The sequence below is a fragment of the Brassica napus genome, chromosome A9, assembly GCF_020379485.1.
Source record: "Brassica napus cultivar Da-Ae chromosome A9, Da-Ae, whole genome shotgun sequence".
In the NCBI taxonomy this organism is placed as follows: Eukaryota; Viridiplantae; Streptophyta; class Magnoliopsida; order Brassicales; family Brassicaceae; genus Brassica; species Brassica napus.
Genome location: NC_063442.1, coordinates 27,942,539 through 28,009,551, shown reverse-complemented (window position 1 = coordinate 28,009,551; position 67,013 = coordinate 27,942,539). Strand labels below are relative to the sequence as shown.

The 67,013-nt window shown below is 31.6% G+C and overlaps 12 protein-coding genes, 2 long non-coding RNA genes, 4 other non-coding genes and 1 pseudogene across 23 annotated transcripts in view; 12 read left to right on the top strand and 7 right to left on the bottom strand.

Annotated features, from left to right (window-relative positions):
- The window catches only part of BNAA09G26810D, a 1,210-nt gene extending 352 nt beyond the window's left edge, over positions 1-858 (top strand). Inside the window, exon 2 of the mRNA XM_013807159.3 lies at positions 4-858. Within this exon, the coding sequence (XP_013662613.1) occupies positions 4-588 (585 nt within the window). The 3' untranslated portion in view covers positions 589-858. The remainder of the gene's footprint in view (positions 1-3) is intronic.
- A 199-nt stretch (positions 859-1,057) lies between these two features.
- On the top strand, positions 1,058-2,102 carry LOC106363251 (auxin-responsive protein SAUR64). The gene has a single exon (XM_013803025.3). The coding sequence runs from the start codon at positions 1,529-1,531 to the stop codon at positions 2,006-2,008; it is 480 nt and encodes a 159-aa protein (XP_013658479.3). The 5' UTR covers positions 1,058-1,528; the 3' UTR covers positions 2,009-2,102.
- A 501-nt stretch (positions 2,103-2,603) lies between these two features.
- On the bottom strand, positions 2,604-4,332 carry LOC106364691. Of its 2 annotated transcripts, none has more exons than XR_001273273.3 (2): positions 4,101-4,332; positions 2,604-3,864 (listed from the first exon to the last, which is right to left on the bottom strand). It is a non-coding gene; the product is annotated as an uncharacterized LOC106364691 (long non-coding RNA). The 2 variants fall into 2 exon arrangements; XR_001273274.3 differs by having other exon boundaries at positions 4,148-4,332.
- Positions 3,362-3,450, bottom strand: LOC125578789. The gene has a single exon (XR_007316872.1). It is a non-coding gene; the product is annotated as a small nucleolar RNA Z196/R39/R59 family (small nucleolar RNA).
- Positions 3,773-3,862, bottom strand: LOC125578842. Its single transcript, XR_007316923.1, has one exon. It is a non-coding gene; the product is annotated as a small nucleolar RNA U31b (small nucleolar RNA).
- LOC125578845 lies at positions 3,976-4,062 on the bottom strand. The gene has a single exon (XR_007316926.1). It is a non-coding gene; the product is annotated as a small nucleolar RNA snoR4a (small nucleolar RNA).
- On the bottom strand, positions 4,111-4,200 carry LOC125578841. Its single transcript, XR_007316922.1, has one exon. It is a non-coding gene; the product is annotated as a small nucleolar RNA U31b (small nucleolar RNA).
- Positions 4,333-4,514: 182 nt separating the features above from the next.
- Positions 4,515-5,113, top strand: LOC106363250 (annotated as a pseudogene).
- Positions 5,114-5,426: 313 nt separating this feature from the next.
- Positions 5,427-6,719, top strand: LOC106367393 (membrane protein PM19L-like). The gene is made up of 4 exons (XM_013807158.3): positions 5,427-5,782; positions 5,943-6,162; positions 6,258-6,303; positions 6,396-6,719. The coding sequence occupies exons 1-4, from the start codon at positions 5,656-5,658 to the stop codon at positions 6,480-6,482; spliced, it is 480 nt and encodes a 159-aa protein (XP_013662612.2). The 5' UTR covers positions 5,427-5,655; the 3' UTR covers positions 6,483-6,719.
- Positions 6,720-6,760: 41 nt separating this feature from the next.
- On the bottom strand, positions 6,761-8,816 carry BNAA09G26770D. The gene is made up of 4 exons (XM_013807157.3): positions 8,539-8,816; positions 7,905-8,347; positions 7,713-7,813; positions 6,761-7,000 (listed from the first exon to the last, which is right to left on the bottom strand). The coding sequence occupies exons 1-3, from the start codon at positions 8,642-8,644 to the stop codon at positions 7,718-7,720; spliced, it is 645 nt and encodes a 214-aa protein (XP_013662611.1). The 5' UTR covers positions 8,645-8,816; the 3' UTR covers positions 6,761-7,000; positions 7,713-7,717.
- Positions 8,817-10,888: 2,072 nt separating this feature from the next.
- Positions 10,889-12,543, top strand: LOC106364690 (eukaryotic translation initiation factor 4E-2). Its single transcript, XM_013804214.3, has 5 exons — positions 10,889-11,293; positions 11,502-11,667; positions 11,773-11,898; positions 12,086-12,151; positions 12,241-12,543. Exons 1-5 carry the CDS (start codon positions 10,956-10,958, stop codon positions 12,289-12,291), a joined length of 747 nt encoding a protein of 248 aa, XP_013659668.1. The 5' UTR covers positions 10,889-10,955; the 3' UTR covers positions 12,292-12,543.
- A 339-nt stretch (positions 12,544-12,882) lies between these two features.
- On the top strand, positions 12,883-14,745 carry LOC106363249 (putative zinc finger CCCH domain-containing protein 9). The gene is made up of 7 exons (XM_022691965.2): positions 12,883-12,954; positions 13,320-13,484; positions 13,576-13,722; positions 13,797-13,943; positions 14,047-14,256; positions 14,358-14,510; positions 14,632-14,745. Exons 1-7 carry the CDS (start codon positions 12,883-12,885, stop codon positions 14,743-14,745), a joined length of 1,008 nt encoding a protein of 335 aa, XP_022547686.2.
- Positions 14,746-14,922: 177 nt separating this feature from the next.
- Positions 14,923-17,250, top strand: LOC106365493 (putative zinc finger CCCH domain-containing protein 9). 2 transcript variants are annotated; one of them, XM_013804909.3, is made up of 6 exons: positions 14,923-15,398; positions 15,502-15,591; positions 15,681-15,935; positions 16,069-16,515; positions 16,691-16,762; positions 16,839-17,250. In XM_013804909.3, exons 1-6 carry the CDS (start codon positions 15,384-15,386, stop codon positions 17,007-17,009), a joined length of 1,050 nt encoding a protein of 349 aa, XP_013660363.1. In that variant the 5' UTR covers positions 14,923-15,383; the 3' UTR covers positions 17,010-17,250. The 2 variants fall into 2 exon arrangements, with proteins under 2 accessions (XP_013660363.1, XP_048596036.1); XM_048740079.1 differs by having other exon boundaries at positions 14,923-15,591.
- A 6,452-nt stretch (positions 17,251-23,702) lies between these two features.
- Positions 23,703-25,704, top strand: LOC125577926 (putative zinc finger CCCH domain-containing protein 10). The gene is made up of 8 exons (XM_048740078.1): positions 23,703-23,804; positions 24,339-24,453; positions 24,535-24,573; positions 24,736-24,822; positions 24,895-24,954; positions 25,027-25,098; positions 25,211-25,309; positions 25,394-25,704. Exons 2-8 carry the CDS (start codon positions 24,340-24,342, stop codon positions 25,484-25,486), a joined length of 564 nt encoding a protein of 187 aa, XP_048596035.1. The 5' UTR covers positions 23,703-23,804; position 24,339; the 3' UTR covers positions 25,487-25,704.
- Positions 25,705-29,516: 3,812 nt separating this feature from the next.
- Positions 29,517-31,518, top strand: LOC106364689 (putative zinc finger CCCH domain-containing protein 10). Its single transcript, XM_048740077.1, has 8 exons — positions 29,517-29,618; positions 30,153-30,267; positions 30,349-30,387; positions 30,550-30,636; positions 30,709-30,768; positions 30,841-30,912; positions 31,025-31,123; positions 31,208-31,518. The coding sequence occupies exons 2-8, from the start codon at positions 30,154-30,156 to the stop codon at positions 31,298-31,300; spliced, it is 564 nt and encodes a 187-aa protein (XP_048596034.1). The 5' UTR covers positions 29,517-29,618; position 30,153; the 3' UTR covers positions 31,301-31,518.
- A 2,275-nt stretch (positions 31,519-33,793) lies between these two features.
- LOC106363248 (zinc finger BED domain-containing protein RICESLEEPER 2-like) lies at positions 33,794-38,819 on the top strand. The gene is made up of 7 exons (XM_048740074.1): positions 33,794-34,184; positions 34,274-34,455; positions 34,547-34,642; positions 34,732-34,833; positions 34,969-37,989; positions 38,125-38,452; positions 38,533-38,819. The coding sequence occupies exons 5-7, from the start codon at positions 35,917-35,919 to the stop codon at positions 38,613-38,615; spliced, it is 2,484 nt and encodes an 827-aa protein (XP_048596031.1). The 5' UTR covers positions 33,794-34,184; positions 34,274-34,455; positions 34,547-34,642; positions 34,732-34,833; positions 34,969-35,916; the 3' UTR covers positions 38,616-38,819.
- A 241-nt stretch (positions 38,820-39,060) lies between these two features.
- Positions 39,061-42,639, top strand: LOC106367391 (putative zinc finger CCCH domain-containing protein 10). The gene is made up of 8 exons (XM_048740075.1): positions 39,061-40,358; positions 41,329-41,443; positions 41,525-41,563; positions 41,726-41,812; positions 41,885-41,944; positions 42,017-42,088; positions 42,201-42,299; positions 42,384-42,639. Exons 1-8 carry the CDS (start codon positions 40,162-40,164, stop codon positions 42,474-42,476), a joined length of 762 nt encoding a protein of 253 aa, XP_048596032.1. The 5' UTR covers positions 39,061-40,161; the 3' UTR covers positions 42,477-42,639.
- A 6,036-nt stretch (positions 42,640-48,675) lies between these two features.
- Positions 48,676-49,598, bottom strand: LOC111200536. Its single transcript, XM_022691749.2, has one exon. The coding sequence runs from the start codon at positions 49,347-49,349 to the stop codon at positions 48,933-48,935; it is 417 nt and encodes a 138-aa protein (XP_022547470.1). The 5' UTR covers positions 49,350-49,598; the 3' UTR covers positions 48,676-48,932.
- An 8,002-nt stretch (positions 49,599-57,600) lies between these two features.
- LOC106367390 lies at positions 57,601-59,932 on the top strand. 4 transcript variants are annotated; one of them, XR_001273844.3, is made up of 7 exons: positions 57,604-57,990; positions 58,111-58,181; positions 58,266-58,403; positions 58,487-58,976; positions 59,055-59,285; positions 59,381-59,429; positions 59,508-59,932. It is a non-coding gene; the product is annotated as an uncharacterized LOC106367390 (long non-coding RNA). The 4 variants fall into 4 exon arrangements; XR_001273843.3 differs by having other exon boundaries at positions 57,608-58,181; positions 58,487-58,671; positions 58,805-58,976; XR_001273845.3 differs by having other exon boundaries at positions 57,601-58,181; positions 59,065-59,285.
- Positions 59,933-67,013: the final 7,081 nt, after the last annotated feature.

Below are 67,013 nucleotides of genomic sequence, written 5' to 3'. Positions count from 1 at the left end.
TAGATTCTTGAGCGGGCAATCGAGGAATGTGGAGATGATATTGATTCCGCTATTAGATCTTTGAATCAGCTTCGTTTAGACAAGAGTTCAGAATCATCTCTAATCCAGGAAGAAGCAAAAGTTGAAGGAGGAGGATCGTCAGGGAAGGAGGAAGTCTTGAACATGGATGGTAACGAGTGGGTTGAGTTATTTGTAAGGGAGATGATGAATGCTTCTGACATGAAAGACGCCAAAGACCGTGCGTCAAGAGCATTACAAGCTTTGGAGAAGTCCATCAACACGCGTGCTGGTTCCGACGCAGCGATGCAGATCAGTCTACAACAGGAGAACTTGATGTTAAGGCAGCAGTTAGAAGCTATCGTCCAGGAGAACAGTTTGCTGAAACGAGCCGTGGTGACGCAACAGAAGCGGCAGAAGGAAACCGAAGATCAAAGCCAGGAGTTGCAGCGTTTGAGGCAGATGGTTACTCAATACCAGGAACAGCTGAGGACTCTCGAGGTGAATAATTATGCTCTAACGCTTCATTTGAAACAAGCGCAGCAGAACAATAGTTCCATCCCTGGTCGGTACAATCCAGACGTGTTCTAATGTGCTTTGTTAGTCTGAGGAAAGCAGCTCAGACGTATATCTATCTAATTTGGTTTCAAGTGTTTATTGTATGTTTTCTGCTTCTCTGTTGGTTTGTGACTATTTATTGTTATATGAATGTCTGGAATGAATGGTGAAATGGCTCTAGTTGGGGAACAACGATGTCTCCGAAACAGTTTACTTGTATTTTTTTAGACAAGGCTGATTCTGTAAGGTTACAAGTGTATTCCATACAGCAATTAAATAAAACTACATCTTGTAACTGGTGCACCTTTCAGTTTCTGTCTTACATCTATTATATAAAGATGCATATGCATAGTTATCTGAATCAAACGTAAGAACTTGAGTGTTTTCACCTTCTAAATGGTGAAGTAGTAGAGCTTCTTGGTATCTGTACGACTAAGATTATTTGTGCCATGTAGTGTAACAAATTGTTGTCATATAAATGTTTTTAGAGCTTTCATACCGACAGTCTCATATGATCATCAGATCATGTCTTCTCAGTTCTCACCATAAGTTGTTTTGCAGATGGAATTTATTATACCAACTTGGGACAATCATTGATCAGATAGAGTAGAAACAAAAACATATGTTATGTCTGGTTAGGCTGCTCAAAATCAGAGAATGAATGTTTAGGGTTTTAAGTTCTCTGAGAACATCATAGGACCTACAGGTTCTACATCTCTTGTTCACATCCACACGTCTCTGTGTCTAAATTTTGTTATGAGAATATTGTGTAAGAATACCCACATGGTCATGTCTTCTCAACTGATGTTTTGATCCACAAATGTTGAGCAACCAGGATTGGTTACTAACTTTATGATCCACATAGAACAAAAGACGGAAGCATGTGTATCTGTCTGGTTTACTTGCTCTAACTGATAATAGTTTCTCCCCTTATATAATTGAATAAGCTATTGGATCTTTCATCGCCCAGAACATGCATTCAGAGAGTTATACAACACAACTTACAAATCTCTTTCCCTTTCCGATCATAAGGATTTTCGCTATAATGATGAACACAAAGAAGCTACTCAAGATGGCCAAGAAATGGCAACAAAGAGCAGCCCTCCACAGGAAAAGAATCTCATTCCAAAGATCAAGTACATCTACTAGCAGCTCAACGGCTGTAGAAAAGGGTTGTTTTGTGGTCTACACGGCGGATAAAACCCGCTTTGCTTTTCCGCTAAGTTACCTGAGCAACTCTATTTTCCGAGAAATCTTAAAGATCTCTGAAGAAGAGTTTGGCCTCCCAAGCGATGGACCAATCACCTTGCCATTTGACTCGGTTTTCTTGGAATATCTGATCAAAATGATCGAACTACGAATGGATGGAGATACAGAAAGCGCTCTGTTAATGTCAATCTCTAGTGCTAGATGTTCTTTGCCATGCTCTCTACAACAACTGCTTGTATTTTAGAGAACTAGTGTGCAGCATTTTTTTTTGCGTTTGTAAGGATTCAGTTATTTTAGATTAGACAGGTTATTACAGATATACAAACCATTATTCTTTTTTTTTCTCTCTAATATATTGTCTCATCAAAATCAAACTTCCAGTGTAAAGAATGAAAAATGAACTTGTTTAGTTTACTCAACTGTTTTGCCCTGAAACTTTCTGCCATAAAAAATGGTAACGTTGTTAAAATTTTCAATCAGTCGTCCTAATGAATCTCTTTGATAATATAAGAGAATGGGCAAGAACCTACAGACCCGAGATGTTTCTATTATCTTAAGCTTAACCTGCGATAGTAGGCATAGTTGAGTCGCTAGCGAGAAAATACAGTATGTGGATTGTGGACTACATGCTCTTCTGCTTCGATTCACTAGCTAGCACACGTCTTTCTTTGTATCTATCTATTTCTCTCATCATTAATGGTAACCACAGTTTTGTTGTCCTTCATTTCACCAGAAGATTTGCTGTACCCTACCTAACTTGGCCTATTATTTTGTGACACATTTAATTTTGCTGATGGATCTACTAACCAGCCTCAAACCATTATACTAGCAAACAAATCTGTAGAGAAGCATGAATTTAGTATTTTTGACTTCTCATACAAGTTCTCAATAAAAGTCTTTAGTACCAAAATCTTGTTGTATTTGGTTATATAGCTTTTCATGTCCACAGGATCATGTCTTCTCACCATATAAGTTGTATAGTACACAGGTTGATTTGCAAATGTACTTCATTACCATTCCGGTCAGTTTCGCTGGATCTCAAATGCGTTGATAAGTGAACCAAATTGGCACACTCTGTAAGATGCAAAGAAGGCTGTGATGATGTTAGTGAATTGATCTATGGACAATGACTATCACAAAACACTCTTAAGACAGGAGTGTATTAAGTAATATGTCAAAATGTATAGCAAAACCTCAGTAAAACAGAGCGAGGTTTAAAACGTGACTACAACCGCTTCTCTGAACAAAAAAAAAACTGTAAACGAATCCAAATGCAAAGCCACTTGCAGTCCAAGAGACCATGTCAGACAATTAGCAAAGAACAATCTCATTACACTGCACAAAAAACAATATAAAAGACACAAGTGATACGGAAAATACAACAACCAATTAGGTTAACACTAAAAGGAGGTAAAACAGTAATAGTTAACTTATTGAAAAAAAAAGCTAGCAGTGTCGCAAAGGGCTGTTCATTGAATTTCTGCCTCTGAAAAAACGAAATGTCCAACTACATATGTAAAGTTCAGACATCAGACAGATACCATTGGCAATAACTAATAACACAAAACAAACTCAAAAAGATTAATAAAGGGTAAACTGCAATCTCAGCCGAAAGATGGTGATCTAGAGATTAATAATCATGGGATTATCATTAAATATGGACGATTTTATTCATCATTGATCGCAGCAAAGAGGGTTTGAAAGCACAAAAAAAAAAAAAAAAAACTTAGAGAAGAGGTCAGATGGTAGTGCATGTCTATGAATCAACAATGTAAATTCAGATTTGCAGACGTATGGTTATAATAATCATCCTCATTCCTCATTCTTCCAAACATAAAAAACATAGAGAACAGATCTTTGCGATATAAAAACACAACTGAACTACTCTGCAGAAGCAGATCAGACTGGGTGTCACAAAACAATTATGCCTTTTCTTCACTTCCAATTAACACCATTGGAGAAAACAAAACACAAGAATTATGAAAATCTTTTTTTGTTGAAAATTAGGGAATCAGACGAGAATAGTCAATCACCATGTTGCCAACCATCGCAATGGATGCAAATAAGACTGGGGCGACAATTCCTTATCATCACTTTCTCCTAAAGTAATGAACACAGAAACATAAATAATCGATTAGGCAGAGCTAGAGAAGAAATATCGACATAAACAGCCCTACAAAGTTGAGATTTTTAGGATAGAAACGTATCATTAGATCAGAGAACATGGCAAATCACTCATTCTGCCAAAAGCAGATCAGACTGGGTGTCACAAAACAATTATGCCTTTTCATCATATCCACAGTACTAAATCCTACGATCAAGAACAAGAAACGTACACGATGAAAAGAATCAGACGAAAATAGTCAATCACCATGTTGCATACCATCGCAATGAATGCAAGTAAGACTGGGGCGACAATTCCTTATCATCACTTTCGTTGAAAGCCATATACAGACAAAGATTATTAAGACAAACTAAAAGAGTTTAGTAATACGGTACGGGGGTTTTGTTTTGAGGCTGTCCGAGTCTCTAGGCTTATGGCTTTGCCATTATATAGAGAGCTCTAGGGTTTTTAAGAGGTTAAAAGCTTATGGGGTTAGCGGCTGACACGTACCGGTTCAATTCGGTTCACTTTAATTTAACTGGTATTCTGAAATTCTCAATTCGGGTCTGAATCTTCCTTTCGTTTTCGCATGTCTAAGTTTTTTTTTTTGAAAAAAATGTAAAATTTTATTCAAGCAAAAGCCATTTTACATCAAGTGCTACTGTTTTCTTTTGTATTTACACAAAAATAAAAAAAATTATCCAGCTCCTCCATTGCTTTCTTGCAACCCAAACCAAGTGATCAGAGCTTCATCAAGGTACTGCTGCCCCTTCCCTTTCACTGAAAGCAACCTGAGTCTCATGGTCTTGTCCACAAACCTGACTAGCAGCCAATAATGATGAACACAAAGAAGCTCATGAAGATGGCCAGGAAATGGCAACAAAGAGCAGCCCTCCACAGGAAAAGGATCTCATTTCAAAAATCAAGTACTGCTACTAGCTCAACCGCTGCAGAGAATGGCTGTTTTGTTGTTTACACGATAGATAAAACCCGCTTTGCTTTTCCTTTAAGTTACCTGAGCAACTCTATTTTTCAAGAGCTCTTGAAGATATCTGAAGAAGAGTTCGGCCTCCCTACGGAAGGACCAATCACCTTGCCATTCGACTCGGTTTTCTTGGAGTATCTAATTAAATTGGTCCAACGACGAATGGATGAAGACACATAAAAGGCTCTGCTAATGTCAATCTCTAGTGCTAAGTGTTCTTCACAATGCTATGTGGCTTAAATTTGCTTCAATACACCCTTCTCTACTAAAATCTACTTAAATTTCATTTTGTTCATAAATGGTTTTTAGTTGCTCCATCTATAAGTTTTGGGGTTTCCCTTGTAAACAAAATAAAACAAGGAATAGATACTAAAATGCTATGCGGATATTAGAAGATCATTGGGAATTGTTTAAGAATAAGTACCATGTCTCAGTTGGATAAAAAGCAAATAGTGAGGAGACATTGAACTGCAAAAGAATCTACCTTTTGTCTTCTGTAAGAACATCTGAAAATCTCTTAAAAAAATTGGGCATACACTTTCTACACGTACAAAGAGCAAAGCCAAGGATCTTTGGGTTATTATAAGAATAGCCTTGAACTTCAAGCTATCAACTTTCCAACTCTCTAGTAAACCTTTCTTCTATTACCAGCACCCTAAACAAGAAAAGAACAAAGCAAGTTAGTATATAAAGTAGCTTCATTATGTTTTGTCCCAACCACAAGCACAAATCTACTTTTCCTCGTTCTTGTTTCTTCTCTTCTTCTTTTCTTCCACTTTTGTAGTTTTTTTCTAAAGGGAAGATGGCGGGTGAGCAAATGAAGCCTGTTGCCTCTCTACTTCTTGTACTCAATTTCTGCATGTGTGTAATTGTTCTAGGGATTGGAGGATGGGCCATGAACCGAGCCATCGACCGTGGATTCGAAATTGGTAAGAACACTTCAGACTCATCTCCAGTCATAATCATCATTTGGTTGCTTATCAACTGTGATTTCTTAACTTTTCTCGAATTTGTTTGCTTTTGGTATGAATAATTTGTTTTTGTTGTTATTTAACTTCTAACATTATTTGTGAAAACAAACTTGAGCAGGCCCTGATTTCAATCTTCCAGCACATTTCGCCCCAATTTATTTTCCGATGGGAAACGCAGCAACAGGATTCTTTGTGACATTCGCGTTGCTTGCGGGAGTAGTTGGTGCAGCTTCCACAATCTCTGGCCTTACACACATTCGTTCATGGACCGTGGGAAGCTTACCAGCTGCAGCCATGCCCGCAACTATTGCATGGACCCTCACAGTCCTTGCCATGGGGTAAATATACATTTAGTTAATATCTCCCGTCTCACAAGCAACACACATCATGTTTTGAGACATCGATGGTAAGACTAATCATCATTTATTAACAGATTCGCCTGGAAAGAAATTGAGTTTCAAGTGCGAAATGCAAAACTGGTTAGAATTTTCTCTAGTCAATTCTTATAGTCGATTCAGTTTTGGAAACACACACAAGTATTGGCTTCATGTTCGTCTCCTTTTCTTTGCAGAGAACCATGGAGGCGTTCTTGATCATACTCTCAGTCACACAGCTTCTTTACATCGCTGCTGTTCACGGCGTGAAGAAACCTACTTAAGAAATAATGTTCTTTCGGGTTTCTTTCTACTTTCCAAGTCAAACTCGGGATTGAGTGTGGGAATGTTTGTTTGTGTGATAATATTTTCATAGGAAGTTGAAGTAAAGCTTAAGTTAAATTCATGCATTCTTTCTGTACAAAAGGACCAGATCTTGATTTGTGTGTGTGTGTGTGTATCACTTTGTGTTCATGGAATAAAATCAAACTGTGAGGCTTGAAATGGATCACACTTCTACTTGTTTCCAGTGAACCCCACAGAATATAAACGACAATTGCGGTAATTGAAAAAAGCATAGAGCTATATTTAGTCTTATGAAAGTAAAATCCATATTATGGACAAATTACGACTGTATTTCAAAAATGAAAGGTAAAACGAAATTTATGTTGCTAACTAAAAGCCGCCCATGTTATTATCTATCAAAGATAATGTACAAAGAAGAGTGTACGGACCCGTAAGTTCTGCTTTTTCGGTTGTTTTTGAGCTTTGGCTGTCATGAGCGTCCAGCTTTATCTAACTCCTGCAGCACAATGCAGAGAATAAATGTTAATGACACGGATTATCACATAATAGACAATGCTGTTAAAGATACACACATAGAACAACAAAAGGATTTGATCTCTGAGGGAGAGTGGAGAGAAACTACAAGAATCTGATCCTTCTACTGGTGGAAAAATGTTAGGAGATGAGTTTATGCTAACTGCTATTTTTACAAGACTCCAACCAAACAGTAATAAAGTAGCTGATAGCTATTACAAACAATAGAACTGGGAAATTAAACTTGAGCGAGACTATTCTATCATATAAATGCAATCCAATTCTGAGAACAAAGATGTAAAAGACAAGGACGCAATGATCCATTGGCATTGAACTTCAGATTCCTGCTAGACTATATCTAGTTGTAGATTCATCGATGTTAACTGACCAAGCATGAGTTGTGTTTTTAGATAGCTTAGCATTTGACATTAGTTCTAAACAATTTCAGTAAAAACTATAGAATAACAAGAACAGCAATGAAATAGTTGGAACTCTGAGCTAAACAATCTACGTAAGAGTCACTCAGAATCCAAGACTCGATTAAAGTGAAGTAGTTTCTGTGAAATATTAAGAGTCCAAGGACATCATCATATATTATAAAGGCAGGATACATTGCAGGTCACGGAAGATCATTGTAATTAAGAACCTCAACCAGGCAAAGTACACCTTAGCAAGAATCATAAACCGAGACTAACCTGTGTTATCTGTCAGATCCTGTCATAGCATCAAACAAACCGCAGCAACTTAACCAAGAAGTTCGGACGGCTTGTGGTTGTGGACCAGGCAACAAAAGACGCTGCAAACGTCACATGAGATTCTTCAGCCAACTAAAAAGAGAGAAGATTCACATGTACACGATGCAAGAAGAAGAAGAAAAGAGATGCTACCTTTTCCTCAGAGGATACTGGAGCTTCAGACTCTCTTACAGTCTCTACTTCTCTGCTTGTTCCATCAGACTTCTGTTTGACCAAATGTGAGTGTGTTGAGGTCTCAGCATGCTCACTCTTTTCCGAAATCACTACTTTGGAGACAGAATCGACAACAGGAGCAATCTCCTTAACACAAGGATCCTGAGAAGCTACGTTTTTGAAGGTCTCAGTACTGTTTTCGTTAGAGGAAGTGGGCGGTTTCTCCACAACGTTGTTCTTATCATTTGTTCCTCTTTCAACATCTGATATCTCTTTAGCAGACTCCTTCACCACAAAACCGGATGATGTAGCCTCAGCAGATGGATCTTTTGTGACACCAAATTCATCATTCCCTTGAGAACCAGGGGAGCTCAAAGTGCTATCACTTCCCCTATCATCTTGGCTTCCATGTTCATCATTTCCTGTTATATTTTGTTTGTTACATTCAAAGGTTAACAAATAATTAGCGATGACACGGTTAATTATCCTCGATGAACTTGCGGAGACTATAGCAAAATCAGGCGTCAACACCGTTCTAGACAAATCTATCGACCTAGCAGCAACGAATCCCGAATCTAAACAACCCGAGCGAGAGGGGGAGGAAGAAATGTACCGTGGAGAATATCGCCATTGGAGCCCTTATCGTTCGTACTTGTTCCAATCGATTCCTGTTGCTGCTTTTTCTTCAACGCCTTTCTCTTCTTCGCACCGGGAGGCATGATCGATCGAAACGATGGAGGATTTCTCTCTCCCTCACAATTTTGAGCGAACGCCTCGGAGTTTGTTGGTCTCTCTCTATCTCTTCGCTCGCTACAGTGTGAGTTGATGTGTGTGTGTGGACTGCGTTTTTCTTTTTGTCTCTACGTTGGTAAACGCAGAATCTCCCGTAGAGGAAATAGATAAACGACAGAGAGACTTCTTATTTTAATTTGTTTTTTTTTTACTTACTTTTTTTTTCTTGGTTCCTAAATAATAATTCAACAGTCCCATTAAAATTAAAAGTTTTTAATTTTTGTATTTAACCGTAACAATATTTCCACATTTTATTCATTTCCACATTTTTCTTTCACTAATCATATCACCACCATTAAGGTATCTCTCTTTATTCGTAATTAAAAACTAGATATGATGCTATTTGTTTTTTTTATGTCATTATTTAGGGTTGAGTAAAAAATTCGAATTCAAAGAATTGAACCGATCTCAATCCGAATAAGTAGTACCAAATACAAACCAAAATTAATTAAATATCCGAATTATTCAAAATTTTTGTATTTGAAGGACTGAAACCTAATCTAATCCGAACCGAAGTATTTTGGGTATCCAAAATAGATTTATATATTTATATATATTAATTATTTTTAGATTTAATATATATAAAAAATCCATAATATATATGATACTTTTAAGTTCGTTAAGTACTTGAAAATATATACAAATGATCAAACGTAAATAGTTAAAATATACTCAAAACTCTAAAAATACTTAAATAATTATTAATTCTCTATCCAAATATTTAAACCAAATCAATTTATATGTTAAGTTAGGTACTCTAACATATGTTATTCAATTATATGTAATATATTCTATTGTTTATATATTTTAATAAAATCAAAGCATATAATAAATTTTATATTTTTAAAAATAATTTAAATTAGTTATCCAAATCAGAACCGAATCTTCAAAGATCCCAAACAGACCCGAAAACGAATATGAACGCACCCCTAATCACTATTATATAGGGGATATGTGTCATAATAAGTTACAAAAATATGTGTTATCATATAACTAATCATATTTTATATGTACCATCAAATAAGTTTTTTTTATAATTAATAATATTTTATGAGAAATACCCTAGGACAGCACTAAAAAAATTTATGTCACAAATATATACTCTAAAGATCAAAATGACCAAAATGTTTCATTAAAAAAATAAATATACACTTATATCCCTAGGGTTAACTAATCCAAACCTTATGGTTTAGAGTCAAGGGGTGAGGATTTGGATTGAGATTTAAAATTTTATAAAACAAAAAATAAATATTAAAAATTTGAAAATAAAAATTTTAAAAATAGTTTCAAAAAGTATTTTCGAATTACAAAAAGAAAATTTGAAAAAAGTAAAAAAAAATTTGAAAAAAAAAATTCAATTTGTTTTATATAAAAAAGTGCGAATTTGAAAACATTTAATCTAAAACTATAAAAAAAATTTACTTTTTTAATTTTTTTAATTTTTAATTTTATTTTTATATATCTAGGATATTAGGATCATTTTACCTATTAAATAAAATATTTTGGTCATTTTCCTTTTTGTGTTCTATTTTTGTTACCAAAACTTGAAATGGTCTATTTAGGAGAATTGCCCATATTTATACGTACATTCATATAAATAATCAGATATATTATATTTTTAAATTTCAATGTGAAATATAAAAACCCTAATTTAAGTTGGTATTTGTAATTAGGCTTTGTATTGTATTTTACTTATATATATTGAAAACATTTTTATAAGGACTATTAGAAAATATGTTACTAAAATACAAATTTTGAATATATGTATATTTTTGAATGAATTTTTGATATAAATCAATTTTAAATTATTATTTTGATTCAAATATGTATATCAAGTAACATAAACCTATTATTTTTTAATATATTATATAATGAACTTCCAATTTTTTTAATAGCATACACTAATTACTTTTTTTTTCATAACTTGTTGCTACGTATATTTCCAAATATAAATAATATGTGTTGTGAAACAAGAAAGTACTTCTACTTTATTTAATAAGATAGATAAATAAATAACTGATATGAGTCTGTATAGTTGATGCCAAAAAAAAAATAACTCAAAAAAAAAAATAGATAAATAAATATCCCCGCGCAATTTAATTCAATTCACTATGGGCCTTTAATGGGCTAATACTGGGCTTTATGTTACGGACAAACCTCTCTACTCCACCTCCGTCTATAACAAAAGACGGACTCGACGGAGCTAACGGAAAAGTAACTGATCCGAGCGTGGAGCGAATGACGGTTGAGCGTTCTTCAGTATCAGCGATTATGGCGGAAGAAGAGAATCTCGATCCTAACACCGCGAACCATTGCCCTATCCAGAAGCATTTACCGGCGATTAAGGCTATCCGCGGCGGCGAAGAAGGTGCGTCGAAGGAGCAAAAGATCACATGCGGCGGAAACGGCTATGTGTGGAAGAAATCGAAATCAACCACCGTAATCCAACATTCACACTCCTTCCAGAGTTCTTGGACCTTCTGGTTCGATACTCCTTCCTCGAAATCGAATCAAGCCACATGGGGAAGCTCTTTGAGAACCTTGTACACATTCGCTACCATCGAGGAGTTCTGGAGGTGAGCTTTACGTTGAATCCATCTCGTAGGGCAGAATCAAGTGGTATCGGTAGTCTTTACTTAGGAGTAAACGTCAGAGATATTGAATCAGCTTCTAGGTTTTGTGTGTATTCCTTTTTCAGAGTTTTAGGTTTCTTGAATCTTAAGGTATCTTGTTATTCTGCCATGGATGAGTTCAAAGCATTGTTTGTTTAACTATTTGATGCAGTCTTTACAATAACATCCATCCTCCAAACAAGTGGGTTCACGGGTCGGATCTCTACTGCTTCAAACATGAAATCGAACCCAAGTGGGAAGATCCTGTTTGTGCTAATGGAGGAAAGTGGACTATGATGTTCCCTAAGGCTACACTGGAATCCAATTGGCTTAACACGGTATTGTCACTTCTCACGAGTTCGGTGTAGTTTTACTGAGGCAATAATGTTGCTTGTTGGATGCATTTTGTGATTGATGTTTTTGATCTCTGCTACTTGTTTTAGTTACTTTCGTTAGTTGGTGAGCAATTTGAGCATGGAGAGGAGATTTGCGGGACAGTTTTGAATTTCAGAACGAGAGGGGATAAGATCTCTATATGGACCAAGAACGCTGCTAATAAGGAAGCTCAGGTAGACCATTGATATTTGTTTTCCCTAAGGCTACAATTGAAGCTTGTTTTTGAGGTCCCTAAGTGCTTAAGCATACACTAAGAGGGAGAGACTAGACGATTAAGATAATTTTATCCTGGTTTGCTTCATAGGAAACACATACATTGGCTTAACTTTGGGGAAATCTTATTGTTGCTGTTACATGCAGATAAGCATTGGGAAACAGTGGAAGGAACTTGTTGGTTGCAATGAGACAATCGGATTCATCTTTCATGTAAATATTCTTCAACATCTTTTGTAATGTTGTTTTAAAACTGCATTGGATTGTGCTGTTATTGTGACTTGTCCAATGTTTATTTTCAGGAGGATGCAAAGACTCTTGATCGTAATGCTAGACCTCGCTATACTGTATGAGATTCAGTTCAGCGGTTTACTTGTCAGCTTCCCGGTAAAGAAAAAGAAGACTCAAAAGGGAAGTCTTATGAGACAATATATGACCTTTAGTTGCTTCTGATTCTATCTTTCAGTGTAACAAGACGCACAGTTTGTGTTTGAGGTGATTTAGCGTTCCCACTTGCAAACTTGAAATGGGTTTTAATCAAAATGTATATGATATTAGTAATTTTCATAGTGATATAAAGAAAAAAGTAAGAATTTCTTACGTTACTAGTTACTACTTGTCACTGTTATATCTTTTTGTTAAGTAAATAAATAAGTCGATGACGGAAAGAAAAGAAGTAAATAAATAAGTTAACCTGACAACATTTCCCCGCCAAAACACAAACATTTGATTTGTTTTTGTGTGATAATAACAGAATGTACGGAAACAATCTTTTGAAACATCAAAGTTTAGAGTTTTGGATATTAAAGAAAAGAAACCATTCTTGGATTTTGATTTGAAGCGAACAAAGAAGGAAGAGAGGATAAAAAAGAATAAGAGAGAAGATTGTTAGCACTGAAACAAGAAGTCGAAGGAACTTGATAGGAGAACATACTCTCAAGTAAATGGGAGACGACGCTCGAGAGAGTAAGCGACAAGCTCGGAGAAGAGAGTCGAGATCCATGGAAGAAACCAAGGTACATAAAAAATAAACTGATCGCAAACCATTAGAATGGTCCTTACAAGTGAAGTTAGTATCTAGAGAAAAGATTTGATGAGAAGACGCCATGTAAACAGAGTCCAGCTCTGTTCATGCGAAGGGTGGTGTTTTGATTTAGGCGTTTTGATTGTCCGGAACGAAATCCGGATTTTAGGCCTGAGCGAAGACACGATAACAAAGAGTCGTACACAGACATTAAGAGACGGACAAGTCATGAAAAAGATTCGAAATCCTTGCTACTGAAGAAGAAGAAGAAGAAGATGGTAAAGAAACTAACTTTTTTTTGGGTGTGTTTTGGTTTGATTCAACGTTTCTATTTTGAATCTTGGTTATCCTTGTCAGGCTACAAATCTTGATCGGGAAAGGAGTGAACCCAAAACGGCATCTGACGAGAGAACCCCAAGTGACTATCCAGTTCGTCCAGGTCAAAGTAGTTGTAGGAGTTATCTACACAGTGGTCTCTGTGTCCGTGGAAGCAATTGTCTTTTCAATCATCCTCGTTGTAAGGTACACATTCGACTTAAGCTTATGGATCCTTGTAGCAAAAGTAACACAATCTTCATTTAGAATGATAGTTTCCTCTTTGTCTTATCTGCAGTTCTTTCTGAGAGGATTTTGTAAGGACGGCTCGGCTTGTAAATTTCTTCACGCAAGGGACAAGGAGGCTCCTATGCGTCAAGCACTTTCATCAAATGAGAAAAAAAATTCCCCAAAGGAAATGGATGGTGAAGAACCTATGCGTCAGGTAATTTCATCGCTCTGGTTACTATTATTTTTCATCCAAATGTGAAAAATACTTTAACTGAGTGTCTTCTCTAGAGTTCGAGAAGGCAGGAAACAGAGTCAGACTACGGGCAAGAGGAGAAGGAAACTAAGGATTGGGTGTTCAATATAGAGAAGAAGTATAACCTAAGCCTAAGTCAAATATGTGATGGTATAGTGGCTGGTTACAAGCGAGCCAAGATGGTAAAGAGATTTAAATTAAAGACTTAAATTTTTTTTTTCTTATTTTGCTTTACCTCTCCTTAACTTGGCTCATTACTTTTTTTATTCAAACAAATAATCGTAGGAGAAGGAACTGAAACAGATAGAGAAGACTGAGTGGCAGAGGAGAGAGGCTCAACGGAATGTGAAGGAACATAGACAGAGAGAGGGGCAGAGGAGAGAGGCTCAAGAGAATGTGCAGGAACATAGACAGAAAGAGACCAGTGGGTGTCAGAGATATTCTGAGAAGAAAAGGAGAGAGGCTCAAGAGAATACGCAGGAACGAAGATTTGTGGTAAACTTGTAACTAAAAACAAGATCTGTTTATGTTTGTTTTTTTTTACTTGGTATCATTTGAATCATTGTTTTGGGATTTTACTTTTTTTTTAATCTCAGGAGATACCAGGGAATCACAAGGTAGATGCACATGGTCAAGAGTACAATCTGCAAGTAAGGAGAAAGAGAGAGAGCATTGAGTGGCAGACGAGAGAAGCTCAAGAGATGGGAAGGAGAAAGTCTAAAGCGTTTTCTGAGGAACAGAGAGTAAAGGTAAAAGAAACTGAATGGAGAGATCTGATTCTCTTCTTCACTGTCATTGCAAGTTGAAAAGACAACGGTACCTTGCTTTGTTATACACACTGGATTTTCATTTCATATACTTAATTCTCAGGACAAGATTGACGAAAAGAGACAGGGAGATGTGGAGAAGCTGGAGATAGAGGCTGAAGAGATTTCTGACGAACAAAGATTGAAGGTAGAAAAAAACGGAGGGAGGCTAGTTTGAGACTTGAGTCAGGTGTTTGAATTTGAATCATCAAACATTTTCTCTCAATTGCTTTTTTGAAATCTGATCTTATGTCCATTTGAAGAATGGTTCCGATATATATATATATATATATATATATATATATATATATATATATATATCAGTCATTCCATTTGTAAAAAAGACGAGCTTTATATCATTATTTTGACTTCTACTAATCCATGGTTGTAATAAGAAGATAGTTCGAGTCATTCCCTTTACGATTTCAATTATGGTTGGAAGAAAGTGGAATTCAAAAAACTAAAATAAAATACATTACAATTTGGTCTCACAAATATACATTTATTTTGTAAAATGTATTTGAAGCTATTATTTATTGCCGTAACCACCATAATAGTTGTTCAAGAAACAAAATCCGATTTTTTAGAGAACGAGAAACATTTTCCCTCCAAAAAAAGTCAAGTGGTACGTATTATAAAAAAAAGGTACGCAAATGGAAAAACTAGCTTGCTAAGCAAGAAATTTTTTAAAAGAATCAACTTTAGAGTTTGCATAAGAGAAGAGAGAAACCAAAAAAAAAACAGTAAGAACCCAGAGAAGAGAAGAGAATCGAAGAGGCTAAAGGAACTTACTCTGCAGGAACAGAGTCGGTTTCCATGGAAGAAACCAAGGTAAAACTCAACCAAAATTTACTCTGGTGTTAAAAACAGAGTCGAACTATGTATGTTCTTTGTCAAGAAGGGTGATGTTTTTGATTTTCGTTTTGATTCTCAGGAACGGAATATGGATCTGAGGTCGAGTAAATCTGATGTTAGAACTGATCGGAGACACAAAAGGGATCCAAGAATCTGCGCAGAGAAGAGGGTAAAGAAACTGAACAAGAACTTACTCTGTTATGTTCTTTACTGTAGATTAGTGTATATGATGAATCAAGAATACAACGAATTTCTCAGGACAACAAAGACTCCGGTTTAAGAATAAACGAATCTCATCAGACTCACGATCACAAAGAGTCGTACGCAGACATACAGAGAGCGAGAGGTGTTGAGATGCAACAGCAGGGAAGCCATGAATCAGAGTCCAAGAATAAGGTAAAAAGAAACAGTGGTTATCAAGTTCATCCAGGTGAAAGAATCTGCCCGAGTTATCTACAGACAGGTCTCTGTGAACATGGAAGCAATTGCCTTTTCAATCATCCTACTTGTAAGGTACACAACTTCTTTTGATTTTTCTCAAATCTATAACTACTTCCATTGGTCCTTGTAGCAAAAGTAACACAAACTTTATTTGAGTCTTTACTTGCAGTTTTCTTTTTGTTTTGTTTTGAACATTTACTTTCAGTTCTTTCGGAGAGGATTTTGTAAGGACGGGTCAGATTGTAAATTTATTCACGCAAAGAACAATGAAGCTCTTCGTTTACCTAATACTATGCGTCAACCACTTTCTCACCCAAAGGACAGGGATGGTGCAGAAACTATGCGTCAGAGAGATAACACTGAGTGGCAAAGGGGAGAGGCTCAAGAGAATGTTCATGAACATAGACAGAGAGACATCACTGAATGTCAGAGATATTATGAGATGGGAAGGAGGGACGCTCAAGAGATTGTTGTGAAGCAACATAGACAGAGAGACATCACTGAGTCTCTGAGATATTTTGAGATGGGAAGGAGAGACGCTCAAGTGATTGTGCAGCAACATAGGCAGAGAGAGGCCAGTGGGCGGCAGAGATACCTTGAGGAGGAAAAGAGTGAGGAGGCGCAGGAGAATGATCAGGAACAAAGATTGATGGTAAACTAAACTGAAACAAGATCTGTTTTCTGATTCATGTTGTCTGGTTTTTTCTCCGGGTTATATATGTTGTTTACTATAATATTATTCTTATCACACAAAATGTGAAAGACTTAAAATGAGTTTCTTCTCCATGTCATTAGCATTGTCTTTTATGTATTTTGATACTGATCAGGTTACACCTTTGGATGGGAGATTTGATGAGAGAAGACATGAAACAGAGTCAAGCTCTATGGCAGAGAAGAGGGTAACTTTAACTAAATATCATCTCTTTATATCTTTACTGTTTTAAATTACTTATATAGGGATATGTTAATTCTCAGGAAGAATTATTCACGAGTCTCCAGAGCGTGTTTAAAGATGTAATTGATGATATAGCGGCGGGATACGAGCGAGTGGGGACCGAACATGGAGAGGGAAATGTTGGGAGGCAGAGGGTAGAAGCTGAAGAGATTGTCCAGGAACAGAGTAATAGAGATGGCGATGTGCTTTAAGAGGAAACAGAGTTACGAGACACACCAAAGAAGAACTATCAGATTGTTTGGGATTCAAGAAACCGATACATGTTGGGAAGATTTAGCTCAAACTTTTCGTAGTTTCAATCTTGTGATTTATTATCCATTGTTTTTTTCTTAGGTCGGTTGATCACTCACTTCGTACATTTGCAAAAAAAAAAAAGTATAGCTAAATACAGTTCCGAAAAGTAGTGTAGTCAATCGCATCCCCTATATATTAAAGGAGAAGCATTACAACATATTTTGTAGCCACATGTCTTCACCACAATCATTCTTAGAATCTTTAGAAAAATATGTTGGTCCATAGAAATATATAATAAGCTTTTTATTAAACTAACCATAAATTAATCATAAATGTTCTTCATTGTTTCCTTAAATAAAAATCACGGAATTACCTAATGTGGCTAAAGTATATATATGACAATTAATGATTTTGAATAATAAAGATTTGATAAAATTTAGTCTATTTTCTATCATTTTTTAAAATTTTAACTTATTAAAATAAATTAAACAACCACATTAACTATATAATAAAAATTTAGATTTTTTCGTATATGTTATATTTTGAATTTTAAAAAACGAATACAAATGGCTAAAGTTGTTAAAAAAATCACATTAAAATTTTTGTGATCCATGGTTTAAAATTTATGTTATAACAAGATACAAATGATTACAAAATTACATAAATAGGAAATCTCATATAATAAATATTATATATATGTATATTAATATTTTTCAAAAATAAATTATATACCATATAAAATACATATTTGTTTTAATTTTGAATTTGTTTTGAATTCTTTTGATAAACATTTTCAACAATTATTGACAACTTAAAATTAAGATTTTAAATTTTGCATGGATTGTTTTTAAAATTATGAACTACTAAAACTATTAAACATCCCACATTTTTTTAATTATTATCATTGATTAAAAATATTTGTTATAAAGTAATACAAGTGATCAAAGATAATATGAGTATAAAATATTTTTTAACAGATGTCAATGTTAAAAATGTACTATATATCTTAATATCATTTAAAATTAATTTTATATCATATAAAATATAAAAAAATGTTTGTCTGGATTAATAAAATTTATTTAAGTATTTGTACCAATTTAATTATATATATGTAATAGTTACTAAATTTTTAATTATTAATGTATATTTATTATTTCATAATATGTAAAAAATAGATAATACTTAAAAATAATTTATATATAATATTCATCCCGCGCAAGGCGCGGATCTTAACCTAGTTAGTATGAAAGTAGAAATAGATTCTGATCATATCTAAAATTTAGACGCCAATATTCTTGTATTTTTTTACTAAGAGAAAGAATCATATACGTATTAGTAAAGTTATTTGGTATGCTGAAAATGATCGTTTGAAATGCAATTTATGATGTTGAAACTCTCTTGCTCTATTGGTTTAACTAAATACTAGATTTCCACCCGCACAACCGTGCGGATATATATTTTCACATTTATATATATAAATATGAGTCATTCTTGGGTTCACTCCCTAGGGTGAACCTCTAGGTTCACTAACCAATAGGATTTCATTATTTCAAATTCGATATCTTTTAAAAAAGGAAACAAAATATTCTCAAATTATATTATGTTTTTAAAATAAAAAAAGATAATAGTTACAGAAAAAAAATTAAAAAAAAATATTTTTAATGTTCTCAACAAAATACTAAACCCTAAATCCTAAACCCTAAACCCTTGGATAAACCCTAAACCCTTAGGTAAATCCTAAACCCTTGGGTAAATCCTAAACCCTTGGGTAAATCCTAAACTCTTGGGTAAATCCTAAACCCTTGGGTAAACCCTAAACCCTTGGATAAATCCTAAACTCTAAATAAAAAACACTAAAACCCTAAACGCTTGAATGTTTTAGTGTATAGTGATTTTGATTTAGAGTTTTGGATTTATCCTAGAGTTTAGGGTTTATCCAAGGGTTTAGGGTTTAGGATTAAGGGTTTAGGGATTAGAATTTAGGATTTAGGGTTTAATGTTATGCTGACGACGTAAAATATTTTTTTTTGTAATTATTACTATTTTTTTTTTACTTTTTAATTTTAAAAACATAATATAATTTGACAATATTTTGTTTCCTTTTTTAAAAGATATCGAATATAAAATAAAAGAATCCTATTGGTTGGTGAACCTAGAGGTTCACCCTAGGGGGTGGACCTAAGAATAAGTCTATAAATATTTGTTTTACATAATTATTATATATTTTTAATGTTACTCACATATTTAAATGTTTGTATAATTATATCAAATATAATAATTTTATAGTTTTCATGCTGTAAATTAAAATCATCACAAATATGTTGCTTATTATATATTTGTCTTATTGAATTTGCATTTGATTACTAAACTAAAATTTTTAATGCATGAAACAACATATATGAAAACAATTTTGTATTTAATTTATTATAATCATGATCCGTAATTCAAATCGCTAGATTTTTTTAGTATTTTTTTAATGTTTATTAATTTTATATAATAAATTACTGTATATTAAAAAGTTTAAGATAAGTTAAATTTTTATACATGTATTATATAGTTTACTAATATCAACCCGTTCTACCAATATATTATATTTTTAGCACAAATATTTTATATTTATGAAAATAAAATATGTTAACTTATCAATTTAAAATAATTTTATCATATTTTGTTCAATATAACATTTTTTAAAATGATAGATATTATTATAAAATTGATAAAATATGATATAATTTTATTCTTTTAGTAACATTTCATTACTAATTACAAAATTAGTTGAAAATATTTATATTCAATTTATGACAATTAAGATCTTGTTATAATCGTTTTCAAGAGTTTTTTTAGAATTTTAATTTTTTTTTTAAAAAAAATTAAAAGATATAAAAGATATTATGGTTAAAAGTATTATGTATATTAGTATTAGTGATATACATTTAATATAAAATTTAAATGATGGTCCAAATAAAAATACCACTCATCAAAAAATCATGATTTTTATTTTATTAGAAAACAAATTTGAAAAAAATTAAAATTAAAATAAATATTTATTTCTAACAAAATCTTTTAAAAATATTAGTAAATGTTTTTGTGAAATTAATTAATTTCATTTTATTTAAATTTTCGTTTATAAACCAAAACTATATTCAATTTTAATTTCTAATTATATTTTATGATAATTTAAATTAAAACTAACTAATTTTGAAAGTAAATTTAAAAAGATTTTAAGAAGATTTTAAAAAGATTTTGTTAGAACATTTTAAATATATTCATTTGTATTTCAAATAAAAAGATAAAAATATTAAAAGATATAATAATGAACTTATGTTAAATATGATATTTTTTAGGAATGGTCCAAACTAAAAAAATCACACATGAAAAGAAGTCATAACTTCTGTTTTAATATATAAGATTATATTTTATGATAATTTAAATTAAAACTAACTAATTTTGAAAGTAAATTTAAAAAGATTTTAAGAAGATTTTAAAAAGATTTTGTTAGAACATTTTAAATATATTCATTTGTATTTCAAATAAAAAGATAAAAATATTAAAAGATATAATAATGAACTTATGTTAAATATGATATTTTTTAGGAATGGTCCAAACTAAAAAAATCACACATGAAAAGAAGTCATGACTTCTGTTTTAATATATAAGATTCATTAATGTTTCTATACCATGAAGTATGAATTTTAATTTCTAGGGAAAGAGAACTATATGAATATAAATGTTACAAGAGATCTTCAAAGAGTACTTCTATTACAAACTATAAAAATATTATATAGACAAATATACAACTGATAATTTTAATAGTATACTCCATCATAAATTATGAAATATTCACTCATGACATAGCACTTTTACTTATACTATATTAGAGAGATCTCATGCAAGCTTTTCTCTATTAATTATATATTTCATCTTATGTGAAACTTGAAATTCGGACCTCCTAATATATAAATATTAATAAACTTATGATCAAACCACATAGCTGATTTCCTCTTGTGTTACATCTTTAACCCATTGTTTTCACTCTTAAGGAAATAGATTTTGGATTCAGAACAAAAACGTAGAAACCAAAGAACTAATATTAACAGTAGGCCAAAAAACAATTATCCCATAAATCCTACAAATTTATGTTCTGTAGATATATAAAATTGTGGGATCTGTTGAATAATTGTAACTTTTTAACAAATAATTGTAACTTTAAGAAGTAAAATTTTAATTTTAACAAACAGCTGGGGTACTCAAGCATCTCCTGCGAGTTTGATTCAGCGCAAATCATCCAAGATGTTAACTCTCTTTCAACAGTTTTGGAACTTTATGGCATCACTGCCGATGTTAGCTCTATGGTCACCTCTTTTGTTTTATCTCTTTTTGCTGGAGCTATCGTGTGCGTAACAGTGTTGCTGATAGGTTAGTGAAACAGGTCTTGGCCGATGAGCTTGTCTTTATGTCTATCACCTAACTTTGAGAATCATTTAATATAGGTTTGTGTTAAAAAAACAGCATTTTAATAAAATAACAATTAATTATTGTTTTAGAATGATAATTTAATTGAGTCAACAACATTTCTCTCCATTTGGTTTATAAAACATCAAATCGAAGAATATATTTTTATTGGGACCATAGACAATTTAATAAAAACTTTAATAACTTAATATTTATAATTAAAGAGATATAAAAAAAGTATGTGTATTAACTTAAAACTGGGGATACAAATTTGGGGGCAACACCAAATGTTTTATTGATTTATGCCTAGGACCGCCCATGATTCTTATTAGAGCTGTTTAAGTTAGTTTTCTTCTGATGAACCCCACAGTAGGGTTGGATCTGGGCACAACCTAATAAAATATCGGCCTTCGTCAGAGACGTCAACCATAGCGTGCTTTTCATAGTTTGATTGGCTCTCCTTGCTGCTTTCGATATCGACTTCTGGGGTTTTGAGGATAACCCATGTAATGGCGTCAACTGCTTTCAAGGAGCTTTCTCTTGTCGGTTCGGTCGCTTGTTTTTCAAGGAGTTTCACTTCTCCTTCAGTTCTTCATTTCCCTTCTCCCAAGCTTCAGCAGATAACTTCTTCATTTACTTGCTGTCTCTGCCGCATCCTTTGTGTCGTGCAGCCGGATGGGGAGCTGCATTTACCGGCTGCACTTGACAGTAACTTGTGCTTTCACTTTCAGCGGTGTTTCCTCAGGTCTAAATTTTTGTCGTCTGCTACGTTAGCTTGAGCCCGTTTTTCAGCTTCTTCCTCCTCTAGTGGAGCTCCAGTCGCCTTTGTCGATCCCTGCTTGAGCCATTTTGGTGAGTGCTTGACTGAACTTGCCTCTAGCTATTCTCTTGATGGTCTGGTTACTCTAGTTGTCAGGAAGTGCTTGGGTGGGGAATTTAATTTGATGTCTCTTGTCCTATAATGTTTATTAACTTCAAAGTTCATCATCCTTGGCAAGCTTTGAGTTAATCTCTTTGTGTCTTGAGGGTTTTTTAAAACTTTTTGCCGCTCCTAAGATTCAGAATGGCTCTAGAGTAGAATCTGGTTGCGATCCATTTTGTAACCAAAACTTCTTGATTAATGACATTTACAATTTAGCAAATAAAAGTTATCGGTCTTCGTTTTGAAAAAATTCTGGAAGTTTTTTATATGAGTACTGTATATAGATTTCCAAATTGCAAAAAAAATTTATTAGGTTATTAAAAATGTTTATAGCTTCTAAAATTTCACATCAGGCCAGGGCCCAGATAAATTCTGAATCAGAGAGGCATATCAGAACTAGCCAACGAGGGTTTAAGAAAAAGAAGGCGATGGGTTTTAGGAGGAATCAATAAACGATGGACTTACGTTCAAAATAAAAAACATGGACTACACTCCGGATCCTTTGGTCACAAGGAATGCAATGCAATGTATCTTTTGGTTAAGAGATTAATGAAAGTAAAATGCAATGTATCTTTAATTCGTTATTTTGACCTTAACAAAAGTAATATTAGCGCACTAATTTTCAAAAATAAATAGAAAAAGTTTCAAAAGTATGTTCTTTTGAAACTTTCAGAAAATCATCAAAATTTTATGTCTAGATTTTTTCCCTTTTGTTTCCCATTTTACTTATGACCATTCCAATCATTCTTTCAATATGCCAATCAGACATTAGTTGCATCTTTACATTCAGAAATCGGTTTGATATTTTTATTTCCTACTGGAAATCTGACGGATTAACTCGAAACGATCTTCTTGATCTGTTAGTTAACAAGCAAAGCGATCTTGTAGGGGTTGAAAGACGAGAGTGCCTGCCCTTTTCTTTCAGGTGGGACTTTCTCACCCTTCTTGGTTCCTGCAATTCCTTATGTGTAAATCAATGAATTTCTGTGTTAAATACTTGTAAAATGACAACTAATTTATGGTGATTTGGTTAGACAAATTGGAGACATATATTATACTTTATTAGATAAATCCAAAGTTGGACTAATCGTTAGTATTGTTAGCCTAAATATTAGTTGGATTTCGGCCCATACATTTTATAGTTAATAGAGAAAAAAAGAAAAACGCATCGTTTTATCTAATATTATGTGTCGTTTATTCTAGAAATCAACTTAATTTGGGAGTGGATTGGGGGGGGGGGGGGGGGGTTATAAAGCATAAAATGACACAAGTAATCATTTAGAAAATAAAATTAGGTGATGCCCAAAAAATTAGGTTTTTCATTGTCATTGAGCAAGGATTTTGCTTTTGAAAGCGATTCAACATTTCTGCTATAAGGGTAAGTTTGTGACTTGTTATGAAATTGATCGTTGATCGTATATTATATAGTGATTTATGTATTGAGAGGTTTCTTCGAAAGGCTGACGACTAAAATTGCGAAGAATCGTCATCAATTTGAACCCTTTTCGTAAATTTTATAATATGATTCTATTATGACATTTATGGTATGAGGGAAACAGAAAATCATTAAATATGCACATCTTGGGAATTCTGATTGATTACAAGTACCACTGTTATTTTTCAAAAATTTTAGATTTTTGAATTAAGAAAATGTAAGAAGTCAATGTGGGTTAGAGGCTAGCGTACTGAAAAATTACCATACTAGTTTGGGTCATGGATCAAACCCCTCAAGTGTGAAATCACGGGTGGTTTAACCGTGCTTTCTCGATAAGTATTGCAGAATGCTCTCTCGGTCTAACTTTTATAGCATTTTGAAACTTGAAATAATCATATCACTTTATTGTTGCTTATGTATCCAGTGATTAAAAATCAGTATAGTACTAATGATTATATGATGTTTAAATACCTTTAGCATGATGGTGGAATCAAGTGAGTATCCAGTTCGTCCTGGTATAAAAGATTGTCAGTTTTATCTAAGAACTGGTAGATGCGGCTACGGAGAAAATTGTTGCTACAATCATCCAAAGGTAAGAAATAAAAACTATCGATTTAGCTTACTATAAGTTGCATTGTCCCTTATGGCTTACTGCGTTGAAACATTTTAATAGGAGACACCAAGAGGGAAGATTAATATGCCAAAGTGTAAGGTACGAGTGCATACTGTAGAATGAATAAAACTATATTTTGCTGAGCGCGATGCAGTTGAATTAAGCTTATTGTCCATCTACCAAAACGAAGATAAGTTGTTCTACTTTTTAAACCATTTAAGAGGTAATAATTTGCTCCTATATATGCAAAATTCGTTTCAGTTTTTTCTGAGAGGAAAATGTAAGAACGGCTCACATTGTGATTTTGATCACTCAAAGGAAGGGGATCGTGCAGAACATACGCGTCAGGTAATTTCATCGCAGTAACTTTACTATTCTTATCAGCCAAATGTGAAAGACTTATCTGAGTCTCTTCTTCAGGGCCAGAAAAGATACAGAACTGAGTCAACGTCAAGGTCAAGTCCAAGTCCAGAGAAGAGGGTAACTAAATGTCATCTTTTATACTTTTGATTTTACTGTGATCCAAGAGAAAGATTCTAAGAGAATTTGCAGAAACATAGGCAGGGAGATATTGAGAAGCAGAAAACAGAGGCTGAAGACATTCCGCAGGGAGAAAAATTGAGGGTAAGGAAAAATAAATCAAAAGAATGATAATGATCAAAAGAAACTAGTAGTAGATGAAACAGAGTACCTGTCATTTACTGTTATTTCTCATTTGCATTACTTATTCTCACAGGAGATGCAAGAGAATGATAATGATCAACAGAAACTAGTGGAACAGAGAAAGAGAGATATTGAGAGGCAGAGGAGAGAGGCTCGTTTGAGTCTTGAGCAGGTTTGAATTGACTCATCTAACATTTCTCTAAATTGGTTTTCTGAAATATCACATGAGAGTTTTTTTGAACTTGGTTTTCTATAGATCAAACCAACAGTTTATTTTGATGAAGCCATTCGCATCAGAGAGATATTAGCAGAATTTGGATTCATACATACAGAAGGCGATGGATTATAATAGTTACGAGGATACAAAAGAGAATTCCAGCTTCTTGGAACACAAGAAACTGATGCGTTGTGAAGCTTTCGTTTTTTTAACCTCGTGGTTGTTGTATTGATTAAACTACCGAATAAATACTGAGATTGGGATACATTTGAGCATATATGCTCTGGAGATAAGCCAGTAAAAACAAATAATAGATCAAAAAGTTAAATATCATAAACTTTATTTTATCATTACAATTTATAATCATAAACTTCTATATACTGCATTTCTGGTTTGATCATAAATACATATTTTTGAAATCTATTATTGTTAACCTCATTTATAAACATAATAACTAATATATTTTAAATACAGTTAGTTCTTATGTACCTCTTATTTGGTCAGTTGAATTGGATTAATCTATTCTATTAAAATGGAGTCATTAAAATAAAAAAAACTATTGTACAAGTTTGTTATAGTTTTAAACCAATTCCTTAGCAACTTAACAAATAAAACTAAACTAGATTTTGACCCGCACGCCCGCGCAGATGTATTTTTTTTAAAAATATGATGTTATTTGTTTTTATGTCACTATTTAAGGTTGCGCACAAAACTCGAAATCGAAGAATCGAACTGATCCCAATCCGAATAAGTAGTACCAAATCCGAACCAAAATTGATAAATATCTGAATTATTCAAAATTATGGTATTTGAAAAACTGAAACCTAATCCGATCTGAACCGAAGTATTTTGGGTATCCAAAATAGATTTATATACCTATATATTAATTATTTTTAGATTTAATATATATAAAAACATCCATAATATATATATGATACTTTTAAGTTCGTTTAAATACTTGATAATATATACAAATAATCAAACGTAAATATCTAAAATAGTTAAATTATATTCAAAACTCCAAAAATACTTAAATAATTATTAATTCTCTATCCAAATATTTAAATCAAACCAATTTATATGTTAAGTTAAGTACTCTGACATATGTTATTCAAATATATATGTAATATATTCTATTATTTATAGATATTTTAAAAATTAAAGCATATAATAAATTTTAATTTTTTTAAAAATAATTTAAATTGGTTATCCAAATCCGAACCGAATCTTCAAAGATCTGAACCGAACACGAAATCCCAAACAGACCCGAAAACGAACCCGAACGCCCACCCCTAATCACAATTATATATCTTATATGTGTCATCATAGGTTACAAATATGTGTTATCATATAGTTAATCGTATTTTATACATAGCATCAAATAAGTAATCTTATAATTAATAATATTTTATACGTACAATCATATTAATAATCACATATATTATATTTTTAAATTTCAATGTGAAATATAAAAACCATAATTAAAGTTGGTGTTTCAAATTGGGCTTTGTATTGTATTTTTCTTATATATATTGAAAATATTTTTATAATGTTTATTGGAAAATAAGTTAGTAAAAATCAAATTTTGAATATACGTATATTTTCTTTGACAAAAAAAAAGAATATACGTATATTTCAATGAAATTTTGATATAAATCAGTTTTAAATTATTATTTTGATTTGAATATGTATATCAAGTAACATAAGCTTATTACTTTTTAATATAATGTAATGGACTTCCAATTTTTTTAATAGCATAAGCTCATTACATTTTTTTCTAACTTACTCCTATTCATGTTTTCAAACAACATTATTTTTCTTAACTACTATCTAAGTTGCCAAACAAAAGCTTAAAGTACTTCTACTTTAATAAGATACTAGATTTCGAATGGGTGTCACTTTATAAACATATACATCTGTTGTGACAAAAAAAACATATACATTTGTTTTTACGTTATTATTGGTATATATTTTTTATTAATTAATCATATATTTAAAGTTTATATAATTTTTTTTGATACAATAATTTTATAGTGTGCATGTTTGTCTATTCAATTAATTGTTTCAAACTATTACATGTAATTGTGACTTATATATTTATCTTACTAGATTTTCTCACTAGTATATGCAAATTTCAACAAATTTGAATATTATTTGTATTTATGTTTTTTGAAATAAAATATTACCTGTAATTTTTAGTTAAATTATAAGTAATATAAATAAATATTTTATTATTTAGTAATTTTATTTGTATTTATGAACACATTAAAATATTCATCTACACTAATATTTGAACATTATTACTATTGAATATTAAACGAAAAACACTGATATATGTTTTTAATATGTTGAATTGAAAAATGTTCATGATATAATATACATACAAATTCATGGTGAGATGAAACTATTTTCTAGTAACTACTGTTGGACTCTATCAATTTAAGTTTAATGAAATTTTTAAATCTACGACCAATATAGTTGCGGGCAAATAATATACCCGTAATTTGAGTAGTAACTTTTTGAGTTATATTATTTACTATTGGAATAGATTTTTCCTTGATATTATGCTTATTGTATTCCAATAATGTTACAATAACAGAAATATAGGATTATACCATTTATATATGATTGGTGTAACAAACAACAAATATAGTTGCTGTTAAATGAATATACCCGTATTTGATGTTTTATTATTTAAAATTTATTCTAACAAATCTTTTGATAAATACTTTAACGATATTTTAATTTTCAAAAACTTTATGTTAATATTTTCACTAATTTTGTAATTAGCAATAAACTATTATTATGCATTACTATATTCAATTATCATTTATAAAATGAAAGAAAAACACTATCCTATTTTTATCTATTTTATAGTTATAATCAATCATGTTAAAATAAAATTATTATATTAAACTAAAAATGATATATTTATATTAAATTCATAAATTTTATTATTCATAAATATAAAATATTCATGTTAAAAATATAATACGATGATATAACTACTTAACATTAGCAAACTATATAATACATGTATAATATTAAGATTTTCTATATACAATAATATATCATCTAAAATGAATAAAAGTAAAAAAAAAATTATTGCTAAAATAAAAATCCAGGTTTGAAAAGCGGCCCATAATTTAGCATAAATTAAATGAAAAACAATTTTTAAATATGTTGCTTCATTCATATATTAGTTTGTCTAATAACTAAATTGTAAATACAATAAAATAAATATATAATAAGAAGCAACAAATACATATGAAAATTTTAAACAATTGATTAACTACAACATATAAACTATAAAATTATTTTAAATTATTGTATCTGAAATATTTATATTAACATTTAAATACATGATTAAATCTGAAAACAAACACCCGTGCAGTTGCGCGGATCGAGCTCTAGTCTTTTGGTTAAGAGATTAATGAAAGTACAAATGCATTGTATCTTTAATTCGTTATTTTTACCTTAACAAAAATAATACTAGAGCACTAGTTTTTAAAAATAAATAGAAAAAGTTTCAAAAGTATGTTCTGTTGAAACTTTCAGAAAATCATCAAAATTTTATGTCTAGATTTTTTCCCTTTTGTTTCCCATTTTACTTATGACCATTCCAAAGATTCTTTCAATATGCCAATCAGACATTAGTTGCATCTTTACATTCAGAAATCGGTTTGATATTTTTATTTCCTACTGGAAATCTGACGGATTAACTCGAAACGATCTTCTTGATCTGTTAGTTAACAAGCAAAGCGATCTTGTAGGGGTTGAAAGACGAGAGTGCCTGCCCTTTTCTTTCAGGTGGGACTTTCTCACCCTTCTTGGTTCCTGCAATTCCTTATGTGTGAATCAATGAATTTCTGTGTTAAATACTTGTAAAATGACAACTAATTTATGGTGATTTGGTTAGACAAAATTGGAGACATATATTATACTTTATTAGATAAATCCAAAGTTGGACTAATCGTTAGTATTGTTAGCCTAAATATTAGTTGGATTTCGGCCCATACATTTTATAGTTAATAGAGAAAAAAAGAAAAACACATCGTTTTATCTAATATTATGTGTCGTTTATTCTAGAAATGAACTTAATTTCGGAGGGGGGGGGGGGGGGGGGGGGGGGGCTATAAAGCATAAAATGACACAAGTAATCATTTAGAAAATAAAATTAGGTGATGCCCAAAAAATTAGGTTTTTCATTGTCATTGAGCAAGGATTTTGCTTTTGAAAGCGATTCAACATTTCTGCTATAAGGGTAAGTTTGTGACTTGTTATGAAATTGATCGTTGATCGTATATTATATAGTGATTTATGTATTGAGAGGTTTCTTCGAAAGGCTGACGACTAAAATTGCGAAGAATCGTCATCAATTTGAACCCTTTTCGTAAATTTTATAATATGATTCTATTATGACATTTATGGTATGAGGGAAACAGAAAATCATTAAATATGCACATCTTGGGAATTCTGATTGATTACAAGTACTACTGTTATTTTTCAAAAATTTTAGATTTTTGAATTAAGAAAATGTAAGAAGTCAATGTGGGTTAGAGGCTAGCGTACTGAAAATTTACCATACTAGTTTGGGTCATGGATCAAACCCCTCAAGTGTGAAATCACGGGTGGTTTAACCGTGCTTTCTCGATAAGTATTGCAGAATGCTCTCTCGGTCTAACTTTTATAGCATTTTGAAACTTGAAATAATCATATCACTTTATTGTTGCTTATGTATCCAGTGATTAAAAATCAGTATAGTACTAATGATTATATGATGTTTAAATACCTTTAGCATGATGGTGGAATCAAGTGAGTATCCAGTTCGTCCTGGTATAAAAGATTGTCAGTTTTATCTAAGAACTGGTAGATGCGGCTACGGAGAAAATTGTTGCTACAATCATCCAAAGGTAAGAAATAAAAACTATCGATTTAGCTTACTATAAGTTGCATTGTCCCTTATGGCTTAATGCGTTGAAACATTTTAATAGGAGACACCAAGAGGGAAGATTAATATGCCAAAGTGTAAGGTACGAGTGCATATTGTAGAATGAATAAAACTATATTTTGCTGAGCGCGATGCAGTTGAATTAAGCTTATTGTCCATCTACCAAAACGAAGATAAGTTGTTCTACTTTTTAAACCATTTAAGAGGTAATAATTTGCTCCTATATATGCAAAATTCGTTTCAGTTTTTTCTGAGAGGAAAATGTAAGAACGGCTCACATTGTGATTTTGATCACTCAAAGGAAGGGGATCGTGCAGAACATACGCGTCAGGTAATTTCATCGCAGTAACTTTACTATTCTTATCAGCCAAATGTGAAAGACTTATCTGAGTCTCTTCTTCAGGGCCAGAAAAGATACAGAACTGAGTCAACGTCAAGGTCAAGTCCAAGTCCAGAGAAGAGGGTAACTAAATGTCATCTTTTATACTTTTGATTTTACTGTGATCCAAGAGAAAGATTCTAAGAGAATTTGCAGAAACATAGGCAGGGAGATATTGAGAAGCAGAAAACAGAGGCTGAAGACATTCCGCAGGGAGAAAAATTGAGGGTAAGGAAAAATAAATCAAAAGAATGATAATGATCAAAAGAAACTAGTAGTAGATGAAACAGAGTACCTGTCATTTACTGTTATTTCTCATTTGCATTACTTATTCTCACAGGAGATGCAAGAGAATGATAATGATCAACAGAAACTAGTGGAACAGAGAAAGAGAGATATTGAGAGGCAGAGGAGAGAGGCTCGTTTGAGTCTTGAGCAGGTTTGAATTGACTAATCTAACATTTCTCTAAATTGGTTTTCTGAAATATCACATGAGAGTTTTTTTGAACTTGGTTTTCTATAGATCAAACCAACAGTTTATTTTGATGAAGCCATTCGCATCAGAGAGATATTAGCAGAATTTGGATTCATACATACAGAAGGCGATGGATTATAATAGTTACGAGGATACAAAAGAGAATTCCAGCTTCTTGGAACACAAGAAACTGATGCGTTGTGAAGCTTTCGTTTTTTTAACCTCGTGGTTGTTGTATTGATTAAACTACCGAATAAATACTGAGATTGGGATACATTTGAGCATATATGCTCTGGAGATAAGCCAGTAAAAACAAATAATAGATCAAAAAGTTAAATATCATAAACTTTATTTTATCATTACAATTTATAATCATAAACTTCTATATACTGCATTTCTGGTTTGATCATAAATACATATTTTTGAAATCTATTATTGTTAACCTCATTTATAAACATAATAACTAATATATTTTAAATACAGTTAGTTCTTATGTACCTCTTATTTGGTCAGTTGAATTGGATTAATCTATTCTATTAAAATGGAGTCATTAAAATAAAAAAAAACTATTGTACAAGTTTGTTATAGTTTTAAACCAATTCATTAGCAACTTAACAAATAAAACTAAACTAGATTTTGACCCCCGCGCCCGCGCAGATGTATTTTTTAAAAAATATGATGTTATTTGTTTTTATGTCACTATTTATGGTTGGGCACAAAACTCGAAATCGAAGAATCGAACTGATCCCAATCCGAATAAGTAGTACCAAATCCGAACCAAAATTGATAAATATCTGAATTATTAAAAATTTTGGTATTTGAAAAACTGAAACCTAATCCGATCTGAACCGAAGTATTTTGAGTATCCAAAATAGATTTATATACTTATATATTAATTATTTTTAGATTTAATATATATAAAAACATCCAGAATATATATATGATACTTTTAAGTTCGTTTAAATACTTGATAATATATACAAATAATCAAACGTAAATATCTAAAATAGTTAAATTATATTCAAAACTCCAAAAATACTTAAATAATTATTAATTCTCTATCCAAATATTTAAATCAAACCAATTTATATGTTAAGTTAAGTACTCTGACATATGTTATTCAAATATATATGTAATATATTCTATTATTTATAGATATTTTAAAAATTAAAGCATATAATAAATTTTAATTTTTTTAAAATAATTTAAATTGGTTATCCAAATCCGAACCGAATCTTCAAAGATCTGAACCGAACACGAAATCCCAAACAGACCCGAAAACGAACCCGAACGCCCACCCCTAATCACAATTATATATCTTATATGTGTCATCATAGGTTACAAAATATGTGTTATCATATAGTTAATCGTATTTTATACGTAGCATCAAATAAGTAATCTTATAATTAATAATATTTTATACGTACAATCATATTAATAATCACATATATTATATTTTTAAATTTCAATGTGAAATATAAAAACCATAATTAAAGTTGGTGTTTTAAATTGGGCTTTGTATTGTATTTTTCTTATATATATTGAAAATATTTTTATAATGTTTATTGGAAAATATGTTAGTAAAAATCAAATTTTGAATATACGTATATTTTCAATGAATTTTTGATATAAATCAATTTTAAATTATTATTTTGATTTGAATATGTATATCAAGTAACATAAGCTTATTACTTTTTAATATAATGTAATGGACTTCCAATTTTTTTAATAGCATAAGCTCATTACTTTTTTTCTAACTTACTCCTATTCATGTTTTCAAACAACATTATTTTTTTAACTACTATCTAAGTTGCCAAACAAAAGCTTAAAGTACTTCTACTTTAATAAGATACTAGATTTCGAATGGGTGTCACTTTATAAACATATACATCTGTTGTGACAAAAAAAACATATACATTTGTTTTTACGTTATTATTGGTATATATTTTTTATTAATTAATCATATATTTAAAGTTTATATAATTTTTTTTGATACAATAATTTTATAGTGTGCATGTTTGTCTATTCAATTAATTGTTTCAAACTATTACATGTAATTGTGACTTATATATTTATCTTATTCGATTTTCTCACTAATATATGCAAATTTCAACAAATTTGAATATTATTTGTATTTATGTTTTTTGAAATAAAATATTACCTGTAATTTTTAGTTAAATTATAAGTAATATAAATAAATATTTTATTATTTAGTAATTTTATTTGTATTTATGAACACATTAAAATATTCATCTACACTAATATTTGAACATTATTACTATTGAATATTAAACGAAAAACACTGATATATGTTTTTAATATGTTGAATTGAAAAATTTTCATGATATAATATACATACAAATTCATGGTGAGATGAAACTATTTTCTAGTAACTACTGTTGGACTCTATCAATTTAAGTTTAATGAAATTTTTAAATCTACGACCAATATAGTTGCGGGCAAATAATATACCCGTAATTTGAGTAGTAACTTTTTGAGTTATATTATTTAATATTGGAATAGATTTTTCCTTGATATTATGCTGATTGTTTTCCAATAATGTTACAATAACAGAATTATAGGATTATACCATTTATATATGATTGGTGTAACAAATAGGGCTTGGTTTGGGGCGGGTTTGGGCCGAGATATCAACAACCCGCAAAATAGCGGGCCTTGCGGGCTGAGGCTTGGTTGGTACCGGGCTCTATGCGGGACGGCCCAATGCGTACCGCGGGATGCCCTAGATCCCGCTTCCTTTCGTCATTTGCGATTCTGCCTCTTCACCTGAAAAAACAAAAAGAAAAAGATGAACGGAGAAAGCGATGACGATGTAGTTCACCTCGTGAAGAAATGGAGCTCCGAGCCTCCGACCACGGCCGTTCGATGTCCGGTGCTGACCACATAGTATTCGATCTTCACCAGAGAAGCTAAGTAGAGAAAGCTCCAACAAAGTCGATTCTTCTTCTTCGATGTCTCTTCATGAGCTTCTAAGCTTCACAGTTCAGACATGCATGTACAACTTGTAAGGTTCTTCTTCTTATCTTCACAGATCGGACATTACACGACTGTTTTTTTTAACAACTTGCTTTTGATTTTTTTTTGTCAATCTAGTGAATCAACGGAGCTTCTCTTCCTTGTCATTCCACCACCGAAGCCTCTCTTTGTCTTTGTTCCATCAGCTGAGCTCCGACGACGGTTCCATCACCTGAGCTCTGACGGCATTACCTGAGCTCCGACGCCGGCGGTTCTTACTCATGAGCTTCTCTTATAGTTTAATGATCTTTGGTCAGCAGGTAGGTGAATACTCAACTTGCTTATAGTTTAATGATCTTTTGAATGTTTATGTTTCTGATTCTGATGGTTGTACTTTTATGTATTGTGCAGTATGCGTTTAACCTGTTTTCCCTTAACGCTCCCGTTACTGAGAATGGTTACAACGAAGAGGAGATGAAACTTGTCAAAGAGACAAGGAAGATCTGGGTGAGTGTTCATTTCACTGCGATCTTTTTGTTCAAATGTTTGGTTGTGTTAAAGAGAGAGAGACTCTGTACCTTTCTTGGTCTTCGCAGAATGACACAGAAGTGAAAGTAACAGCGACGTGTATACGTGTTCCGGTAATGCGTGCTCATGCAGAGAGTGTAAATCTCCAGTTTGATAATCCTCTCGATGAGGTAATAATTATAATAATATACATTGTCTACTGAATATTTATTAGTAGTTCTTGAAGCATTGGTGGGTTTAAGTTTCCTAATGAATGTGAGTTTGAATTTTAACAACTTGGTTTGGAATTTTTTTTGTCAATCTAGTGAATCATCAGAGCTTCTCTTCCTTGTCATTCCACCACCGAAGCCTCTCTTTGTCTTCGTTCCATCAGGCTGAGCTCCGACGACGGTTCCATCAGCTGAGCTCCGACGACGGTTCCATCAGCTGAGCTCCGACGACGGTTCCATCAGCTGAGCTCCGACGACGATTCCATTACCTGAGGTTTGACGACTGTTCCATCACCTGAGCTCCGACGACGGCAGTTCTTTCTCACGGCAAGTACATGTTATGTATTTCAAACAAAAAAATAAGTTATTTTAACTTAAATCTTTGCTCTAACTCTTGAATTTTTTCATCTTCTTCTCCTCTTTGAAGTCAAGACGTGTGTTGTCTCGAGTGATGGTGAACTCGTAGGCGTTGGAGTGATGGCGAACTAGGAGGCAACCGCTCGTTAGCTTAGCAGACTCATTTCGATATAACAGCTAAGGACCTCGGGTTAGTAGACCTAGTAAGCATTGATAGGACTCACGGTTTAGCTAGAGGAACTCGCTGTTTAGATAGGACTGCTGTTTAGATAGGTTAACTCATTGTCTGGCTTAGAAGTTAGAACTCGATCATGTTGTTAGATACTTAGATGCTTGTTGTTTGAGAACTAGTAGGAATTGATAGGAATGGCTTGATCTGTTGTTAGATGCTTAATTGATAGGAATGGCTTGATATGTTGTTAGATGCTTGTTGTTTGAGAACTAGTGAGAATTGATAGGAATGCTTTGATCTGTTGTTAGATACTTAGATGCTTGTTATCTTGAGAACACGTAACTTCTATTTTTATTTTTTTTAAGTATCAAAATTTTACAAAATTTAATTTAAAAATTAACTTTAGTAAAAAACCCTACGTCCACTTAGTCACGTATAGGAGAAGTTAGAAGCAGCCGTAAGTTAAAACTTAGAATTATCAAAAAAAACCAGCAACAATAGAAACTTGAGAGACGATGGGATCATCCAGAGACGACTCAGAAGAGCAATTCAGTTTGAATACTAACTACTCGCCACCAGCTACCTGTGACTTGGGGACTCAGCAACTCATTGCCAGACTTGCTGCAGAAGAAGAAAGGGATGATCTGAGAGCTGATGAGGCTAATGATGGAAAGAAGCAAGCACGGAAAAGAAAGTTGATTAGTCTGGTCGATTCAGAAGAAGAATCTGATGTTGAAATCACACCCCCAACCCAATCGAGCAAGCCTCGCAGACAAACAACTTATGGAACAGCCAAGCGGAAGCCCATGTTACAATCCACTCTGGATGGTGGTAGTGGCTCGTCCGCACGGGCTCGTAGTCAGAAGAATATTCCCTTGAAAGCCGTGATTAGGGGAGGAAGAAGAAAGGCATCACCTCAGGCCTTGTCTAGTGAGGCGCGGAAAAAGAAGGGCTCCTCTAGTCGGTCGCAGAAGAATAAGAAGAAGATTGAAGAGGATATACCGGATTTTGATGATGATTTGGAAGAAGTTGAGTTGGACGAGGCTGAAATCAATTTGGAAGAGATGGAGAGTAGGCAATGGTCAGACGTCTGGAAGGATTTCACTGTGGTTGAAAAACCAAATGGAGATTTGAAAGCTGTATGCAATCATTGCAAGAATGAGTATGCGTGGTATTCTCACTCGCATGGAACAAGTGGGTTGAGGAGACATCGAGGGAGATGTAAAATGTATCCAAGGAATGGAGGAAGGCAGCAACAACTCAATACCGAGGGTAAAGTAGTAGCTCGCAAGTACGATCATACTGTGTTTAGGCAGTTGGTAGCAAAGACAATTGTCCAGCATGATCTACCATACTCTTACGTGGAGTATGAGAGAGTGAGAGAGACATGGAAGTATTTGAATGTTGATGTCCAATTCATCTGTCGAAACACGGCGAAATCAGATGTTTATCGTTTGTATGAAAGCGAGAGAGAGACACTGAAACGTGAGTTAGCGAGTCTTCCTGGACGAGTCTCCTTCACTTCCGACTTGTGGACATCACTGAAACGTGAAGGATACATGTGTGTGACAGCACATTACATTGATCGGAATTGGAAGTTGAACAGCAAAATCCTGTCATTCAGTGCTCTACCACCACCACATAACGGAATGAGTGTTGCGGTTCACCTTCTTGAGTCGCTGCAAGAGTGGGGTCTCGACAAGAAGGTTTTCTCTATCACATTGGATAATGCTTCAAGTAATGACTCGATGCAAGACATAGTCAAATCGCAGTTGTTGTTAAATGATGATTTGTTATGTGGAGGAGAATTTTTCCATGTCAGATGTGCTGCTCACATCCTTAACCTGATAGTGCAAGATGGTTTGAAGGTTATTGGAGGCGCTTTGCACAAAGTTAGAGAGAGTATTAAGTATGTGCTAGCATCGGAAGCGCGGGAAGAGTTGTTTGAAAAATGCGTGAATGCTGCAGGCATAACTGAAAACGCGGGTCTGATCTTGGATGTGCAGACAAGATGGAACTCGACTTACTTTATGCTTGAAAGAGCCATCAAATTCCGTAAAGCATTTGTTAAGTTGGAGACATTTGATAAGAGAGGTTATAAAGTGGCGCCTACAGCTGAAGAATGGACGCGAGCTGATAAGATATGCCAATTTTTGTGCCCTTTCGCAGAGATCACAAAACTGATGTCAGGTGCTAATTACCCCACCTCGAACTTGTATTTTTATCAAGTTTGGTCCATCCATGAGTGGCTACAAATGAATGAGTTCAGCGAGGATGAGATCGTCCGAAAAATGGTGCCACCAATGAAAGAGAAATTTGATAAGTATTGGGATGAAGTTAGTGGGGTTTTTGCAATGGCAGCAGTCTTTGATCCACGTTTCAAGCTTTCAATTGTGGAGTGTTGCTTAGGGAAGCTTGACATGAGTACACGTGATGTGAAGTTGAAGAACTTGCGCCAGAAGCTGAGTATTTTGTTCGAGTCTTACGACAAAAAATCCAAGGCTAACTCACCGTCTACGGAGCCACGTGAGACGGTTCCACAAAATGTCACTTCTGCAGGTTCCATGGGACTGTTTGGAAACTACCAAGTGAGTATTTAAAATCGTTTTTAAAGTATCAACTTTCTGTTTTTTTTTTTTAAATCGTTTCTTATTTATTTTAAGGTATCAACTTTCTGTTTTTTTTTTCTAATCGTTTGTGGTTTTTTTTCTATAATTTCATAGGAATTCTTTAAATTTCGCAAAGTCAACGGAGCTGCTACTGGAAAGACAGCTCTAGAAGCTTATCTTGATGAACCTCCTTTGGACATTGATAGTTTAGAGAGCTTGGACATTCTCCAATTCTGGAAAACTAACACTCATCGTTACGGTGATTTGGCTGCAATGGCTTGTGATCTGCTCAGCATTCCTATCACAACAGTGGCTTCAGAGTCCTCCTTTAGTATTGGGTCGCGAGTTCTTAACAAATACCGTAGCCGTTTACTCCCAAAAAATGTTCAAGCTCTGATATGCACAAGGAATTGGATCAAAGGATACGAGGCTTATGAACATGGTAAATATCACACATTATAATTACTTGTATAGTATCATTATCTTAAACACTAATCAACTGCAATTTTTTAAAATTTACAGAAGATGAAATTGATCCTGAAGAGGAGACATTGCCATCTTTTGACTCTATTGCCAATGAGGAAAATGATGATGAGGAAGTTTGATATCTTTCTTGATTTGCTGTTTTGTCTTCTTTCAATTTTTTGGATTTGTTTCAGTACTATGATTGGTTTTTTTAGCTTTTATTACATTGGTGTTTTGGTTAAGACAATATGAAGTCCAGTTGCTTTTCTTTTTGTTATCAACAGAGTGAATGTTGCTTTTCTAAACTACATATACACGACCATAATCTTATACACGACAACAAAGTCTGATCGTTGACTCTACATATACACGACCATAATCTTATACACGACCAGTGAGTGATGATCACTTTGGTTGCATTGAAGCATTTATAGAGATAAGACAAGTCTGATGGTTGACTCTCATGGTGTTTGGTGTTTTCTGTGACGTCTCGTAGAAGCAGAAGCAGCTTGAAGCAGCTAGTAGGTTGTTTTCTGTGACGTCCCGCGGGACAGCCCGCGAAGGCTTACACATTTTGCGGTACGGGATTGGGCTGCTAGTTTAAGGACCGCGTCCCGCGCGGGACGGTCCCGCCATGTACCGCCATAATAGAAACCCGCATCGGGTCGGGACGGGACGGGACGGGAGAGCCCAATTGCCATCCCTAGTAACAAACAACAAATATTGTTGCTGTTAAAGGAATATACCCGTATTTGATGTTTTATTATTTAAAATTTATTCTAACAAATCTTTTGATAAATACTTTAAAGATATTTTAATTTTCAAAAACTTTATGTTAATATTTTCACTAATTTTGTAATTAGCAATAAACTATTATTATGCATTACTATATTCAATTATCGTTTATAAAATGAAAGAAAAACACTATCCTATTTTTATCTATTTTATAATTATAATCAATCATGTTAAAATAAAATTATTATATTAAACTAAAAATGATATATTTATATTAAATTCATAAATTTTATTATTCATAAATATAAAATATCCATGTTAAGAATATAATACGATGATATAACTACTTAACATTAGCAAACTATATAATACATGTATAATATTAAGATTTTCTATATACAATAATATATCATCTAAAATGAATAAAAGTAAAAAAAAAAATTATTGCTAAAATAAAAATCCAGCTTTGAAAAGCGGCCCATAATTTAGCATAAATTAAATGAAAAACAATTTTTAAATATGTTGCTTCATTCATATATTAGTTTGTCTAATAACTAAATGTAAATAAAATAAAATAAATATATAATAAGAAGCAACAACTACATATGAAAATTTTAAACAATTGATTAACTACAACATATAAACTATAAAATTATTTTAAATTATTGTATCTGAAATATTTATATTAACATTTAAATACATGATTAAATCTGAAAACAAACACCCGCGCAGTTGCGCGGATCGAGCTCTAGTCTTTTGGTTAAGAGATTAATGAAAGTACAAATGCATTGTATCTTTAATTCGTTATTTTGACCTTAACAAAAATAATACTAGAGCACTAGTTTTTAAAAATAAATAGAAAAAGTTTCAAAAGTATGTTCTTTTGAAACTTTCAGAAAATTATCAAAATTTTATGTCTAGATTTTTTCCCTTTTGTTTCCCATTTTACTTATGACCATTCCAAACATTCTTTCAATATGCCAATCAGACATTAGTTGCATCTTTACATTCAGAAATCGGTTTGATATTTTTATTTCCTACTGGAAATCTGACGGATTAACTCGAAACGATCTTCTTGATCTGTTAGTTAACAAGCAAAGCGATCTTGTAGGGGTTGAAAGACGAGAGTGCCTGCCCTTTTCTTTCAGGTGGGACTTTCTCACCCTTCTTGGTTCCTGCAATTCCTTATGTGTGAATCAATGAATTTCTGTGTTAAATACTTGTAAAATGACAACTAATTTATGGTGATTTGGTTAGACAAATTGGAGACATATATTATACTTTATTAGATAAATCCAAAGTTGGACTAATTGTTAGTATTGTTAGCCTAAATATTAGTTGGATTTCGGCCCATACATTTTATAGTTAATAGAGAAAAAAAGAAAAACGCATCGTTTTATCTAATATTATGCGTCGTTTATTCTAGAAATCAATTTAATTTGGGAGAGGAGGGGGGGGGGGGGGGGGTTATAAAGCATAAAATGACACAAGTAATCATTTAGAAAAGAAAATTAGGTGATGCCCAAAAAATTAGGTTTTTCATTGTTTGAGCAAGGATTTTGCTTTTGAAAGCGATTCAACATTTTTGCTATAAGGGTAAGTTTGTGACTTGTTATGAAATTGATCGTTGATCGTATATTATATAGTGATTTATGTATTGAGAGGTTTCTTCGAAAGGCTGACGACTAAAATTGCGAAGAATCGTGCCTTTTCGCAAATTTTATAATATGATTCTATTATGACATTTATGGTATGAGGGAAACAGAAAATCATTAAATATGCACATCTTGGGAATTCTGATTGATTACAAGTACTACTGTTATTTTTCAAAAATTTTAGATTTTTGAATTAAGAAAATGTAAGAAGTCAATGTGGGTTAGAGGCTAGCGTACTGAAAATTTACCATACTAGTTTGGGTCATGGATCAAACCCCTCAAGTGTGAAATCGCGGGTGGTTTAACCGTGCTTTCTCGATAAGTATTGCAGAATGCTCTCTCGGTCTAACTTTTATAGCATTTTGAAACTTGAAATAATCATATCACTTTATTGTTGCTTATGTATCCTGTGATTAAAAATCAGTATAGTACTAATGATTATATGATGTTTAAATACCTTTAGCATGATGGTGGAATCAAGTGAGTATCCAGTTCGTCCTGGTATAAAAGATTGTCAGTTTTATCTAAGAACTGGTAGATGCGGCTACGGAGAAAATTGTTGCTACAATCATCCAAAGGTAAGAAATAAAAACTATCGATTTAGCTTACTATAAGTTGCATTGTCCCTTATGGCTTACTGCGTTGAAACATTTTAATAGGAGACACCAAGAGGGAAGATTAATATGCCAAAGTGTAAGGTACGAGTGCATATTGTAGAATGAATAAAACTATATTTTGCTGAGCGCGATGCAGTTGAATTAAGCTTATTGTCCATCTACCAAAACGAAGATAAGTTGTTCTACTTTTTAAACCATTTAAGAGGTAATAATTTGCTCCTATATATGCAAAATTCGTTTCAGTTTTTTCTGAGAGGAAAATGTAAGAACGGCTCACATTGTGATTTTGATCACTCAAAGGAAGGGGATCGTGCAGAACATACGCGTCAGGTAATTTCATCGCAGTAACTTTACTATTCTTATCAGCCAAATGTGAAAGACTTATCTGAGTCTCTTCTTCAGGGCCAGAAAAGATACAGAACTGAGTCAACGTCAAGGTCAAGTCCAAGTCCAGAGAAGAGGGTAACTAAATGTCATCTTTTATACTTTTGATTTTACTGTGATCCAAGAGAAAGATTCTAAGAGAATTTGCAGAAACATAGGCAGGGAGATATTGAGAAGCAGAAAACAGAGGCTGAAGACATTCCGCAGGGAGAAAAATTGAGGGTAAGGAAAAATAAATCAAAAGAATGATAATGATCAAAAGAAACTAGTAGTAGATGAAACAGAGTACCTGTCATTTACTGTTATTTCTCATTTGCATTACTTATTCTCACAGGAGATGCAAGAGAATGATAATGATCAACAGAAACTAGTGGAACAGAGAAAGAGAGATATTGAGAGGCAGAGGAGAGAGGCTCGTTTGAGTCTTGAGCAGGTTTGAATTGACTCATCTAACATTTCTCTAAATTGGTTTTCTGAAATATCACATGAGAGTTTTTTTGAACTTGGTTTTCTATAGATCAAACCAACAGTTTATTTTGATGAAGCCATTCGCATCAGAGAGATATTAGCAGAATTTGGATTCATACATACAGAAGGCGATGGATTATAATAGTTACGAGGATACAAAAGAGAATTCCAGCTTCTTGGAACACAAGAAACTGATGCGTTGTGAAGCTTTCGTTTTTTTAACCTCGTGGTTGTTGTATTGATTAAACTACCGAATAAATACTGAGATTGGGATACATTTGAGCATATATGCTCTGGATATAAGCCAGTAAAAACAAAAAGTAGATCAAAAGTTAATATCAAAACTTTTATTTTATCATTACAATTTATAATTATAAACTTCTATATACTGTCTTGCTGGTTTGATCATAAATACATATTTTTGAAATCTATTATTGTTAACCTCATTTATAAACATAATTAATATATTTTAAATACAGTTAGTTCTTATGTACCTCTGATTTGGTCAGTTGAATTGGATTAATCTATTCTATTAAAATAGAGTCATTTAAAAAAAAACTATTGTACAAATTTGTTATAGTTAAACCAATTCATTAGCAACTTAACAAATAAAACTAAATATATATATTTGATATTTTTCTTCTCTAGCTCATTGTTTATTGTCCTGATTTTCTCATCTATTAACACATTACAATAGTTTTCTTGGAGAATTCATATCGGTTTATATCACTGCTTTAATCAATCAACACCGTTTCTCTAAAAATACAAACATGTACTTATGTCAAATGTTATACCAATCTTTGATAATTTTTCATAGGTTGTTACACATATGTTTGTATATCTCATATGTATCGGCTTTGTATATCACACCGGTTTACATTATTGTATTAGTCAGTGACATATTCGTAATATATAGTATCAAGATTAAACTTAAGACAGTGTTCTTGTTTTAATAGTATAAGATAGAGCTGAATCTGTGTTGTGCGCGGTGTATTTTTGATGTATGATTGCTATTTTAGGGAATGTTACTCTGTATCCTAAACGTTTTTTTGTGTCGTGCTATCCTGTGAAGTTGTAAATGCAGAAACATGACGATGTTGAGAAGTTTGGATCCATCATTTCACATATGGGACATTACTCAGAAATAGCAGAGAAATCAGTGGAAATATTTGTCTCAGCTATATCATCTTCTAGATATTCTGGGTCTGGCTCTCGCGCTAGTTGTCTGAGTGCACCTCTCAAAGATATCCATGAACACTTGTCCTTCAAAAGGGTGAATATTTTTACCTCTGGCGACTGATGAAATAATCTCAAAGAGATTTGTTTGTTGTCTTTATTCTGTTTTTGGCAAAAGTAGGTTCTCTTCCTAAACTAGACATCAGCAAGTTTGGTTATGCATCAAGCAGTTTGACATAGTCAAGGAAATTGTCAATTTGGGAGCTCAGATTTGCAAGTAAAACCACCCCTTTAGGACAAAATGTGAGAGGTTTTATCATAAGCAAAAGGCTTTTGCAGCGGAAATAACTTTTTGGTCGCATTCTATTATATTTCATAGCTTTTCACTGTGCAGAATATTCTTGTTCACATATTCTTTACACAACATGTTGATTCATAAGTGGTCGAAACAACCTTCAACCAGGGGCGGACCTAGGTAACAACAGGGTTATTTGTTTGCTTGAAAACTTAGATAACAGCAGAAATAACTTTTTGGTCGCATTGTAGATGCTAGATCCGCCCCTGTCTTCAACTTGTCATCCCTTGGAATTAATTCTGCTTTTGGATATATATTGAGCAATTACAGAAAATCATTTTCATAACTGGAAGTTGCAGAGACCCAAAAGCAATAGTCTGCATTAAATGTAAACTTGGGCCAAACTATAAACCTTTCAAGAGCGTTATTGAGAAAAGGACAAGTTAAATGGCTGTATCAAATGATTTTGGGTTATTTGTTTGCTTGCACACGTAATAAATTGGGGTGGAAAGAATTGTGGCTTGAAAGGAATGCACGTGAATGCAATGAAACTCCCGTTTGGAACTACGCTAAGCGCTAGTCGGATGGTAATCTCGGACCTAGCGAGTTACCAAAAAATCGGGAAGTATTCAGAGATTACGCGGAGTCTAGTTTTAAATACAATTTAATATATTTATAATATATTTTGCTAATTTTAAACATGATGATACAAGTTCTAAGACATAATTATATAATTTTATATATAATTTTAAATAGTCTCTTTTTGATTCGTAAATGGTGGGTTTGGTACGAAAAATCCCTAAATGTAGTATGTATATGTTTGTTTTGGGTTTGTTAACTAGTTATAATTATTTAGTAATGAATAATTACACAAAATCTGTTAATAATGAGTAAAAAATAATCAACCATGTTTTAACTTACACGGACGGAAAAGAAAAAAAAACTTAGATGGTCAATGCGCGCGGGATTAGGCGGGAATTAGACGGTCAACGCGGGATCAGGCAGAAATTAGGCGGAAATTAAACGGTCAACGCAGAAATTAGACGGTTTTACGCGGATCAACGTGAATCAACGTTTAGCTACACAGATTTGGACATAATCGTCACGATCAACCTCCAAACAACGCCTAAGCGGCTAGACGGCCACGTTTTGGAATGAAACATATCATCTGTAACAGTCCAATCAAATTCTGACGCTAGCCTATGATCATCCCATCCCACTCGAAGTTCTTGTTGTTCTCACACACGTGGTCCGGTTGTACTTCCACATCATATCACTTATTTTTTCTGTCTATTTGAACCTTTTAAATTAAAAATATATACTTTACTTGTTCGTATAAAACTAGAGCATTGGTAAAAAAATATATAACAGGATTTTTAAATAATAAAATAGTAATTTCATATGAAAAGGTTCTTTCTAAGTTCTAACTATCTTCAAAATAGTCATGACGGCTAAAAACACATAACGTATATGCTTTAGTTATTTGATACGAGGGATGCCAAGTAGTAGCGGAGCCATGAATATTTTGATTGGGTCATAATATGTAAATTTAATATTTATATATATTGTTATTATTATAGAAATATTTTTTTTACAAATTTAATGGGGGCATATGAAAACTTATACATAAATTAATGGGATCAAATGATATATTTTAACTAAATATTATAATATTTTATTAAAAACATTACACCAAAATTTTTTTCTCTAATTTTAGTGGGTCACCTGACTCCACATTCTCCTCTCTACCTCAGTCCCTGAAGACAAGGTTCTTTTTAACTACCTTGATAATAGTCATGACATAACATTATATACCATTTAACATTAAAACCAAGAAAAACATTATGCATATATATTTGCGCCCATAAAAATATAACCATTTCGTTTGACGCTATAGAACATCTCAAAAAGAGACTCTATAACTTCAAATATAAAGTTTTCTGCTCTCCAAAAACAAACTTCAAAACTTCAAAATTTCAAATTTGAAGTTTCATTTTTTTTTTTGCATTTTGCTCCTTATTATTACACATCACATTTATAATTCTTAAATATTTTCTCGTTTATCGTATTAATCCTTAAAAATTATATTTCATAAAATTTTAATATTTTTATAAATTTAAGCTTTACACATAAACTTAAATAAAACTTTAAAATCAAATTTAAAGTATTTTAAAACTAGATTTAGACAACAACTATACAAAAGAAATTTAACTACATAAAAGTTCTGAAATTAAATGAAAGACATAGCTATTACACAAATTTAAGTATTGCAATAACACTAAGAGTCAGGTAATTTGATTAGGAACCTCCAAAATCTTCAAAATATTGTCCAAACAAATTTTGTGTAACCGAAAATGGTTGTTGTTCTTGTTTTGATGTATTTTCATACAATTATTTTTTATTCAAATCGAATGTATTCATGAATATTAATATATTGATAGAAGTTAAGTTTCTTAGCAATATTTATTTTTCTCTTTTACTTTATTGTTCAGATCTAATGTATTTGCAAGTTTAAGACCATCCGATTTCAACAATTTTTAGTTTGTAATGTACACAATAAAAATAAAGAGAGTTGTGTTTTACTCAAAGGTACTAGCTGATCATATATGTATTACATAAATAATTTTATGGGTCGCCAAAAAAATAAATAATAATTTTATGGAATAATATGGTATTTTGCTTGAAGTTTAGTATTAATTATGTTATGTTATTTTATTTAGAATTTATATTTTATTAATTAATACTGCTGTAATATTTTTATTTATGTGCTTAGTTATTTACAAAAGTTTTATAAATATTAATTAACTATGAAAAATATACAGACCGTAATATAAAATGCAAATAGTTTTGAAGTTAAGTTTGAAGTTTTGCTTTTGGAGAATAACATCATTAAACTTCAAACTAGATTTTGACCCGCGCTTAAAAGCGCGGGTTTGTTTTCAAAATTAAATATATATTTAAATGAATTTCTACATAATATATATAGTGTATAGGTTTGTGTACATTTATCCGAAACCGCGAACTAAACTGTAGCAAACTGAAGAAGAAAAACGAAACCTACATTAAACTGACTTTCATAAATAATCGAGCAAATCCTATATCTTTAGAACAAAAAAACTGAAACCAATCGTGAAACATTGAAATGGTACGAAAAAAACATTTTATTTTTGAAAATGATTTAACTCATTTTAGTAGGAATACGTATGTAGTTTATTGACGAATTAAGATATAAGCATTGTTTTCATATTTGATTTGGACCTGCAATTGGACCAGTAAACTGGTGGCCGTATATAATATGGACTGGTTTATATTCTTCATGTAATATTCTATCATGATTATACCAACTGATATGTTTTCACAAAATTCAGATTTAAGGAAAAATTCTTAATTAAAAATTCGATAAAACCAAAAATCATGCCATTAACCCGTGAACCGACACAGGTTGACCCGATAAAAACTTAGAAAATTTTGATAATATTTTTTTTTTTAATTGATTATAATTCTCATATATTTTATAATAATACACAAAACTTAAAAAAACTATTTGATTTGTCTTCTATGCGTAAGATTTGTGTAGATGAGAATGGGTCTTACCAATTATGAATGACAAAATCTTCAATAATTTTAATGATAGTGTGAATTCGTAAGCATATTCTCAGTTTAAAAATATTGTAAATTATATGATTAACTCATAGAAGGAGTAAAAATAGGTGAATGATATGGTATATAATGTTATTGAATATTGAGTTACTTATTGTTAGAGATAAATAAGGGAATACCAAAAAAATGTTAATCTAATGAAAGGTCCAACAACTTTTTTGTAAGTAGATTTTTTCAGAATGTTCCTGTTTTAATAGTATAGATATAGAGTTTTGAATTCGTAATAGAGTGTGGAGATGATCTTATTGCATAAACCTTTTTGGTCTTTTCTTATTTGTGACAGACAAGTAGAATTTTATGCAATTATGTGGTTGCAAAAAATAATATTGTGATCTATTATTTCGTTGTCGGTTTTATAAAAATTATAGAAGGAAAGCACGAGTGGTAGAAAAAATTGACCATCAGAAAAGAGCTGCCTAATCTAAGACCAAGCACGTTAGATTTTAATTTTTTATATTGGCTGTAGAAGTATTAAACATGTAGATAATTAAACATGTAGATAGTATTATCTCAATTCGAGTGTGAAAAGCAAGCTTAAAGGTTAAAATATTAAAATAGTGTATATCAAACAGTTCAGTAAAGTTTTTGAATCGATAGGAACATGGCTAGATGCATGTGCCGTCGGCTTATAATTATATCAAAGTAAACCCACGAGGACACTCCATGTCCAAAGGGATGGCTACAAGATATATAATCATGTCAAGATCTTCATATGCTTTTAAATAAAGAATAAGGTTTGAATAATGGACATCCATTCCATTTAATATTTAAGAACAGATTATAGAAGAAGTGAAGAACTAAGTTAATTTACTTGACCATGTAATTTATTTGGGATAAACTTTGACCATCTCAAATTGGCGATATTGCTCTTAAACACGTGGATCTAGTATTTTACTTAGTCTTATTATTTTCTTTCACGAACAAATGCTAAAACGTTTAAACATTATTGAACTGATACAAACAAAACAATGCATATTTGGTTGTTAAAATACGCTAAAAATAATTCATTCTTTTCACGTTGCTGTCACCGGCAAGAAATGTGACCTCTCTCTCTCAATCAATTAGAACCGAACAGCTGGTTCTATTTGTCTTTATCTCGATTGCGAAACAAAACTATATTCCAATTTCTACAGATATCTTCACAATAAAATTCTATTCATTCCAATTTCATACGCATAAACGCATAGTTGGTGAACATTAGATCTCAATCTCTGCAAAGAACAACTAACTATTATTCTAATAACGCATAATCTGGAATGAGTTTCTTCTATTTTTCTCTATTACATTTGAGAACAATCAGAACTAAGAAATTAAATAAATAAAAAAGGAAATAAATGTTTTTAACATTTTCCTTTTGAACTTCAAATGAAACTAAAGAAAAAACAATAAGACCGCTGATTCTTCCGCTAAAGAGAGAAAAAAATTGGAAGACGGGAAAATTTGATAAAATCGGGAACCGGTCCGAAACTAAGCCTCCAAAAAACCGGTTAACCTGAGAACCGAATTACGAACCCGGCTAAGATCCCGTCCTTTGAGAGTCCTCCCGTTACCTGTACAAACGGAAAACGCCATCTGACCACCTTCCATCCTCCGTCCAACGATCAGATGCGGCGGAACCATTTTCTTACTTCCTCCGTCGTCATCGGAATATTCTTCATCATCCTCCGAGTACCTCCGTCGAATCATATCATCCGGTATATTCACCGGAAGCGACGTCGAGAATGCCGCCGGTGAAGGCAACGGCGCCGTTTTGCTCCGTCTCCGTCTTGTGTTTTCTCGTAACTCAACCGGACGATTCTCTTTCTCGTTTGCTTCATCACGCCGGCGAGCTGGGAAGAAGTTGTCCGAGAAAATGATCTCAGATTCGTCGAATTCTTCCGACATTTTCAGAAACTCAAGTGTTTAGGTTGTTTTAATGAAAGCTGAGATTAGATTAGATTAGAGAACAGTAAGCAGAGGAGATGAGAAAGGAAGGGTTTATATAGAGAGGAGGAAGACGAGAGGAAACGTAGAGAGTACTCAAGTTCTTTTTGGTGGCTTATTAATATGATGATGTCATCATAAATGGCATTAGCTTAACAAAAAAAAAGTCATAAATGGCATTGAGGGCGGGCCCCACTTCACTTTCTACATTTATACACTGTATGTATATGTGTTTTTTTACACTTTGATATAAATTAAATTACTTTCTAAATTTAATTTTTAAAGACTTTTTGTGAGAAAAAAAATTACTAATCTAACGAAATCATACTAAAAATTTTAAATATTTTTTTATAAAACAACGGTTCATTTCTTTTCTTAAGACTTAAAAATATAAATTGTTATCTATAATATATATGTATAAATATAGATTGGGGTTGCTTATTGGACTGAATCATTCTTCTTTTTCCTTTTCTAGATTATTGAATTTGACAAATTTATCTGTAAAATATTGATTTCAGACTCTCATAGTCATTGGATACTCGGTTCGTTGTTCATGTGATTAATGGTCCGAATGTAACCGCGATTTTGATAATAGGAGCGGTGTGGTACGGTCTCACTGCAGTTCATGCGATTTGTCAGATAAGTACAAAATTTTGTTAAAAAAATAGTATGGTTTTGATAAAATAATAGTGCGGTTTTGAGAAAATAATAGTGCGGGTTTGAGAAAAAAAACTTAAATTTGTTGGTTAGTGATATGTCATACTAATTTTCTTTTTAACACAATTTTAAATATTAAAATTAATTTAAAATAAATTATTAAAATTTTAATTTATAAATTTTTTTGAAGGAATGTTAATTAATTAAAATAAATGTTTAAAGGTAAATTATTGATAACAACGAACCGCATCAAAATTGAGCTTGTGATAATTTAAGTGCGGTATTCTACAGAATAGACCAAACAAAAAAAAATGCGGTTTTGTGAAATTACGTCTCGCTTATCTATATTATTAAAGTTGAAGTACACATTTAAATTGTTTGGTAATATGGATAGTAGTTAAAAAATAATACTGTTTGGAAACATGGATAGCAGTAAGTTAAAAACAAAAATAATATTAAAAAATTAGAAGTCCATTACATTATATTAAAAAGTAATGGGTCTATGTTACTTGATATATATATATATTCAAATCAAAATAATAATTTAAAAATAATTTATATCAAAAATTCATTCAAATATATATATATATATATATATATATATATTCAAATTTTGATTTTTACTAACATATTTCTCAATAACTATTATAAAAATGTTTTCAATATATATAATAAAATACAATAAAAAGCTCAATTTCAAACATCAACTTAAATTATGGTTTTTAGATATCACATTAAATTTTAAAATATAATATATGTGATTATTTATATGATTGTACATATAAAATATTATTAATTATAAGAAAACTTATTTGATGGTACGTATAAAATACGATTAATTATATGATAACACATATAGGATATATATATAATAGTGATTAGGGGTGGGCGTTTGGGTTTGTTTTCGGATATATTTGGGATTTCATGTTCAGTTTAGATCTTTGAGGATTTGGTTCGGATTTGGATAACCAATTTAAATAGGTGTTATTTCAATATTTGGATAGAGAATTAATAATTATTTAAGTATTTTTGGAGTCTTGAGTATATTTTAACTATTTAAGATATTTTCGTTTGATTATTTGTATATCTTTTCATGTATTTAAGTGAACTTAAGAGTATCATATATATTATGGATATTTTTATATATATTAAATCTAAAAATAATTAATATATATAAGTATATAAATCTATTTTGGATACCCAAAATACTTCGGTTCGGATCGGATTAGATTTCAGTTCTTCAAATACCAAAATTTTGAATAATTCGGATATTTAATCAATTCCAGTTCGGATTTAGTACTACTTATTCGAATTGGGATCGGTTCAATTCTATGAATTCGAGGTTTTTGCTAAACCCTAAATAGTGACATAAAAATCAGATAGAATCATATTAAAAAAAAATACATCCACACGAGCGTGTATAAATATCAAATCGCATCATATTTTTTTAAAAAAAATCAAACAAAATTGGAGTGTTTGGAGACTTGAATACGACTATTAAAAAAATTTGGACTGTTTGGAAATATGGATTGTAGTCTTTTTTTAAAAAAAATTAATTCTGTTTGGAAACAAAGATAGTAGTATTAAGAAAAAAGCAATGAGCTTATATTATTAAGAAAAACTGAAAGTCCGTCATATTATAAGAAACTATCTATCTGAGACAATTTTAAAATATATGAAAATAGGTCAATCTAAGTGCCTAAAACTTTTTTTTTCTAAACTAACCATAAAACAAAATTTAAACTTTATATACATATTTCAAATCAAAATAATAATTCAAAGTTGATTTATATCAAAAATTGATTCAAAAATACAAAATGGATTTTTACTAAACTATTTTTCAATAACCATTATAAAAAAATGTTGTCAATATATATAAGAAAAATACAATACAAAGCCAAATTTGAAATACAACCTCAAATTATAGTTTTTATATTTCATATTAAGTTTTAAAAATATAATATATGTAATTATTTATATGATGGTACGTATAAAATACTATTAATTATATGATTACTTATATAATGGTACATATAAAATATGATTAATTATATGATGACAATATATGATATATCATAATGACTAGGGATGGGCTTTCGGGTACCCATACGGGTTTGGTTCTGATCATTTTGCGTTTCGGGTTTTCGAGATCAAAGATTTCAGCCCTTGAAATGTTTCTAAATTTTGGTTTGAGTTCGATTCGGATCTTTGCAGGTTTGGTTCGGGTTTGGATAACTCATTTAAATAATTTTTAAGGTTTTAAATCATTATAGATTTTAAATTTCTCAAAATCTATAAATAAAATTATATACTACCTATAAATTTGAATAACATATGTCAGAATACCTAAGCTTAACATATCAATTGGCTTGATTTAAAATTTTGGATACGAAATCAATAATTATTTCAAGTATTTTTGGTGATTTGAGTATACTTTAATTATTTCAGATATTTACTTTTGACTATCTATATATATTTTCAAGTATTTAAACCAATTTAAAAGTATCATTCTTGATGTTTTATATACGTTAAATCTAAAAATAATTAATATATCTAGGTATATAAATCTATTTTTAGATAAATTCGGATATCTGAATTCTTCGGTTCGGATCAGATTTGGTTCTCTAAATTATAAAATTTTGAATAATTCGAATATTTAATCAATTTATGTTCGGGTTTGGTACTATATTTTTGGATCGGTATCGGTTCCATTCCTCGGATTCATTTTGCCAAACCCTAATAATTACATGAAAAATAAATATCAACATATTTTTCAAAATATACATCCGCGCAGGCGCGCAGGTCAAAGTCTAGTAGTATATTATGGTGATTGGTAACATTTGTGTACTTTAGTCATATCATTAGAAAACCGCCCCGCACTAATGCTTCCATTCATACACTAAGGATCCAAATGGTAACCGCGGATTTGGTAGTATAAGCGGTGCGGAATTAAAATGTGTGACGGTTTAACTGCGGTTCGTGCGGTTTTGATAAAATTAGCGGTGCGGAATTGTGTTTGATTGGTGAAAACATAGTTTGCGGAATTGAACAATTGTTGGAAAAAAATTACATGTATAATAAAAATTAAGTAATACATTAAACATTTTTGACAATTTTTAATTTTTTACAACATATTTGGAATATTACTTTTTATTTGTGTCATTTGGTCTTTGTATGCTGCATCAGGTTCTTTTATGTTAATATAATAACTATTTTGATAAATACTTAATGAATATACAAAAATGAAGTGAATTTTAGATATATTTTATTTTTGTGTTGGTTTGGTTTTAAAAAAAAATTGAGAAACATAAAAATAATATGTGTTTCAAAGTAACATCTTAATAACATCTTAGATAATAAACTAAAACATGCTTAAATTAAATCACATATTTATAAAATATAAAAAACTGATAAGTATAAGAGAAAAAAAGTTCTTTTTGGTTCATATAAAAAAAAAAAGAAGGGATAAAAGTGCAAGTGATTTCACGTATACCTAGCAAATGTAGGTAAAATATATTTATTAAATAGAAAGTTGTCTATTATTTACTCTGTGAAGGCGTTCTTTTTTTGGACTGTATAATTTTATCTGCTGGCCAAAGTTGAAGTGCATTTTTTAATTTTCTTTGTATTTTTATGCTTTGGAATGTGTGAGCAGTTTTCACTTTTTAAAAATATTAAAAACTCTTTTCTACACTAAAATGGGGATTGGTGAACATACATCATTTTTGTAAATTACGCTTTGAATTCCGCGATCCATAAGTCACCAATTACAACCTAAATATGTTTTATTTAATTTTTAGACCATGTTATCTTTAATGGGTTTCTTAGTATTTTAATGATATTTAATTAAATCAAAATAAAGGAAAAGATAGATTATCGATCTTTAATGGGTGACTTTTATGACCGATTATTAGAGAGTTTTTCAACCTACGTGTCAGCATTTTAGGAAAAGTTTATATTTTGTTCTATTTTCTTTTCACCAAAATCATATTTGTCTCTTCTTCACATCACACAAACCCTTTCTCTCTTCTTCTAATCGCCTTGATCACCACAAACCCTTCTACAAAACGGAAAACATAAACCATACCCCTTCTACAAACCCTTTTTACAAAACACAAACCCTTTCTAGAAAACGCAAAACACAAACCCTTTTTAAAACAGTCGATTAAGAATATAAATTCTATGGCTTCTTCTTCTCATAACACTTTTGACGGAGTAGATGATGAAAGTTTTGATGACTATTTTGATTGATATTTTGATCAATATTTTGATCAAACATTGGAGAATTTGGCCATTAATTATGGTGATCAAGAAGTCGAGAAAAATACTAGAAAAAACGAGTTCATATCGAAAGAAAGCGTGAAGAAGACGATCTACGTTTATGGAATGATTATTTCAGTGAAACTCCGACCCGACGACGATTTAGAATGAACAAGTCACTGTTCATGCGTATTGTTGATCGACTCTCCAATGAAGTTGAATACTTTTGACAAAAGAAAGATGCTCTCGGAAGGCTTAGTCTCTCTCCACTTCAGAAGTGTACAGCAGTCATTCGTGTCTTGGCCTATGGTTATGCGGCTGATGCTGTTGACGAATACCTCCGACTAGGTGCAACGACAGCTCGGTTATGTGAGGAACATTTTGTGGAAGGAATAATATATTTATTCGGCGATGAGTACCTAAGAAGACCAACACCGGTTGATCTTCAACGTCTACTTTATATTGGCGAGTAACGTGGTTTTCCCGGGATGATAGGGAGCATCGATTGTATGCATTGAGAGTGGAAGAATTGTCCTACAGCTTGGAAAGGTTAATATTCACGAGGTTCGGGTAAACCCACAATCGTGTTAGAGGCGGTTGCTTCGTATGATTTATGGATATGACATGCGTTTGCTGGACCTTCAGGTACATTAAATGATATCAATGTTCTTGATCGCTCACCTATTTTTGATGACATAATAAAAGGTCAAGCTCCGCAAGTTACTTTCTTTGTCAATGGAAAAGAGTATCATTTGGCTTACTATCTCACCGATAGTATTTATCCAAAATTGACAATTTTTATCCAATCTATTCCAATACCACAAGGTTCTCTTTGGTTCATATACAAAAAAAAAGGATAAAAGTGGAAGTGATTTCATGTATACCTAGAAAATGTAGGTAAAATATATTTATTAAATAAAAAGTTGTAATTTTTTAATGTGTAAAGGTGTTCTTTTTTTGGACTGCATATTTTTATCTGCTGGCCAAAACTGAAGTATGTTTTTTAATTTTCTTTGTATTTTTATGCTTTGGAATGTGTGAGCAGTTTTTACTTTTTAAAAATATTAAAAACGCTTTTCTACACTAAAATAGTGATTGGTGAACATACTGTGTTTTTGTAAATTACGCTTTGAATTCCGCGATCCATAAGTCACCAATCACAACCTAAATATGTTTTATTTAATTTTTATACGATGAAGAAAATGAAAATGTTTTGGCTCATTAGGGTATATTAATTAGTTCTAGAGTTTTGAATATATACTATTTAATTTGGGATTTACCAATATAATTAACGTCGGTGATATATATTTTTTTAAGAAAATTTTAGTTTTTGATAATTTTAGATTAACACGAGGAAGATACAAATTGCTGAATTGTTTGGTAATGGAATTTTCTATTTCCAAAGAAATTAATTCCCACAAGGTTTTTTGCAGGTCCATAGTCCAGAGTCTCCAGAGTTTCTAGTCAAAGTTAAACATTTCTTTTACATTTAATATGTCAATAAGTTAGAGCTAGATAAATCATTTTCCTCAAAATTTCTTGTTGAATGATGAATGAGTTCATACGTTAATACTTTTTGTCTTGTAATACTTGAAAACCAAATACATGTATAATAAGCTCATATAATAAGTTAATAATCCATTACCATCATAGTTCTAACGAACTAGTCGGCACAAATATATAGAAAAGTAGGTTCATCTGTATTATATGTATGGCCAAGAATATATATGATAAAACCAAAAACACAATTTAGGGATATCTATATTATTAAAATTAAAGTATATTTTGTTAATGTTTAGAAAAATAAATAGAAATATAAATGAAAATTTGAAAACATGGATAACATCATAAAAAAGTATAATATTTTTTTAGTAATTTCATTAATATAATAACATTAATTGTCTTTCCATATTTCACTCAGCTTAACAATTTCATTAATTATATTACTTTAATAATACATCACATCATTAATTATATTACCATAACAATAATAGTGCCGATTTTTATTTATTAGTTAATCAATATTAACTTTGTATCAATTATAAAATAAAAAATGTAAAACATTTGGATTTTGCATATGGTTAAACTTTCGGTTTAGTTTGTTAATTTTTTTTTAATTTTAGTTTCAACTGGTAAAAAATTACATAGTCAAAAACATAATTCGAATACATGTTTTGTGAATAAAATAATAACTTAAATAAAAATAAAAAAAATGTATTACATTTGTTGTCACTTAATTTTTTACTCCATATAATTATTTTACTAAATATTTTTTTCCACTTAATTTAGCTAAACACATAGAAAGAGTCTTTTTATTAGTTTATAAAATCAGTTATGCATGAACATTGACTATATATTTTGGTACGTGTTGTTCTTTTCGGGTATCATTTTTTATTTTGTTTTGAAATTAGGTTCCGCTTGTATATTATAAATTTATGTGTAGAGTTTTAATTGGTCTTTCTGGATATGGATAAGTTCGATTTTGATGTATAAGAACTTAAAAATATCTAAATAAAAAATGTATTTAATTGGTTGAACTGTTTTGGGTAGTGGTCCAGTTTATGTTAAGCAAAATATAAAACAGAAAGCTTTATTTTTACAAATAATAAGAAGTCTTTTTTGTTACAGTATTATTTTGCATTCTTGGTACACAACTTAGAGGGTGTATTCAATTGAAAGTTTTAGGTGATTTGTATTAAAGTGATAAATTCGCTGTTATTCAAATATGAATTTTAAAAAAACTCATTTAAATCTAATGTTATTGAACTTAACATTTCGTAGAGTACTCTAAAATCTATTGTTATTGAAAATATTTTAAGTTATTGAGTTTTTAATTTTTCAGATGATTTTAGAGTATTTGAGTGGAGTTACTTAGTTAAAAAAAATTAAAACCCAAATTCCATAATCAATTAATAATTTATGCTAAAAATAGTATCATCTAAGAAAAAAAAAACGATTCTGATCTATTATGTAATTGGGACTTAGAATTATTTTTGTCGAACATTGTGAATACTCTATTTATCGATAGTGTTGACATAGTTTATTTACTGCACCATATTAATGAAACATGCATTATGTCAATAAAATAAACGCACCACGGGGTTTTGTTTCTAAACCCTTTTCAAGCCCTTTTCTGCCTGGTTAACAACCCTTTCCAATCCCTTTTTCTGTCTGGTTAATACTTTTTTTGTCTGTCTGGTTAATACTTATCTATCCTATACTAAAAAGAAGATATAGTGAGTGTTTAGGGTGTCCACGTCTGCAAAAGAAATCAACCAATAACATTTATTCGTTTTGCCACGTCATCACTATTTATCCCGAAAAAATTCAAAAGGCTACGTTTGGGCTCTATATTGATTTTAATGGCCCAGATGAAAAGGTCCAGATTATTTCTCTTACTCTCAATCTGCACCCCAGAAAAAAAAAACTTACACGATGATTCCACTTCGTCTTCTCCGATTAGTCTCCATCCAATGTCAATTACTAAACCTCATATGCATCAATCAATTGTGCTCTTCAATACCCTCTTAATGGATTCGATTCGCCTCCTCTTTCTCCTTCTTGATAAACCAGTTCGTGAAAACATGCATTCATTGAATCCTGAAAATCTTCTCCCAAGAAGTTGAAACTATGGCGATGAAACCACACAGCAAGTCCTCTATATCCTCCGCCAAGTCTCACGTAGGTATGCTCTTCAAAGATATCTCACCAGGTCCACACGAATCTGAGTTACGATTTCGGAGGCTAGAAACTATGCAAAAGAAGGACCCGTATTTGTATCTCTAACAGTTATTCGTCTTCTCAGAGGTTGAGAAAAAAAGCGTCTGGTTACTGACACAAACAAGTTCATGTTCCATATATTCGAAAACCTCTATGGTAAGCTTCATATTCTCCTACCTTGGATGACTTACTTCCGTAATTATTTCAAATTTCATTAGGTTTTAACACCCCTTTACGTAGGCAATTTCGCCACCGAATGATGTAAATGTTGTTGGCCACATGAAGCTAATCAATGAGACAATCTCTCATTAACAGCCCGGTACTTGATCAAGTTGATAGTTTCCACTCGGGGAGTATTGGTTAATCTACAGCCACAGAGTATGCTGTTTGAATTGGATGTACTACCGAGATTCCCCTGTATTTACGTCAAAATTTAACGCACTCTCGATGACCTTTTGCAGGGGACTTCTTATGAATGTATACGTATGGGGACCAGGCTGCCAACGAGTTGTACATGAAATTCAATGAAGCCGCTGAAATACTATGAGACAAATTTCTGGATTATGATGAATAGTGTGATTCACCAAGGTTTATTTGCAAGACCTGTCCTACATAATCATCATGGCTTTCAGTTTTATTCACCAAGGTTATTGTCTCTTAAAACTTTCTGATTTGCTTTTGTATGGAGTTTTATAAAGGGTTATAAAAGGCATTTTAGTATAAAGTTGGAAGCTTTTTATTTTGAGGATAGACTGTACTGTTACATACGTTTTATGCAGGGTTTCTCTTTTCCAAGAGATGAAATGTCTGTTCATGAAATAATGTTTTGGTAATTCTTTCCTTGACTCCAAAGTGGGGTGATCATCCGGCTGTCATGGCTGATGGGTTTGTTGATGGAACCTCATAAATCATTTTCCAAACACTTCTTTCTCTTGGTCCTCCAAAATCAGAGTAAGTACTACAACCACTCTCAAAACAAGCACACCATAAGATATGAAAAGTTGTAGAACATCTAAACTATGTTCTCAGATCTTTGCAGATGGGATTTCTGATTTTACCAAGGCAGTGCGGTCGAACATCTTGATGGTCTCACATATAATTTCATAACATTTATACAGCGATTGGTTATCTTGGTCAGCTTCCTGCCAAGCTTTTGTGTCTTTGTTTGTCTTAGTAATGACATGATGTAGGAACAGGGGATGGAAAGAAAAGATTTTCCGTTGAGGTGTTACTGGCAAAGGAAATATGATAGAACATACGGTTTGTAAACACCCAAATAGGAACAATTGTCCATTTGATTCTGCCAGATGTTCCTTATAATTAACTGTTTATTTCTTATATTCATTTTTTTGCAGTTAATCTTTACCATTCTCTATTTCACAAGAAATGTCCACCTCATCAAAGGTATATACATGCGTCCTTGAAAGTATTTTATCAAAATGAAGTTAGTTTGTGCATTTAGTTAAATGCTAATTGTTGCAGATACCCATTTAATTCTGGTGGGGTTCTGTAAATGACAAATAAAAAAAGTCATGAGTCTCATGGCAGAAAATGGTAGTGGCAAAGAATAATATAGCTGACAGTGGGTTGTGGCAAAGCCACGTTGCAGCTCCAGTTTTCAGGAAATCACCATCGTTGATTCAAGTGGTGGTATTGTATCCAAAGTTTCTTATATCCTTTTGATTGTTTGAACAAAGTCTTAGCTTTTTCGAGGAAACTTCTAATCGTAATTCCGCATGAAGTGTAGTGATCTACAGTAGTTATGTACATAGATTTCCGATACAACAAGCTGTCATAAGTAGTAGCAGAATCCTTATGTTTTCCACCTCTTAAACTTTGGATATTTCAGATGGATAGCTTATCTGAATTGAGTCATTCACAATAATTTATAATTTTATTTCCGGAGATCTCCTACTTCTTGACATGACTAAAGGTGTAGGTGTGTTAGTCTTTAACAGACGCATAGCAATATCTTTTAATTATGTGGTCGGTGGATATAATACCAAACATACACTTAATGTACTGAGAATAATTTGGATGATGTATAAAATTTTCCAAGCAAAGGAAACGAAAAACATTCTCATAAGGGTAAACGTGGGTACATAATGTATATGCACAGATGTCTAAAAATATTATCATTGGGTTGTTTCGATTTGTATTTCAAGTCCAGTGGCTTACACAAGTATAATATGTATGTTATTGAAGGCTTTTGGCCATTACGAAATTAGTAAGTTCTACTATCTGATAATTTTGAGTTTTTTTTATAAACTTCTTATATATTTAGTGACACAAAATATATAATAACTTTAAATTAATAAAGGAAATTATGGTAATTATCCAAATACAATTGAAGAAACTTTTAACTTAATTTGACGCAAATAAATTCATGAAAAAAAATTTGCTGAACCAAAAAGGAAAATACTTATTATAAATCTTTTAAAGTAATTGATCATAACTTATATATATATATATATATATCAATCATAATAAAGTCAATCGTATACCAGAAATTTTACATGAACAGTTTCAAAATATTAAATTAATCATTCATTTTATGAAAAGAGTCAATTTTATTGTCCATTATCGTAATATCATACTCTCATACAAAACTGTGAATAATATATCCGGGCGTAGCCCGGAAAAATCCTCTATATATGATAAACACTAGATAAACTATTAAACTATTACGAAGCCAACGTCTTAAAAAAAAACTCAGAAACCCAAGCCCATGAAAAAGAGATGATTTGATTCCAAACCTCCAAATTCACATTTTAAAAATATAAATTACATGGCCAGAAATATTATAATTCATATTACTGTAGTTTTTGATCCATAGCTATTATATTTTGCAATTACCACCCAATAAATCGCTTTAGCATCTGATTTTTTACGAGTTTGAAACGTCGGTGTAAAGTTAAGAAAATATATACGAGAAGACTCGTAGTAATATATAGAAGTCACATAATCAATCAATCAAGTACCAATTGGTTTTAGTTGGAATTTATAAAGTATAATATGGTATTGTAGAAGTCAACCCGGGCCCAAACCAAACGAAACTCGATCTTGTGATGAGAGAATATATCAAGATGAATGCTTGGAATAGCTATGATCATGTATTAAAAGTTGTACATCAAAAAGAAAATGAGATTTGATATAAATCTATATAAAGAACATAACCTAGTCTATTCACTACTAAAGTAGTACTGACTTCTAGTCTAGGATGTCATGGCCTATATAGACTTTAACTTAAAAACAAAATTTAAAAATATAGGAAATGTTATGGTGTCCTTCATTGGTGGTTCGCTAAGACGGGCTTGTTGGCGTTGATTCTCAACTTTGTCTTAGGATTTTCATTTTAAGAGCTTAATCACTTGATTTGGGTAGATTGGGTTTTGAGATTTTCTGTTTTTTTTCTTCTGTTTTTTCTTTCCTTTTTCAACTGTCCAATATAATAAAATTTCAAAACTATTTTAATAGAAAAGTCTTTAAAAAATGTTAATAGCGACTCAATTACCAAAGAAATTGAATTTGCTTTTGGAAGTATCCATAAGTTTTAGCCAAAAAAAAAATCCATTAGTAAAAAGAGAACTATAGATTGACAAGAAAGGAAACTTTTAGAGGATGGAAAGCTAAATCTAACGACTTCTCCTCCAACTGAACAATAAATACACAACTCTAATCAGTTACATACCGATAACAGTTGGTCAAATTAGTTCAGTTTTGGGTTCATGACTATTCTCCTTTTTGGATAAACCATATATATCTAATCGAAAGTATAATGATTTCGTTTAGTCTGAACTATAACAAAATAATAAGGATACTAACTTTAAGTGATTAAAATTCCTTTGTTTTTATTCAAACATTACATATTAAAAATAGTCTATCATATGTTGAATGTGGAAAGATACTAAATCTAAACTCGATAAATATAAAAACACATGGATAAGAAAATATGGTTTGTATTGAAATATAACGATCGTGACTGAGAAGCACAATTAATAATAAAAGTTAAAGTAAAACTAGATTTTGATCTCGTTTTCAAAATTCGTATTATTTTCAGAAAAAAATCAAATTTGTTTGATATAAATATGTATTCTTGATTGTGTATTTACATTCTTTTGAATGATTTTTTTTGTATTTACATTTAAAATAAAAAGGTAAATGCAGTCCAACCCAAAAACAAAGTTGATAAAATATATCTATTTGATAAAAAGATATAATTATAAAAAAATAGTGGTTAAAAAAAGATCGAGGAAAGTGGTTCCCGCCCATTTCAAATATTATGAATGAACTCGTCTTGATGACAGTAACAAAAGAACAGCTTCGTGTAAAAACGTTAGGTAACTGCTTCATGTCGTCTATTTTAATTAATTTTAGATTTAGTTATTCAAATATTTGTATAATATAGTAGGTCTAGTGGCAAAAAAATAATATGTCAAAGTAGTAGTAGGGGAAATATTAACAATGATTATGTATTAATAATATTGATATATTTCTGCTGAGTTATTTTACTTTTTCTCCAATCAATTAAAATTTGTTTTCATCCTATTTACACCAAAAAGAGTAAAAGTATGGTAATTTGACTTGATAGTAACCAGAAAGAAAATATTACGCTCGATTTTGTTTATAATGTAGTTCGAAATAAAGTAAAAAGAAAACGTGAACTCAAAAACAAGTGGACTCGCAAACTAATAAACAAAAAAAAATTAAGAGACATTACCTAAAACTCTAATAATCTATGTAGTTACCAGGCTAACTCTTATAATTTTGCAATTACTAGAATAATACATCCATCAAACAACTTTACACAAAACCATGTCTTAATTTAAGAAAACAACATGTACCTACCACAACCACTATTGAGACTCGTTTCTTCCGATTTTGGAGTTTTTTTTCAATCTTCCTATAAAGTATAGAGCTTTAAGATATAAAGGGTACACATATGACAAAAGTATATCCTAAAAATGACAAAAGAGTTTTGGGTGCTGAAAGTGTGTTGTGTGCAATTACGGCATTGTAGGTACCTTTTGGGTTTAATTTTGGGTGCCGAACCGAACCGACCCAAAAATATCCGATCCGGATCCGGACCGAAAATTTATAAGTACTTTTTGGGTCTAATTTTTTGTACCCGAATGGACCTGGAACCGAAAGAAACCGACCCGAATAGATCCGGACCCGAAAAGAACCGACCCAAATAGACCTGACCCGATAAGAACCGATTTGTACCCGACTTAAAAACATGTATATCTAAAACTATAATGTTTTTGTGTTCTATTTTATATATATTATTTTATGATTTAGTTGAAATATCTTTTGTTAACAACATTTGTTATTATTTTGTAATATTGTTTAAGTAATATGAAGCTTTAAAATGTAAAATTTAGAGTTTAAAAATGTTTTATGTTAATTATTAATAGTTTCATTTAGGTTATTTTGTAAAATTTTAGATATATATGACAAATATTAACTAAATTTGATAGAATTGGTTATGTCATGTCTTTTTTAGATCCTAAGTACCCGAACTCGACCCGGACCCGATATGGACCCGAAAAATTATGGATATTTTATGGGTATTTTAATTATAGACCCGAACCGACCCGGATCCGAAAAGAACCGACCCGAACCCAAACCGAAAATTTCTAAGTACCTATTGGGTCTAAATATTTAGGACCCGAAAGATCCGGACCCGAAAAGAACAGACCCGAACCCGACCCGAAGACCCGAACGCCCAGGCCTAGTAGGCCGCGTCAATGCAAACTTTTCGGGGCCCACTTTCGAGATCTATCTTTGAATTTGTGAACCAAACACATGTTACAATGATCTCATCTCTCGAACAGAGACGGAACTCAGAATTTATGTGCGTTGGTTGACGGGACTCTCAAGTCTCAATGTCTCTGTTCTTGTTTTCTCTTATGTCGCAACATTATCTTTTTACAATTCAAATCATCAATCTTTCTAATACAAAAACAAAATTCAAGATATTATTTTTAAAAAGGGATAACGATCTATTTCCACAACATAACATTTATATTAGTAACAAATGTACACAATCTTTCAACTTTGTCCTAATTGCATACAATTCAAGTATATAAACATGTTACTCTCCGATTAGAAAGATCGAAATCCGTTTCCACACAGAGTTTAAAAGATGAACTAAAATCAAGAAATAGCAGTTTAAAATTGATTTGATATTCTTTGTTTTAGAACTTAACCAATTACGACCGAATTCGATTTATTTAACCAGATACATTATTTAACCGACTTATAATCCATAACCCAGACCCGAAAAATCTGTTAAGCCAAAACCCATACCCACTAATTAATCGTAATTAGAAATCTCACTTAAAATCCCCAAATTATGTTTTCCAATTTCACAAATCGAAAGAAAAAATGAAGTTTGAGAGAAAAAAATTGATCTAAAAGAGAGAAGACTAAAAGCAGAGATAATATATTTATTTGCAGAGAGATAGATGTATATTTACAGTGAAATTGTATTAACAAATACGTAGGCTAGTAGTTATATAATAACTTCGTAAATGTTAACAATGAAGATGCGTAAGCTGGTGGTTAGTACCTTGTTATAAATACACATGTCGCAGATATAAATAAGGAGAATCACTATTAATTATTTTAAATTTAATGATCGGTGAAATGACGATTTTGCCTTTGTCTTCAACCTTGCGATTTACAGACTCTAAATTCTGCATTTTCACTCGTTTTCACGATTCACAACGGATTATATGATCCATTAGAAGCTTTGGATATAGTATTTGACGACTCAGACATCACTAATTCTAATCTATGAAGATAAACAGTTAAATTTTAAATTTTGATTTTTAAGGAGAATTACTATTAATTATTTTAAATTTAATGATCGGTGAAATGACGATTTTGCTTTTGTCTTCAACCTTGCGATTTAAAGACTCTAAATTTTGTATTTTCACTCGTTTTCACAACGGATTATATGATCCATTAGAAGCTTTGGATATAGTATTTGACGACTCAGACATCACTAATTCTAATCTATGAAGATAAACAGTTAAATTTTAAATTTTGATTTTTAGGGTTTTTCACATGTTCTTTTTGGGATTTTAAAATGTTTAATAAAAAGTTGGTTCGGGTTAGGTAGTTGTATTTTTTTTGGGTTGGGTTTTCAATTCAGTTATGAAACCAATTGATACAACTAGTCTAATATCGGTTGACGTTCTAAATCACTAAAATCAACCCAAATCTTCAGTTATGTGAAAACGAGGTCCGATATTTCTAATTAGAGAATAATATGTTTATATATTTGAATTGTGTACAATTAGGATGATGTTGAAAAATTGTGTATATTTATTATTAGGGTGAATTTGCTATCTAGCCAAGTTTGGAGTCAACATTAAGTAAATAGCTTTGATTTTGACGTTATTAAATTGATAACATTTCATACACATTTTATCCGGTTATGTCCTTATCTTTTCTAAGTTACCGATGACAGTGGGACCAAGGATTAACGTCGACGAGAGCACATGTCCAAGAGAAATTGAAATTTAATGTTGTCCACGTACGGGTTAACTATTCTAAGTAAGTGTTGTATTCTATTTATAAAAGTACTATGTCAGATAGAACAAACAGAATATCTTCATACGAAACAGAATTATAAACTCTAAACCTAACCTGCACACTTAAATACTAAACCATAAACTCGAGTCTCTAAATCCAAACTCAAATGTTAAATTTAATTTAAAGTTACAATATTTTAAGAAAAACAACAAAAAAATAATAAATATATAAATTTTGAACTATTATTCTATATTATCTAACATGGAATGACGACTACTCTTGTAATTCAACCCCAACTCACCTCTAACCCTAAACCCAACACACCTCCAAGACTGATATACTAAACCCTAAACTTGAATTCCTAAACCCAAATCTAAATGTAAAATATTTTAGATTAAATTAAAATATGAAAATAATATATAATATTTTGTACTATCACCTATACTATATAAAATGGAAAGGAAAATAGACTTGAGAGGAAGTAGTACACCCTAAACTCTAATCACTAAACCCTAAACCCCTCAATAATTAATCATATAACAATCCTACCATAAACCCTTATATACTTAACCTTAAACCATAATCACTAATCCCTAAACCCAAATATAAACCCTCAACCTAAATAGAATGGAACTAGATAAATAGTATAGTACATATTGGTGAATTTATAAAATATATATGATATCATGGAAAAAGTTAATGCTAACTCCAAATAATATCATGAAATGTCTATGATATCATGAAATGTCTATGTTATGCAATTATAATAGAATACAACAAATAGTAAAGATCAAATATTTCATTTCACATGAATGGTCTTTCCATTCTACGTACACACGATCTATTCCACTTATATACACATTGCATCATTACATATAAATGAGAATATATTTATCAGATGGTTCAAATCCAGTTTCGAACAATCTACTTGGCAGCCTAATCTTCTATTTGTAACCTGAGAAACAAAAGGAAAAGATAAAGGTGTTAGGATCCATATAACAAAGTAAATGTAAAATAAATTGTATAGTATAACAATAATGTGGAATGAAAACCATGTAAGACATTAGGAAGAAGAAGAAGAAATGTGTGACTTTTTGATGACCACGTTTAACTTTAACTCTCTTGAATAATTTTTTTTTTTTTTAAATTGTAGGTTTAACCGGTTGCGTTGAAGGTTAAAAGTGTAATATTATATAAAATACACTCTGTATCGATGTATTCTAGGGTATTTGGCTACTGATCTAAATATTGTTTTTTTTATAGCCATACCATCTAATTCCCCTTATTATTATGGGAAAGTTCTGGTGTGGAAATGGACTGTTATTCTTTTTAAAAAAATACGAAGGAAGTATATTTTTGGAGTAGCGGTGTCTTCTTATTTGTGGACTTGGTGATTCCTGACTGTATTGCCTTGAAACAATGATATTTTATATTCTCTCTGCA

What these genes read in the sequence shown, in the direction of transcription:
- LOC106363249 (XM_022691965.2), top strand. Translation starts at nt 12,883, where the DNA reads ATGGGAGACGACGCTCGAGAGAGTAAGCGACAAGCTCGGAGAAGAGAG. An exon ending in GTGAAGAACCTATGCGTCAG is followed by an intron (nt 13,723 to 13,796) that starts GTAATTTCATCG and finishes TGTCTTCTCTAG; the next exon opens with AGTTCGAGAAGGCAGGAAAC. An exon ending in CTGAGGAACAGAGAGTAAAG is followed by an intron (nt 14,511 to 14,631) that starts GTAAAAGAAACT and finishes CTTAATTCTCAG; the next exon opens with GACAAGATTGACGAAAAGAG.
- LOC106364689 (XM_048740077.1), top strand. Translation starts at nt 30,154, where the DNA reads ATGATGGTGGAATCAAGTGAGTATCCAGTTCGTCCTGGTATAAAAGAT. An exon ending in GTGCAGAACATACGCGTCAG is followed by an intron (nt 30,637 to 30,708) that starts GTAATTTCATCG and finishes TCTCTTCTTCAG; the next exon opens with GGCCAGAAAAGATACAGAAC. An exon ending in CTCGTTTGAGTCTTGAGCAG is followed by an intron (nt 31,124 to 31,207) that starts GTTTGAATTGAC and finishes GGTTTTCTATAG; the next exon opens with ATCAAACCAACAGTTTATTT.
- LOC106365493 (XM_048740079.1), top strand. Translation starts at nt 15,451, where the DNA reads ATGTTCTTTGTCAAGAAGGGTGATGTTTTTGATTTTCGTTTTGATTCT. An exon ending in TCAATCATCCTACTTGTAAG is followed by an intron (nt 15,936 to 16,068) that starts GTACACAACTTC and finishes ATTTACTTTCAG; the next exon opens with TTCTTTCGGAGAGGATTTTG. An exon ending in ATCAGGAACAAAGATTGATG is followed by an intron (nt 16,516 to 16,690) that starts GTAAACTAAACT and finishes GATACTGATCAG; the next exon opens with GTTACACCTTTGGATGGGAG.
- LOC106363251 (XM_013803025.3), top strand. Translation starts at nt 1,529, where the DNA reads ATGCATTCAGAGAGTTATACAACACAACTTACAAATCTCTTTCCCTTT.
- LOC106363248 (XM_048740074.1), top strand. Translation starts at nt 35,917, where the DNA reads ATGGGATCATCCAGAGACGACTCAGAAGAGCAATTCAGTTTGAATACT. An exon ending in GACTGTTTGGAAACTACCAA is followed by an intron (nt 37,990 to 38,124) that starts GTGAGTATTTAA and finishes ATAATTTCATAG; the next exon opens with GAATTCTTTAAATTTCGCAA. An exon ending in ATACGAGGCTTATGAACATG is followed by an intron (nt 38,453 to 38,532) that starts GTAAATATCACA and finishes TAAAATTTACAG; the next exon opens with AAGATGAAATTGATCCTGAA.
- LOC106367393 (XM_013807158.3), top strand. Translation starts at nt 5,656, where the DNA reads ATGGCGGGTGAGCAAATGAAGCCTGTTGCCTCTCTACTTCTTGTACTC. An exon ending in CGACCGTGGATTCGAAATTG is followed by an intron (nt 5,783 to 5,942) that starts GTAAGAACACTT and finishes AAACTTGAGCAG; the next exon opens with GCCCTGATTTCAATCTTCCA. An exon ending in CTCACAGTCCTTGCCATGGG is followed by an intron (nt 6,163 to 6,257) that starts GTAAATATACAT and finishes ATTTATTAACAG; the next exon opens with ATTCGCCTGGAAAGAAATTG.
- BNAA09G26770D (XM_013807157.3), bottom strand. Translation starts at nt 8,644, where the DNA reads ATGCCTCCCGGTGCGAAGAAGAGAAAGGCGTTGAAGAAAAAGCAGCAA. An exon ending in CAATGGCGATATTCTCCACG is followed by an intron (nt 8,348 to 8,538) that starts GTACATTTCTTC and finishes AAAATATAACAG; the next exon opens with GAAATGATGAACATGGAAGC. An exon ending in CAGTATCCTCTGAGGAAAAG is followed by an intron (nt 7,814 to 7,904) that starts GTAGCATCTCTT and finishes TGACGTTTGCAG; the next exon opens with CGTCTTTTGTTGCCTGGTCC.
- LOC125577926 (XM_048740078.1), top strand. Translation starts at nt 24,340, where the DNA reads ATGATGGTGGAATCAAGTGAGTATCCAGTTCGTCCTGGTATAAAAGAT. An exon ending in GTCCAAGTCCAGAGAAGAGG is followed by an intron (nt 24,955 to 25,026) that starts GTAACTAAATGT and finishes GAGAATTTGCAG; the next exon opens with AAACATAGGCAGGGAGATAT. An exon ending in CGCAGGGAGAAAAATTGAGG is followed by an intron (nt 25,099 to 25,210) that starts GTAAGGAAAAAT and finishes TTATTCTCACAG; the next exon opens with GAGATGCAAGAGAATGATAA.
- LOC111200536 (XM_022691749.2), bottom strand. Translation starts at nt 49,349, where the DNA reads ATGTCGGAAGAATTCGACGAATCTGAGATCATTTTCTCGGACAACTTC.
- LOC106364690 (XM_013804214.3), top strand. Translation starts at nt 10,956, where the DNA reads ATGACGGTTGAGCGTTCTTCAGTATCAGCGATTATGGCGGAAGAAGAG. An exon ending in AATCCAATTGGCTTAACACG is followed by an intron (nt 11,668 to 11,772) that starts GTATTGTCACTT and finishes TACTTGTTTTAG; the next exon opens with TTACTTTCGTTAGTTGGTGA. An exon ending in CAATCGGATTCATCTTTCAT is followed by an intron (nt 12,152 to 12,240) that starts GTAAATATTCTT and finishes GTTTATTTTCAG; the next exon opens with GAGGATGCAAAGACTCTTGA.
- LOC106367391 (XM_048740075.1), top strand. Translation starts at nt 40,162, where the DNA reads ATGACCATTCCAAACATTCTTTCAATATGCCAATCAGACATTAGTTGC. An exon ending in GTTGCTACAATCATCCAAAG is followed by an intron (nt 41,444 to 41,524) that starts GTAAGAAATAAA and finishes ACATTTTAATAG; the next exon opens with GAGACACCAAGAGGGAAGAT. An exon ending in TTAATATGCCAAAGTGTAAG is followed by an intron (nt 41,564 to 41,725) that starts GTACGAGTGCAT and finishes AATTCGTTTCAG; the next exon opens with TTTTTTCTGAGAGGAAAATG.